This window comes from Semicossyphus pulcher, unplaced genomic scaffold (assembly GCF_022749685.1).
Source record: "Semicossyphus pulcher isolate SPU_LCO1_2020_fin unplaced genomic scaffold, fSemPul1.0.p SCAF_24, whole genome shotgun sequence".
Lineage (NCBI taxonomy): Eukaryota > Metazoa > Chordata > Actinopteri > Labriformes > Labridae > Semicossyphus > Semicossyphus pulcher.
Window position 1 is genome coordinate 12,415,695 of NW_027211698.1, and position 69,495 is coordinate 12,485,189.

Consider the following 69,495-nt stretch of genomic DNA (forward strand, 5'->3'; position numbering starts at 1 on the left):
GCTTGGCTTAGCTTAGCTTAGTTTATCTCATCTCATTTTATACCCCTGCTCGATCATCTTTGGCAAACTGTAGATTCACCTTTTCTAGCCATGCTAGGCTGTGATTTGGCTGTTTGTTATCAGCTTAGCTTAGCTTAGCTTAGCTTATTTTGTACCCCTGTCTTTACCGTCTTTGGCAAACCATGGATTCACTATTTTTAGCCATGCTAGGCTGTGATTCAGCTGTTTGTTGTCAGCTTAGCTTGGCTTAGCTTAGCTTAGTTTATCTCATCTCATTTTATATCCCTGCTCAATCATCTTTGGCAAACTGTAGATTCACCAATTTTAGCCATGCTAGGCTGTGATCTCTTGTAAATACATTGTGTTCTCAGATTTACTGTAAACTCTGTGAATGGCAACTGCTGCGCTTAGCATTTAGCTTAACTTGCTGCTGTGTTCAGCACAGATTCGTCCCATTCTGGCCTTTTTTGAATGCTCAAATACGTTTGAATGGAAAAAGAGAGAAGTGCAACAGTGTTTCAGAGTGTAGGTGAGGAATAACAAGGTCAGTTTTCTAGCTCATAATGGATTAAATGTTAAAGTGGACATTTAAACATCTTCCAACACCCTCTGTCTAGGAAAGTTACATTAAACAATCGATCGAAAGCTCCAGACCAGTTTCTAAATGGACCTTGTGGTTGGATTTTTTTTGTAGACTACTGTGTGTGTACTGTGGAAGTCACAAAAAAACTCCCCTCTCAGCTAGATCTTGACCTCAGCCAAAACCAAAGTGAGACCCTGCCCTTAAATCTTTCTGCATGCAAAGAATGCGCAGAGACGTCCAAGACAAACGAGAATCTTCCTCCTCGTGATCCGCAGCTGAGCAGCTGATCGAGCTTTCTTTTGTTTGTTTCCGTCTCTTCGAACTTCTCGTGCTGCGAACACAGAGTTCATGCAGTTGTTTCTCTCTCTCACACAGATCCTTTCTCTTGTTTTCTTCCTCCTTCTCTCACATACATGCACAGATCCAGGCCGTGCTTCAGCTCCACCCACCTGCAGATAAAAGCCAAACCCTCACCAGGGCTGCTGTTCAGTGTCTGTCCCAAACTCCTCAAAGCTGTGTGATACTTCCACCCTGCAGCAGCAGCAGCAGCACACACACACCAAGGTAAGTGATGCGTCACCACTGGCACAGCAGGATTAGATGATGTTTTGGTTGGCAGGGCTGCTATGTCGATGTTTTCGGGACGCTCATTAGCGTTGCAGACGTGATCAAGCGTACAGTTTTTATTGTGGCACCTTTTTCCTGCATAAAACAAACGTATTGTTGCATTCTTGGAACAATAGACGACTAACTTTTGGGTTTGCATGTGACAAAAACATGCTTTCATAACACATCCTACTTCACAGAGCTCAACAGATCTGACAGAAGTCTCTGCAGAAGGTGTCTGACAGCTCGCCAAATGCAAAGAAAATCCAAAAAGAGACACCTGGGAAGAATAAGTCTGTCTTAAGCTTGTTAAAATAAATGCACGGTGCAGCATCTTGACAGGATTTAGCAGCAGTTGACGGAATGTCCTGACGTTTAAGTTGCATGTAGTTCAACAGAAAAAGGAGAAATGAAGGCACTTTTCTGTCCGGGGTTTGGGGAAGGAAAGGATTCAGTGTAAGGATTAAGTATCCCACATAAATAGGAGAAAATAGAATTAAAGTCAGTTTGAGAAAGTAGCTTTCTGGCTGCATATTTGCTCCGAAAAGTGAGTCAGAGACGGAAAGTTTGGGCTGAGGGAGATCTTTAACACAACTTTTTTCTGCCTTAAACATGCTGAAGTGAGCGTTTTTCAACCCTGAGTCAGACTTTGTGTCCTAATTGAAGAGAAAACAGACATTACTAATCAAACTCGAGATGTCTTTGATAACTGGGGCGTTCAAACCGACCAGAAACTCAGATTATCTTCGATTGCACCTGCCAGGAAACACTCGGGAATCCCTGCTTCACACCTGATGGATTTATCACACTGTCACACATGGACAAGGTGAAGCTTTCTGTAGAGCTCCTTTTCCGCTGCATGTGGCACAAATGTTGCGTACAACAGCAAGAAACCAAACATATCTTTTGGTTGAAATGTGCGTCTTGCTAATGAGCCTCCAAGACACGTCTGATTGGCTGAGGTGATAAAATCTTCGATACCAGACAGGTCGGTTTCTGCGGAGCTTAAAAGAACTCTGTTGGATTGTTTGCAGATGTTTGTAAGTTGCAGAGAAACCTCTTAATGAGGGGGAAATGTGGTCGTTGAGGTTAAAGAAATGGCACAATTAACTTGCTGATGATTCAGATTATCCTAAACCTCGTTAAGTAATCGAGAAAAGACTGTTAGCGTCAGCACAATCTCGTTTTGTTAATGAGAAGACGCGACATGGTTTAGCTGATTTAGGAGGTTAAATTAGGTCGAATGAAGACAATTTTGAGCGTCTTGGTTTTTTTTTTTATGCAGAAATGTGTTCCGTGTACGCCGGAGTTAATCTGCAGTGGAATCACTCCAGACCAAGCAGACCTTGCAGCATTTTTGGGGAGTGTTTGTTTTGTTTTTCCAGGACGGCATGCTCCTTTTCCGTATTAAACTGAGGAGGTGGACTTCCCACTGCAGCGAAAAACCTTACTGACTTTACTTGGATCTTTAGGTTTTGTGTCTGGGGATAAACATATTTGAAGCTAGTCCTCACAGACATTACAGGACAGTTCTGTCATTTTTCTGACTCTGTGTCCAAACAGCCCGAGGGTGTGTGGCTCTTCTCTTGAGTTTTGGCTGCACGTTCTTCGAGTGTGAGTCAGACCAGTAAGAGAAAACTGATTCTTCAAAACCAGTCAGTTCATCAGGATTCGACTGTATTTGCCAACAAAAAAAAGCCTAAAAAGATGGATGACATGACAGCTCCCTTAAAGTGAAGTCAAACCCTCTCTATCGCCCCCTGCTGACTGGCTGCAGTATAGGTCATAAGCCCCGCCTCCTCCATGTTAACAGATGGGATATGAGTCAAACTATAAAATCAAAATACATTTTTCTCAAGCATGTTTCTGTCATTACAGTTAGTTCTTATCATGCTGATTTATGTCCAAGTGTTCATTTTTCGGACAATTTTACTTTTATTTGACACTATTAAAGGGGATTTGTAACCTCATGATTGACAGCTCTGTTGACCAATACGGCTCCTGCAGCCGATCTGTTTCCGAGTAGCAGAGCAGAGGAGGAAAGGTGAGAGGAGACGTGACTAAAAACAACCACTAGAGTCATTGAAGTTTACATATATGTGAGCGTCTTCTTCAGACCGACACAAGAAGCTGTTCTGCTGTTAAATACGGCGACGACAAAGGGGCGGGACATCGTTACCACAGCTCCATCCGCCAATCTCTACTACGCAGTCTCTGGCTCCATATGGCGTCACTAGTGCAAGATGGCAGCGCCCGCCTCGGGGGTATTTTGGCTTCAATAAATACCACGAAAAAACATGGAGAGGCATCGTCCATATTTATATACAGTCATTGTTGGGCCCCTAAAAAGATTAGCTTCTAATGATGTTAGCTAATGATTTGAAGTGAGTAACTGCAAAGATATTGGCAGATTTTGAAATGTTTCTCAGAGGGCAAACCAGCCGTTTCCCTCTGTTGTCAGTCTTTATGCTAAGCTAAGCTAATAACTACTAGCTGTAGCTTCATATTTAGAGTACAGACATGAGAGGTGTCAATCTTCTCGTCTCACTCTCAGCAAGAATTTGAAAACGTGCATTTCCCCAAATTTTGAAGTATTCTTTGAACCATTTATTACAGTGGAAGTGGTTTTACTAGTAAATCTTTTACCATAGAGGGAGCTAGATGCTATAATAGAGGACGTAAAAGTCTGCTTTAAAGGTTTGCTCGCTCTTTGTTGTTGTTGACATATTAAAACTTTCTGCAGCAGCTTTAGAAAGCTGTGTCAAAGTTGTAATGTCCCCAGACTGTGCTGGAAAATCTCTGCAGGAGTTAATTATCTGCCTCTGTCAGCAGTCTGTAACTTCTTTGATTTGTTGCTCCGTAAACGTCCCTTGACAGTATTTTCCTTCTCAGTCTCGCACTCAGACTCCTTCACAGTTCTCACCTACTGAACAGGAAGTGTTTATGCAGCTCAGAGGGAATGTGTCTCTTGATCCTGCAGCTGTGAGTCCGGGCCATGTGTCCCCGCGCTCGGCTGCTACCGTGCAGAGAGCTGCAGCCTGAGAGAGGAAATATATATCACTTTTAAGCTTTTGCATTTACCTGCCTTATATAGTGATACTTTTACCTCCCCTCGTGTGCAGAAAGTTGCAGCTTCTCTGAAATAACAGCTTTAAACTTAGCAGATTTACTGCAAAGTATCTCTTATCTAAACTCCCGAGAAGACACAGTCGTACTTCTTATTATCCCTCGTAAATACTGCACTGCAAAAACATCTGGACAGTAGCGAGAGGGAGGATCATATTTTTCTCTGAGTGGCATATTTTACAGAGCGACTGTATAACGCATTAAGCTCCCCGGGACTGTCGTCATATCTCATTACTGTCACCTGTCAGACGGAGCAGGCATGTCCCAGCGAGACCCCAACGATCCCCATAAATCGATGCGTGTGTAAAAATAGTAGAAAGGTCGCCAATGCAGGCAAACCGTAAACCCCCGTGAGTGATCACATGAAGCAGCGAGTGCATTATGTAGAAACTGGCGGCTCTAAACCCTCTCAAAGCATCACATAGTCACCACATAGTTATTTTTTAATATCGCGCTGCTCTCAGCCTCCAAATTTCTCCAATTATTTCTCCTCTGGAAGGTTTCGTTTGCCCGTACTTTATGTTCTGTTTAAACTTCAAAAGCATTCATCTGAGGATTTTGGAAGTTCTCCGACGTATTTGTGGTCAATTTGTGGCGAAGCCTTTTGGTGTTTCTGCGCTTTTATCACATTTATTTGCAGCGGCGGAGGAAGCATTCAGGCCCCTGTTCAAGTCTGTGTACATATGAAGGTTCTTAGATTCCACTAACGATGCTCCATTAGAGGTATAAGTCATGCAATATCCGGCTTAAAGTCAAGACGCATTAGACTTATTGTATCAAAAGTAAAGTTTCTCGTTCTGCAGAAAAAAAAGGCACAATAAGCATAAACATTACCAGACCATTAAGCAGCATGTTATTGTCTTGTTAACACGAACATAATGAGCACAACCAGCTGTTTATGTCGCGTTGCAGAATAGTTAGACGGAAGGAGGAAGAATGAGGAAGAGGCGACGCTCGCTCAACAGAGCCCGGATTTATTTCCTTGTCGCCGCGGCAGCTAACCCGAGGTTGAGGTGTCCCCGGGGTCGGATAACTCTTGCTCGCTCGGCATGCGTCAACTCTTCTCCAGAACGCTCCTCTACTACGGTGGACACCTCCCTCTATAAACTGCAGAACAACAGCAACATAAACAAGAACTTATTCCCATGCATGGTGGGGCAGTGGTTGGCGCTGTCTCCTCACAGCTAGAAGGCTCCTGGACGTAGTGGGCCTTTCTGTGTGGAGTTTGCATGTCCTCCTCATGCTTGCGTGGGTTCCCTCCGGCTTCCTCCCACAGTCCAAACACATGCTAGTTAGCATCATTGGTGACTCTGAATTGCCCGTAGGAGCGATTCCGCTACGGAGGCGTAATGAAGCTCCTAGCAGCACCGGCATAAAGCCACACCACAGAGTGTTTCTTACACAGCGTTCCGGCTTTGCGGAAAAGTGTTACGCCTCTGTTACGACCTCCGATGCTGGCTCAGAGGCGGGGCGACTTCGCCCCGCACCATTCTGCCTCGTAAACGTAACAGAGGCGTAATAATCCCCGCCTTGTACTGGCAGTGTAAAAGGAGCTCATGTGTCAGCCCTGTGATTGGCTGCCGACCTGCCCAGGGTGTAACCCCGCCTGCCGCCCAATGACAGCTGGGATAGGCTCCAGCCGCCCGCGACCCTGAGCAGGATAAGTGGTATAGATAAGGGATGGATGGATTTTACATAATATTTTTGAATGTAAAGAGATCAGATAAATGTAGCAGAGTCAGAGCACAGTATCAGTGGCAGCATAAAGTAGCATGAAATGTAAAAGGTGCAGAAGAGAGGCAGCGTGCGGCGTTTGTGGGCAGCTCTTTACACAGAACACAAAAACTATTTATGCAGCTGCAAACTGCCGAGTTCCCCCGCTGGAGCCTGTGGTCGACGTGTAGCACAAGTGATCAGATCTGATCACCGGCCAAACGTTGTTATTGCCTACAAAAATAAGCTCTCACTCGCGGAGTGTCCCTGCGAGGGCCAGTGCAAACACGGGAGAGGAGGAGAAGAAATGTGGCAGAACCGCACGAGGCTCAGGCGAAAACCTGAAAGTGTTTTACTTCCTGCTGTGCGAGATAGTGAAACATGTCATGTAAAATAAACTGTCAGATTCAGAAATGCTTTCTTCCCCTCCGCGTTTCCGCTGATTTCTTCTGTGCGAATGTGAAAACAACTTCTGTAGGAACCTGAAGCGCCTCTGAGTTCTGCTGCTTTTAGTGCTAAAGCAGACGCTGTGATTTGACAGAACTCACAGCTAATCGGAAAATAATTCCCCCATCTCTGCCTGAAATGAAAATTGTGGCCAGACGTTGGGTGACTTGTGGTTCCCAGGGCTGCAGGAGAAGGAAAATCTGTCAATGAGGAGTGTGAGGAGTGTGCATGTACGTATTTAAGGAGCGCTGCCCATTCAGAACACATCCGGATGCTACTTCCTGTAGTTAACAGGAACACCAGTTTTAAGTGTTTTACCACCTTAAAACAAGGCTTTAAAATCCATCTTCAGGTCAGCTGACCTCGTCCAGGTTTGCGGTTAGAGACGCCTCCGAAGGCGGCTCCGGCCCTCGCTCTGCAAAGAGATCAAGTAGGTGTGAAGGAATGCTGAAGGAGAACGTTTGCTCCATTTTCCAGCTTTCTATAAGAAAAGTCACCGCATTCACTTCCCATCGAGATAAATCGAGCCGTGGGGGGAAACGTAAATGTTACTTGATGATTGATCGGAGATAAATCACCTGCTTGGCGACGGAAAGGGCAGCGAGCGCAGGAAAGAAAAACAGCCTCAGGTCCAGAATGTGCTCAAACACCAGCTGAGGTTTGTGAATAAGATGTAATGAGAGGCTGTTGTTGCTCTGCGGAGACGGAAAGCAGTCGAGGTGATGCACTCAGAGTCCAGTATTTATTACACTAAAAACAAGAAGAAACCGGATTAATAAATGGTTTAAATCTGGCAGAAAACAAAGTTTGTGTCTGAATAATTTGGTCGTTTGGCGCCCTCTATCGAAACCCCGCAGAATCATTTCTTTCTCTGAGATGTGTATTACAAGTTTGTTGCTCTGTAACAAATACTATGCATTATTATTAGGACAATGCATAAAGTACGGAAGCCCTAAGCAGACATTAATTAATTGATGATAATTCTGGAGATACAAGTTAGGCCCCGTGTCCACGCAGCAGGACAGAGCGTGCACAGCCGCCTCGAGAAAAAGCGCTCCGCCTTTTTGTGCGGCCGCTCCGAGAGCCACTCGTCACCCTGGTTACCACCGAACACGGAGGAGCAACTTGTTTAGCTCTGCTGTACGATGAGACAAACAAACAGGCTCACAGTAGAAAACGAAAAGCCCGTTTGTGGGAGCAGATCGACCGGACACTAAATGTTGCTGCTTGTATCGCCCTGCATGTTCTAAGCTTGTTGTGAGCTGTGTAATAAGTTAAACTTAGGCCATGTCTACGCGTACACGGGTATTATTGTTATTATTGTTAAAACTCCTCCACACAAGCACGGTTATAAAAAATCCCCGTCCAAACGTAAACGCAAAACAGAAACGCTGTCATGAGAACGCCACACCAACAGGCGGCGATATAACCCGGTCATGCAAAGAAGAAGAAGAAGAATCGCGTCCAATCAAAAGTCTGAAAAAATCTATCCCGACACCTTTGTTCCTCAATACAGTCCTGTTAAGCGTCACTGTTTATGTCACGTCCGTCATTTTGCAAGGAATGTCGCCTCATTAGTGACGCCTCACAAAGGAGATAACGGCGCACACTCCGTTTACCCCGTCTGCACGTCTCCGTGGAAACGGAGTTTCTAAAAGTCTTCACTCTGGCCCGAGTTTTACAAAAGATCAGTTTTCAGTGACCTAAAACGCCGTTTTGTGTGTGGACGAAAAAGCAGAGAAAAAGCTCCACTTTGAAAAACGCCCGTGCACGTGTGGACATGGCCTTATTGTTGTCATGGAAACAAACCCATGTATTTTTTCTCTCAAGCGCTTCATCCCAGCGCCCTGCCAGCGCTTTCCTGCCAGGAAAGAAATTACTCGTTATTACGGGAAAACTAAGTAAATAAAATGTATGGATGCATGTCCGCTTCGGGCTTCCGTAGTAAAGCATTCATAAGGTATATTTAAATATAAGCAACTCGTAGTTTCGCCTATAAAAGTGACACACTAAAAGTGTTATATTTAATGTTTTATAGAAGTAATTTCATGAAAAGTAGCTCATCTTCCCCTTTAAAAAGCTGTTAACACTGTTTTACTCTTTTGCCGGTAATTTTAATTGCAGTTAAATCTGTATTGATACTAATTGAGTACTTTAACCTGAACATCTGACCCCGTCACACTGAGAGAATGACAGTTAAAGTGTTCTTATAAAGCTTCGATAATAACAGCAACAACTCACACACACATGCGTACAAATGGTCACACAGGTGAATTCTCCAGATGTTGTCTTGGCCCTCATGTTGCCTTCTGTCAGCTGATTGCAACATTCCTGTGTGTGTGTGTGTGTGTGTGTGTGTGCACGTGTGTGTGCGTGTGTGTGCGTGAATTCTTTCACACTGCGCTGACAGAGCAGTTACATGTATTCTGCATTATATTATCAGAGCTGCTGTTAGAAATATTAAGGGTGATTTGTTTTTTCTAAAGTCAGCTTGGTAGACATTTTTCACTTCCCATCGGTGCAACAGTTGATATATTGAAACAGAGTCGGGATTTACAGCCAGTAAAATCGAACAGCATCTGTATTGTTGTTGGGTTTCCACGGCTAGTTGGCCCAAATTGCAACACGTGTGGACAGAAGTATAAATCAGTTTGAACAGGTGCCTTCGACAAATCAATCTAAAGTTTTCATACAAGCGAATAAAAGCCAAACTTGCATTTTAAGACTTGTTTGTAAACATTAGATTAACATGTGACTCAACAAAGGGTTAAAGACTTCCCTAATTTTCACCCAGCGGCCATTTTCCTCTGTCTTCACGCTCATAGGTCCCAAACTGTTGTTCAGTTATGCTACTTAGCTTCTTGGCTAGCTAGCTAAGCTACTTAGTTCAGCAGCTATTCAACCATCTACATTAGCTCAATCCAGGGGCTGCAGCCTTCGAAGGACGCGCTCTATGAAGGATGAGTCATTTGTAGCCTGCGTAGACCGCTAAGGCCGAACTGAAACGAGACGTCTGCTCTACGGAGGATTTCCTGTTTGCGTCACCAGCTGCTTCCGCCCCTACCGCCACTCCTGTCGCCTAGCAGCAGGTAACCACCTAGCATAACTAATGTCATTTATTTAACTAATGTCGATTATGTTGGAGATAATTTAAAGTATCAAGGCTACTCTTTATGCTAGTCTAGGCTTAAGTTGGTATTGTGGTCTGAAGTTTTTTCTCTCTATTAAGTGCATCTTGGCTAGCTGTTTCCCCTTAATTCCAGTCTTTATGCTAAGCTAGGCTAAACGTCTGCTGGTGTTAGCTTCATATTTACAGCTACTCTTTAAGCTAGGCTAGGCTTAAGTTGGTTTTGTGATCTGAGGTGTTTTCTCTCTCCTTAGTCTCTCTGGGCTAGCTGTTTACCCTTAATTCCAGTCTTTATGCTAAGCTAGGCTAAACGTCTGCCGGTGTTAGCTTCATATTTACAGCTACTCTTAAAGCTAGGCTAGGCTTAAGTTGGTTTTGTGGTCTGAGGTGTTTTCTCTCTCCATAGACTCTCTTGGCTAGCTGTTTCCTCTTGTTTCCAGGCTTTATGCTAAGCTAGGCTAAACGGCTGCTGGTGCTAACGTCATATTTAATGTACAAACATAAGTGTGGTGTCAATGCTCCTTTCATTTATTAACATTTGTATTGCAGCTCTTTGATTGAGTTGAAACCAAAAACGTTTACATTTAAAGTGTATTCATCGGCCGCGTAAGAGTCGTTTGAATTGGCGCGCCATGAATCTCGGGATACGCTGGGCTATGAAGGATGTACCCAATGGATCCTTCGCGGCCCGGGAATTGGAGGACGCATCTGAAGCAGCCTTCGACGCGCCGCTGCGACGCAATCGGCTTTCAAATACGCCACTCGAAGTCTGCAGCCCCTTGATTGGGACACAGCTACTATCAGCTTTGAATGGGGAGAATCAAAAACAGGATTTTGCACACAATGTAATAACTGTAAATCACTGCAGCATGCTCCTATTATCTTCATTTAGTTATGATGACAGTTTGTTTTTCGCCCTGTCCTGCAGCGCTGTTAGCTGCCTCATTTGAAAAGAAAGACCCTCTGCAATCTGTTAAAAACACACACAATAGCAGACCTCACCACAGGCAATTAAGACTGGCACCCGGATCTGTAAGCAATGACATGCCTGTGTTCCTCATCGTTTGTTTATCGAGCGGTAGAGTCGCCCATCTGGAATCAGTCAGGAGAGAAACACAGAGGAGAAATGGAAATTTGATTATTTTCAAGATGGGGGTGATAAAAGACTCATGGCTCGAAACCAAACGGAGCCGGCCGCGGTTGTACGTTTTGGCAGAGAGGTTCAGAGGGACCAGCATCCAGTGTGTGGGCAGGAGAGTCTTTGTCGTCGAGCGAGGCCTGTGGAGGTGTCTGAAGAGTTTTCATCGAAGCTGAGTTCATGAGCTGGAAAAATAAGCAAGGCTGGTGTTTGTAAAACGAATCCTGTTTAGTCTTTGTTGTTCAGACCACAGTGGGATGTAAGGATGTCAAGTCGAGTGCATATTTATTGTCGGGGTATTGAGTACACGATGCAGAGGGATTAAGTTCCTTCAGCAACATGTAACAATAACACAAAGCAGGGAAACAATGCAGCAGTAGGCGACACTTTTATGCAGATGATTTATGTCTTAAAAGCCAGGGGAGGGAGCTCAATCAAGAAAAAGAAATGAGTTAGCATCACTCTCTATCTTGTATCTCCAAAATCATGTGGAAGTCTGAAAACCTTCTGCTAAAAAAGGTCGTAAACGCTTCTTTATCATTGATTTCTTAGCTAGTCAGCTAGCAAGACAACAGGAAGTGACTGCACCTTGCCATGAAAAGCCCCTAAATTTGATATCTTTATGTTTTTGCTTTTAGGTATTGTACATCTTTAACAAACAAGATATGAAGTGTAAAATTGTGAGCTTTAGAGGTGCTTATAGGCCTATTTTGTTAGTACTAAACAGATCCAGGCTAGCTCTTTCCCCTCGTTTCCATTCTTTATGCTAAGCTAAGCTAAATAGCTGCTGGTGTATATTTACAGGACAGATATAAGGTTGGTATCAATCTTCTCAAGCTACTCGTGGCTTGAGGTTTTTTCTATCTCCATAGTCTCTCTTGGCTAGCTGTTTCCCCTGAATTCCAGACTTTATGCTAAGCTAGGCTAAATCTCTGCTGGTGCTACTTTCATATTTACAGCTACTCTTTAAGCTAGGCTAGGCTTAAGTTGGTTTTATGGTCTGAGGTATTTTCTCTCTCTATGGTGCCTCTTGGCTAGCTGTTTCCCCTTAATTCCAGTCTTTATGCTAAGCTAGGCTAAACGTCTGCTGGTGCTAGCTTCATATTTACAGCTACTCTTTAAGCTAGGCTAGGCTTAAGTTGGTTTTGTGGTCTGAGGTATTTTCTCTCTCTATGGTGCCTCTTGGCTAGCTGTTTCCCCTTAATTCCAGTCTTTATGCTAAGCTAGGCTAAACATCTGCTGGTGCTAGCTTAATATTTACTGCTACACTTTATGCTAGTCTAGGTTTTTTCAATCTACATAGTTTATAGTATAATCCTTTCTGTTTTTTGTGTGTTCGGAGTAGGACTAGCTTCCCCTTGTTTCCAGTCTTTATGCTAAGCTAGGCTAAATGCTAAGCTTGTGCTGGCTTCATATTTACTGCTACTCTTAATGCTAGACTAGGCTTAAGTTGGTTTTGTGGTCTGAGGTGTTTTCTCTCTCCGTAGTCCCTCTTGGCTAGCTGTTTACCCTTAATTCCAGTCTTTATGCTAAGCTAGGCTAAACATCTGCTGGTGCTAGCTTCATATTTACTGCTACTCTTTATACTAGTCTAGGTTTTTTCAATCTATATAGTCCTTTCCGGCTTTTGTGGTGTAGTATGTTTGGAGTAGGACTAGCTTCCCCTTGTTTCCAGTCTTTATGCTAAGCTAGGCTAAATGCTAAGCTTGTGCTGGCTTCATATGTAAGGAAATGAGTGTCAGTATCAATTTGTTCAACCTACTTGTTGTTCCAAACAGATCTGGATTTTCCCCTTAGACGAGGCTTGAGGAGTTGATGCGGCCGTCTTCTGGTCTTGTACATGTAAGAAAGAGTTCAGAAGAAATGCTCTGGCTGAAACTGACCCAAATCTTCATCTTTTGGCTTGTATTAAAGAGCACACAGATATTGATATTTTTGATGTGAAAGTACAAGAAACTCTGTAAGGCCGACTTCAAAAGAGGGGGATATTTTTTTACCGGTTTGGGTTTTATTTAAGGAAAAAACTACTGAGAAGAGTCGCACTTAATCTGTATCAGTCAGATCTGGAATTTCAGGTCATTTTTAAACATTTAAAGTACACCCCCCCCTCCCCTCTGGTCGGCCTCCAGCACCATGTAAAAGCATAAATTTCAGTCCCTTGATGATATCGCAGACTCAACTCCATTTTTCCTCCCTCAGAAACGTTGGCTGAAGTTTTAAAGATCAGATATTACATGGAATTTCGTCTCCACTGGGCTTTTACTTTGAAAAGCTCAATCAATCTTACCCTATCATCACTACATGTTTGCTGATCAATAAGAGCTAATTGAAAGCTTATGTTTGACCCCAAATACATGGGAACTTTCCGACAGATAAAACTCAGAGCAGATTTTGGTAAAGACTTTATTTGCTGTGTTGAAACCGACTCAAGTTTGATAATTTAATTCTGTTTACAGTTTCAGCGTCTTGGCCAGACACGGTTACTCCAATTACTTTCCCATTACACTGTCTGGAAACCGAGGGATGACTGATGAGGTGGACGTTCTGTAATCAAAGCCGCGCTCTTCAAAGTCACTGGTAGCTACAGCAGAGTTAACGGCTAACAAGAAGCATTTCCAGTGGAAATCTGAAGGTTCAAATACCTTAAAGTTCTTTTTAATTTGATAATGCAGCCAAGCAAGATTTAGACAGTCTGATTATTTAGACTCATTTTGCACATGCACAATGTGACAAACTCCTAATTTGTGGGTTTAAAATTGTACATATGATTTCAATACTTCATGTAACATGTTGACTCTCTCATAAGGACTTTATTTTCCCTCAGCAAACTTTCGAACAAAGACATTTCAGCATCAGTCAGTGTTGCAGTGAGCGTAAGGTTTCACTTACTGTTTATAAAAGCTGCTGTATGTTATGGCTGCACAATAGATAATGAATGGTTGTATTAATGCTCTGTCTACAGGTGAAAGTTGTCAGGGCTGTTTATTACACGGCTGTGTACTTGATTCTGATTGGTTAATTACGGCATTCCGAGGTCTGCTGTTTCTCTATAGCTGACCGTTGCTATGAAGAACAGACCGTTGCTAGGGCTTCTAATCCGGAGGACTCACTGTTATCATATCAATCCACCAAAAGAAGTCCGGTAAATTTGACGTCTGTTTATTTACAGAGGGAAAAGACCCCTCCTCATTCTGCTGTAACAACCTGCTCACTACACATTATCCCTTCAACAATCTCCAATCCCATCGGAAGCCTTTAGCCAGCGGTTAGCGATAAACGACTAGACTTCCTTTTCTGCGTGCTGCATTGTTTACAGAAATGTGATTGACTTTAATTAACAGGTCTTACCTTTGCTGAAACTTCATCATCATGATGCAGATTTGAAGTACAAATGAAGCTTTGTCAGCTCTGTCGTCAAGAGGAGGAGAAACTACTTTAAAATGCTCGTTTGTTGAACGGAGGTCGGATCGATCATTTATGGCACATTCGAGGAAGTCGGGAAATTTGAACGCTGAGCGGCTTTTGTGACACAGCGTCAAGGGAATTTATCTCAAGTTGAATTATTGATCTAGAACGGATTGTTAGCCGTTAACAGATGTTGGCTTCTTTTAAATTTAGAGCTTGAAAACATTGTCAGGAGGGTTTTTATTTTATTAATATAATTTGTAATTTAAGATTCTGCTGTGTAGTCTGCTCTCTTCTCCTGAATAACTGTGTCCGTTAGCCTGTTCTGTTCTCGGCATATCATCTTAAAATGACACAATAATCATCATATATCCAATGTGATAGAACAAGAGTCTGTTGATGAAAAATCGGCCTCCTCATACCGTCCTTAACCTTCCCCCGTGTGTCCCAGACATGAGGTCACACCCATGAATCTCTGCCAGCGCCCTGAGTGATCTCTCAGGATGTGTGTTTGTCTGCTGTAAGCCTCCTCTGACGTCTTCGTGTGATTCATCGCACCGTCCTGTCCTTTCATTTCTCCAGACTTATTGTTTCATTCAAGTCGTCCCCTTTTCCTCGCCAAGCATGTGTTCCTCCTTTGTCCGCTGTGAAAGCGTTGCATTGTGGGAGTCCACGGCGTTTTGACTACAGCGACGGTCGGCTTATCTTCCCCATGTGTGAAATCATGTTCAATTAAGGAGATCAATACTCGAGGATCAATCCCATGCTGGTGTTAGATCTGAAAAAGATGTTTAGCAAATTTGCTCCAGCACCGAGGCTTAGGGAAGCTGTTTCCAATTATTGTCACTTTTTATTGAACAAGGTTCTCTTCTTCTCTACAAAACATTCATTAGAACTTTAGAAGCACACATTTTTCTGACAACTTATCAGACTGCTGCCAAGTCCCCCTCACTTAGTACTGAAGATTTTGTATGTAGAAGAATCCTTTTATTTTGTTGTGAAACAGGACAAAAAGTTACAGACATTTAAATAACAGGAAATATCCCTTTGTACTCTTATAGGTTTTAAAATACTGTTTATTCTGCTGCTGTGGCTTTAACAATGATGTAACCAAACAGAGGTCAGTGACAGTGACACAGTGCACAGACGTTACTAATGTGGGTAGGCAGCGTCTGCTGCCTCTGTCCATGGTGCTGGATCTATATATCTATATAGCCTCTTTTACTTTGATCGCCTTCTACATGCAGTCAAATGGGTGCGATAAGGAAACAAAGTTGATGATTATTCCTTTGAGGTTTGGTTCATGTGTTATGTTTCCTTTTAAAGCAGGAAATAAGGGGAGGAAAGGGAAGGCTTTCTGAGCAGCTTGGGGGGGCCGTGGAGGACAGCGATAACCTTGTTCATCCTAAATATAAGCAATAATGAAAATATTTTAATTTGAACATAAATACTCACCATTAATAAAAACAACAATAATATATTTTATTGTTGCGTAAATAATATTTTGTCTGTTTCAAAGCCGCCATTCCCAGTATTATCAAAATCTCAGGACACATTAGGATGATGTCTCAGGATACCTGCCAGGCTAGCGAGGTCGGAGTAAAAAACACCACACCAGGACCAGTGCATAAATCAGGATGCCAAAGAAGGGAGTACGAGGAAGGTGGCTAAAAGCTTTTGACCCAAACAAAAATTCGGTGACCCCTTGATGGTGCTTTTGCCACCAGGGCCCCTCGGCTTTGGAACCATCTGCCTGAGGAGATGAGGGGTGCAGAGTCACTCATTTTTACAGACTTGCTTTTCAGTGATGTGACCTTTTTAAATCAGTTTTAAAAATGCTTTTAATTCATTCATCTGTTCCTATTCCGACCATCCTTTACTGCTTTTATTTTATTTTAATTATTTAATTTAATTATTTTTTTTAACTTATTTGTCTTTTACTCATTTTACTGATCCAACTCCTTTTCTCTGATGTGATGTCGTCTTTTTATAACCTTTTATGGTCTTTTATTGCCTTTGATTCTTTATCTCTTTATTCGTGTGGCTTATTGCTTTAACTGCCTTTGCTTCTGTTTTATCACTTTTATTTGCATTTATACCTGCTGACCTTTGTGTTGTGTAGATAAAAGTGAAGGCTCTCTTAATTTAACCCCAACACTAAATTGAACCCACTCTCACTTCTGTGGACAATAATGCTGTGATGCATGTACCTGTGCTTCAATCGCTACGGTTCCTTTGTATATTTTTACGTCTGAAGTAACACTTTTATTGTTTTTGTTTTCATACGTATAAACTTCCTGTAAATGTGTTAAAATTATTTACTTATTTATTTATCATTTTAGCATGTTTTTTTACACTGGCTGATGACAGGACATCGATATCAAGCTACCAGACGAGAGAAGAGAAACAGTTTTATGATGATACACTTCTGTTACATTTATTTTTTCCTCTGTTCCTACATTCCTCAGGGAAAAGGTGTGTCTCAGCATAACTGCATCATTTCCAAAATATGTCGACCATTTGGATAGCAGCTTTGTGCTACAAACCCCAGGCCTCTGTGAAAGGTCACAACCTGACATTCATCCAACCTGACATTCATATTTTTTTTCACAGGGCCCAGCAGGACTGCAGCTAACACCTGGCTGGATCCCGTCTGTGGCCACCGTCCCACTCATGCCCTGGAAAAGAGCCAGAGAAGCAGCGTGAAGTGTGAGGAAGAAGAGGAGAATACAGGAGGAGGAGGAGGCGCAGGTCAGAGGGAGCAAAGACGTTCAGTTTGTAAGAGAAAGTAAGAGAATTTATTGGTTTGAATGGTGGAAAATGTGGCTGAAAAATTTCTATGTAACCTGACTTTATATTGGATAGATTTTACTGAATAGAATATGGAATTATTATGACATATTTAACTTTTCTTATAAGTTTTGATTATCAGTCATGAGTCTTATTCCCCCCCACAAACCCAACCAACACAGAAAACTCCAATGTGTGACCAACCAAACCCTGTACCATTTTTTGCGTATTTAACAAATATCCCTTAAACAAAGTGTAATTGATGTTTAAAGCTGTTTTACAGCCAAGAAAACTTCAACTGGTGACCAACCAAACCCCATACAATTTTTTGCGCATTTAAGAAATATCTCCTAAACGTAGTCTGAGTCATGTTTAAAGCTTTTTTGCAGCCATTTTTTTTTTACATAACTCACCCACCACATAACCAACCAACCAACACAGAAAACTTCAACTGGTGACCAGCCAAACCCCATACAATTTTTTGCGCATTTAACAAATATCTCTTAAACAGTCTGAGTCATGTTTAAAGCTTTTTTCACAGCCTTTTTTTTTACATAATTCACCCACCACATAACCAGCCAAACAACGCAGAAAACTTCAATTGTAGACAAACCAAACTCCATACAATTTTTTGCGTATTTAACAAATATGCTTTAAATATAGTCGAGCTGATGTTTAAATCTTTTAGGAGCCAAGTTTTGAGATATTTCACCCCCCACAAAACCAACCAACACAGAAAACTTCAACTGGTGACCAACCAAACCCTATACACATTTTTGCGTATTTAACAAGTCTAGTCTAATTCGTGTTTAAAGCTTTTTGCAGCCAATTCTTGCGACATTTGATGAAGGAAACATGTTTAAAATCAATCTGAAACTCCTTGCACTACCTTGGATACGAACACTGTGTCCTCTGTGGAAGCTGCAGCTCTGTTTATTATGATGGTTGCATACTTTGGTTCCCATTAGTATCTGGAACATTCTGATTGTTACAGATTAGGAAGTGTGTGCTAAAAATATTCTGTATTAGAAATATTCAGCCTGAAACCACTTTGCTTGCTGTTATAGATAATTGCTCAGAAAAAAATGTAAGCAAGACTTATTTCCATTAATTAATCTCTCCGACAACTTAGGCAAACAAATAGCACAGCACGGTTAAAATATACATTCAGCCATCGCCGTTTATTTTCACACCGTGTTCTTGGCAGCACGCAGCCAATCTCTTTAGCACAGACATGTTTAAAGGATTAAGGATTGTGTTTAAAAGTTACCACGTCCCCTGTGGAGCCTCTTAATTATGATATATATGTTTAAGCAGCATGAGCCCCGTGTAATTCACTTCAAGGATATGAGACTCGGAGGCTTTTACGCAGTATGTTTGAATAGACGTGTAAACAAAGGGAAGGAAGGACGAGAGGGAAAGTCAGAGCAGTGCGGTGTTTTTGTTTCTCTTCTGGTTTGACCACAGTGGGTTTCAGACGAGCGGTGCGTTTGCTTTTGAAAGCATGTCCGACTCAGCTGAAGAGCACAGCCTGCTGGTCGTAGACTAACATGAACTCTGATTCTCTCTATGAGTAGTGTAAGCAACATATTAAGGACGCATGACTTCTTGATAAAGCACCATTAACTTTTCAGACCTGAAAAGGGATTGCAGATAAAAATGACCACCAGCTAACTGTGGTAGAATATATCAACTTGTGTCATACATGTTTTATATCGTACCCTGTCCCTTTAAATGTTTTTTAAAGAAACATAACAGTATCATAAACTATTCAAAAGGTCACAATACCAACAATAACAGGACAATAACAACTCAGATGATGTCATAGTGATGTCATCAGGGTGATGACAGGTTTAGTTTGGAGACCACTAAACCTTTATAAGACTTTGTTACAAAGTGTTGGTGAGAAGTTTGAAAGATGCAAGCAAGAGGCAGGGAGGGGATAAGTAAACATACTATCCTGTTGCATTATGGGAAGTGTAGGATGGAGGGTTTTTTTTAACGGGCTTCAAATAAAGTCGGGATATATTTGGCTCTGCTGCTTTGATTTTGATCATACGTTTAATACAATTAATGTTCAATCATAAATTATATAATGCTATAATAGAATTTTCTACATGCATCTGGGAAAAAAAAGCACATAACTTAAAATGATCATGAAATATATGTACGTGATTTTCAAACAACAGACTGTTTATGTTACATTCATGCAGAGTAAAGGTGTTAAAACCAACATGATGCAACAAAATCAGACACAATGTTGCATTTTTACTTATTTTCTTTTCCTCTGCAGAAAATGGCGGCTCCACCCCTCCCTTTTCTCTGTGTGCTAATCGCAGCGTTCCAGCTGTGTTTGTTACACCTGGTCCATGGTGGGGCGTATTATCCACACAAACAGCCGCTTCCACAGCATCAGCCTGTGCCACAGTACAATGACGGGTATCCTCCTCAGCAACAGTTCATGGGGAACGAGATGCCCCACCTGCCGTACGGCGAAGAAGGGCCATTACCGCCTCAGTATGGGAAAGAGTTTCCTCAGCTGCCTTTGCAACTGGGCAAAGAGAGGCTGCTGACTAAAGGCAAAGGTGAGGTAAAGAAGTGACTGAAAATGTCTGTATGTTGTTTTTAATCAGGAAAGGACAATCCCTTTATACTGTCAAATAGCACTGTCTGTGTTTCACTGTTGCTGATTGCTGTCTATAAAATACCTTCATTATGTTCCAATTATGTTTAACAACGTGTACCAACACAAGTTGTTCATTCTTATAATTTTGAGGATGTGTTAAGAGTGTTATATGTTCTTTGTTATTATATTTTCTGCAAGATATTTTGAGGGCTGAAATTACCATGATGAATGAACTGTAGGGGCCGCCATCGTCATCTATTTTTAAATTCTATGCAAAGTAGTTTTAATGCTCAACCTCTAAACTTAAATTATCAATCAGTGTCACCATTATCACAAACATTAGTTTGTTATCATTAAATATATCATAAATATTCAATAAGTGTTGACTGATTTATTGATCTAGTGTCGATGCATTTTTACCAAGTGTTCCCTTTTGTTCACAGGACAAACATTCCCCAGAGGAGCTAAGGGTCCACCTCCCCCTGGTCCTGGTGGAGAAGGTCTCAGAGAGGGACCTCAAGGAGTTCAGGGCCCCCCAGGACCAACAGGACCACCAGGACCACAAGGCCCCCCTGGGCTACCAGGACAAGGATTGCCAGGCTTACCAGGAAAGCCAGGGCCTCCAGGTCCTCAAGGCTACCCAGGAATTGGAAAACCTGGCATGCCAGGGTTGCCAGGAAAACCCGGAGGACCTGGAATACCAGGACTGAAAGGTGACCTTGGTCCTGGTGGTGGTGAAGGACCAACTGGGCTTCCTGGACCTGCAGGGCTCCCGGGTCCCCCTGGACTCCCTGGAATTTCAAAACCAGGAGGTCAGGGGCTGCCTGGACAGCCAGGTCATTATGGAGAGCCTGGCCAAAAAGGTCTACCTGGGTTTCCTGGTTCTGCAGGCCTCAAGGGAGACAAAGGACTTGGTCTACCTGGTTTGCCAGGTTTGAAAGGACCTGCGGGACCACCAGGTCTAAATGGAAATGTGGGCATGCCAGGGATTGGTAAAGCTGGGCTGAACGGTCTTCCTGGACAGCCAGGGATACCTGGAAAGCCTGGTCCTTCTGGAGAGCCTGGAATGGCAGGGCTACCTGGTGACAGAGGGCAACCTGGACCACCAGGCTTGCCAGGAATTGGGAAACCAGGAAAAGATGGTCTCAGAGGGCAACCAGGGCTCTCTGGGGGAAAAGGGGAAACAGGTCCTCCTGGTTTACCAGGGGGTCCAGGCTTGCCAGGTTATGGCAAACCAGGGTTTCAAGGACCTAAGGGTCACAAGGGACATGCTGGTCTCCCTGGACCTCCAGGCCTAAAGGGTGACAAAGGTCATGGAGGTCTTCCTGGAGTCATTGGTTCCACTGGTCCGAGTGGTATGCCTGGCCCACCAGGTCCAATAGGACCTCCCGGAAGTCTTGGCTTCCCAGGGCAAAAGGGGGAGGATGGTGTTGGTGGATCAAAAGGATATCCAGGAAATAAAGGTGACTTAGGGCCTCCAGGTCTTCCAGGACAGCCAGGTATGTCAGGAGAAGGTGGACAACCAGGAGCAAGAGGTTTTCAAGGGCCCATTGGCCCCAAAGGAGAAGCTGGTATGAGGGGTTTGCCTGGTGCCCCTGGTGGTGGAGGATTACCTGGGTCAAGAGGCGAGGGGGGACAACATGGAGATAAAGGCCACCAAGGACCACAGGGTATTCCAGGACTTACAGGACCTGGGGGACCAATTGGACCTCCAGGGCTGCCAGGACAAAAAGGCGAAACAGGCTTTCCTGGTAAACCTGGCTATCCAGGTGAGGGAAAGCCAGGATCCCCAGGTCATATTGGTCCTCAGGGTAACCCTGGCCCTAGTGGCCCTGCTGGACTTCCAGGACAACCAGGACTACCTGGACCACCTGGTCCTGCAGGACAGCCTGCTGCATCTCCTGACCTTGGACAGATCCTCCCTGTGTCTGGTCCATACAGCGGCCAAAAACAAGGATGGAAGAAGCCAAAAAATGGAGGCGAAATTGGTGGTAATGCCCTGGAGATGCCTTCGTTCACCGCTAAGCTAACAAATCCGTTCCCTCCTGTTGGCTCACCTGTAATCTTTGACAAACTCCTGCACAACGGCAACCAGGACTACAATCCTCAGACTGGTATTTTCACCTGCAGCGTACCAGGGGTCTACTACTTTGCTTACCACGTCCACTGCAAAGGAGGGAATGTGTGGGTGGCACTGATGAAGAACAATGAGCCAGTAATGTACACGTATGATGAATACAAAAAGGGCTTGCTGGATCAGGCATCAGGGAGTGCTGTACTCCCATTACGACAGGGAGACTCTGTGCATATACAGCTGCCTTCTGACCAGGCTGCAGGACTTTATGCGGGTCAATATGTCCACTCCACATTTTCTGGATACTTATTGTACCCAATGTAAGAAATGTGTGTAAAAAACAAGTAATGACATATCGATGGTAAATTTTACCATATGTATGGTAAAACTACTGCAGTCTCAAAGGTACAATGCAGGTCAAGTTGAATGGAAGGCAGAATAATAATGTAGTTGCAACAAAATTCATTTATTTATCTCCATTACAGGCTTTACATCTATATTAACATACATCAATAGAGTCTCAGCAATTTTAAACAGTTAAGCAATAATGGGCAGTTTATGTACAGTGTATAGATATTGTGACTATGTATCATTGGCTATGATAAGTATTAATCATAGTTTCTTGATACGACATAATATCTCAGTTGTCATAATATGTTAATGTTTACATCTTACATTTATTCTTTTATCCATCCACACACAATATATCAGTGTTCATTACATGGCTGGAATCATTCCTTAAATGAGTCGTTATGTTGCAGGACTTTATTCACTTTGCTCTTATTTTTGCTTTACATACTGTATTCTGGGCACATAAGAACATATTGGTGTCATTGTACAAGGCAGTAATCACAGCTATTGGTACACAATGCACATGCAGCTTTTTAATTCAACCAAATCCAAAAGCAGTAAAATCCATCTGACAGTAAATAACACATTTGGGGGAAATTATAAACCCTATTTCAGATCATTTCTCAGTCCGGGACAGAAAAAATACTTTATAGTTTTTGCAACATTTTGGAAGTTGAATCTGTTGTTTGTAATAAATTCTTTGAAAGATTTTTGTCAGTATTCTCTGTAATTTATTTGTTTGACTACTGATTTCTTGGGATTTTGTTAATTACTTTGTATTGACGGTAAGGAAGAACACAACAAACATGTTCTGTTTCAAAAGATTAAAAAAAAAAGATTCTAAGATATGTTCATGCTCACTCCGTTTCATTCTAACATGTGTCAGTTATTTTCATTGTGTACATTATTTCTTCAAACTGTGGAGGTGCAATTTTTTTAAATCTTTCTTTTTTTCTTTACTTTGGACAATGGTGCACAGCATTACATGAGAAACTGTGCCTAAAGTATGTGAATTTTCTTTGTTTGGTTTAATAAAGAAATAAAAACAAAAAACATTATCACAGACATGTTTGTTATTGTCACCAGAAAGTATGCTTCCATTACATTTTCCTTAATATTTCATTTGTTTTGATTGTGTAAGAAACAAAAGAAAGTAAGAGGGACCATTCATATTCTTGAATAGGCTTAGACTACTGTCCTTGTACAGTTACAGTTAAGGCAATTGTCCCGTCATAGATGCAGTACTCCATGGCATCCTTTTTCTTTGTTCCATTCAAAACCTCTACATATCTAAACACATTCAGGTAAAATGTACTTTTAAATGTCAAATGCATGCCTTTTATATGGTATTTTTATGGATAGCAAAAAGACCTTTAATTTTATTTTCAGTTTTCTAGCACCATACGCATCTTAACGATGGCGAATAAATGGATACCTAAGGCTAAAGTATGTATATTTGCGTAAGAGAGAAATTGACCAATCTGAGTTTGAGACGTCATATTTCCGGTCTGTCCCTCTTTCCTCTCTCGTATGGATCTACCCAGCTAGCAGTTAGCAGGTGTTCCTTGTGTCTACAAGCATATATATGCTGTTTTTATGAACGACAGGACATAAAAAGTAAGTGCAATGATTTATCTCTCATATGTTTTCATAAAGGTTGAGTTATGTCGCGGTTTGGTCACTTAGCTTCTCTTTAAGCTGTAGCAACCTAGCCTACATTCCCATTCGAATGACTCACAGTAACTAACGGTTGGCTAGCATAGAGCTATTAGCTCCGCTCTCTGCTGTCTTCTACCACCCTCAAGTCATTACAATTGACATAACAACATGGATACTAATATCTGAAGTAAAGCTTTGGTTGATATATTTAAATTGAAGTGCTTATTGAGTGGACGTGGCAAGTACAATTAAAATACATGCATCTTCCAAACGTTTACCATGCTAACTTAGCAACGCTAGCAGTGAATGGCAGACGTAGCATACAGCTGGATACACTTCTGTGGGGCTTACAGAGGTGGTAGTTGGAGGTACTTGATTTGAGTACTTTATTTTCGTGCAACTTTCACAACAATTATAATTAATGCAAACAAGACGAGCAGAATAATTAGGAAATATGTTTTGCTATAATATTACAATATTAACTACCCAACTGTGTATACAAATACAGCTGAATCAGTCTGTAAGTTATACAGTTTAAAATCATGCTTTATAATTGATGTAGAAGTATTTTATATAGTAAATCAATCACAGCGGTAGTTTTCTGCTTTGACCTTTACTTTAACATGTAAAGTACATTTTCTACATTATAATATTTATACATTATATACCGAATTTTACTGAAGCAACATTTTAAATGCAGGACTTTCACTTTTAACTGAGTCTTTTACTGAAGTAAAGAAAATATTTCCTCTAACATATTAATCTAATAATATGTATGATACACTTTGATTATTTATCTCTGTGTGCTCTTTGAGGCTGTAATTTGTGTTGGTGTTATAAACATTGACCCACCAGCATCTCACTGAATTTAATCAACCACCTTGCTTTACCTTATGTTGTGTTAAACTTGTTTTGTCTTCTTTCAGATATCCACTATGGCTTCTCGAGCAGGTCCGAGAGCAACGGGCACAGATGGCAGTGACTTTCAGCACCGGGAGCGGGTGGCCTCACACTATCAGATGAGGTAAGTTCTTTTAATAAATAAGCAATTGTATCTTTTAGATGAACGTAAAATAAATCTGTTGTAATTTGATGCAGATATTTTTCTATCAGAGCAGAATTTAGAATCAATGCATCGATGAGTAACTTAAGCCCTAATCTACTTTGTTTATCTGTGACTGTACCGATCTCTTTCATTTGGCTCAGCGTTGCCTTGAAGTCTGAAATCCGTAAACTCAACATCGTCCATGTGCTGATCTGGGTGCTGATGGCAGCTCAGGTAAGAACACACCTTTAGAAACTGAAGCAAACCTTTTAAGAATAAGCCTTTTTTTGACTGACAGGTGTACCAGCTGATTTCTGTGTTGTCTCCTCTTTCTCAGGTGATAGTGAGCCAGCTGAGCCTCGTGTCCCACAAGGTAGTCGCCACTCCGTACCAGTGGGAGTACCCCTACCTCCTGAGCATAATCCCCACAGTCTTCAGCTTCTTGGCATTGCCCCGCAACAACATCAGCTATCTGGTCATCTCCATGATCAGCGCCGGGCTCTTCTGCGTGGCCCCGCTCCTCTACGGCGGCATGGAGATGTTCCCTGTAGCGCAGCAGCTCTACCGGCACGGCAAAGCTTACCGCTTCATCTTCGGCTTCTCCGCCGTGTCGGTCATGTACCTGGTGATCGTCATCGCTGTGCAGGTGCACGCCTGGCAGATCTACTACAGCAAGAAGCTGCTGGATCAGTGGTTCACCAGCACGCAGGAGAAGAAGAAGAAATAAGTCCACTTGAAGCACGCTTCGTGCTGAGAGCTGGACAAAGAGGACCTTTTGAAAACAGTCTCAGAACTGGTAAATTTCGCCAGCTAAGACCAAGAGAAGACACTCCCAGAAGTGCTGTGGTCCTCTGTCATCTTTTTTCTATATTTATAATTAGACAGTGATGATTTCATTGTTTAAATGTTCGCAGGGAATCAGCTTGTGACTGCTGACATCTCTTTGTACATTAATCCGGCTGGCATTTCATCGATCAGAATCATAAACTGTAAATGTTTGCTCTCTGTCTGTACCTTGTTTTTTCAGATATTGACAGTGTAAAAAAGAGTAACTGGAAGAAAGCTGTAATAACATAGAGGTCCGTGTTTTTAGAATCAAAAATAAATTTAAAGATTACAACCAGTTTGAAGGTCAAAGGTTTTATTGGCTACTTCTTCAAAAGCATTTTTTGTCGCCCAGCAGACCTCATTTTCCCTCTTCACCTCTCAGCAGGTTTATGCTTTCTACACCTGTTGTGTGTGGTCAAAACATTCCCTGTAGGGTGAGGGGTGTGTAAGCAAGGGAAATAAGGGCATAAGGGTCATTTCAACCGCCGCTTGAGCACTTTGTATTGTGGGATACAGTAGGCGAGGTAGACCGGTCCGATGCCCACTGGAGATTTTCCCTGGAGTAAGGGGTTGCTCCTCCGCTGCTCATCCGCTGTCCTCACCTGCGTCTGCAGCGCACACCTGCTTTCAAACAAGTCGTCATCGGCCTCATGAGGACAGTCCTTGTCCTCTGCACCCTCAGACCTGGTGGAAATATTGTTGTTGTTATTGTAGTTAATTTATACTTCCTGAATGCAAATCAGCCTTGTAATAGCATCTGTGCACTTGCAAATTAGAAGGCAATCTGCTGTTCAGGTGGACAGGCCCACTTTGACAAGCAAATCATGTGGGGTGATTACATCCTTTATGTGTCATACAGGCCATGTAATGACAAGAGGTCGGATGGACTGATGTTGGCAGCATGTCGAGCCCAATTACCTTCAAAGGTGTTTGCTGTGAGTATGATCTTAAATCACTTTGGAAGCTTATATGAGATCAAATCTCATATAAATCTAGACTGGTTGCAAAAATATATTGTATATATATAATATTTCCTGTAGTTTATTCGAACTCTTTGCCTGACTTTAAAAGGCCGACAGCAGCTCCAGTCCAGTCCAAGCGGTCAGTTATAAAATCGATCGTTATATTAGGTTTAAAATGTTAACAGCAATAATGTTGTTTCACATAAAAAGTTAACAAAGAAGTTGTAATTCTTTTCAGAAAAGGGCCTTATTAGGCTACATTTGATACGTTTTTAAATGTTTAAAAAAAGATAAAAGATTAAAAGATCCCACTCCCCAGAGCATTCGGATACAGCCTCTTAGTGTTGGGAAAATGGTTTGTATGACTTTCTGATGTTTTGTTTTAGTATGTAGGAGGGACGACATGTAGGAAATGTGTTAGTGTTACTAACTGGGTCATTTGTTTTTCATTTTCAAGTTGTTTTCTTCCTGTTATGGGTCCTCCCTTGCTTCCCAGGTAAGATCAGCCTATTCTATATATTGAAACGTATATAAACACAGGGTTTTCCTGGCTCAGAATGGGCCTTTGGGGGGTTGCGACACACAACAGTTTAATTGATCCGGTACATTAAAGGCAGTAAGTCTGCATTACCTTATTTGAAAGAAATCTATGCATTTGTTATTTCTCATTTGGTTAAAATGTAAAACCCAATTTACTGGTTTAAAAAGATGAAAGGGTGTGGAGTTTTGAGAAGGGAGGCAGGCAGTGGTGGAAAAGTACATGTTTAGTCACATTACATTGTGGTTAATGATGTTTGGACTGTGACTCCAAACAAAGTGAGCGTCTGATCATTTTGTCCACCAGATGATAATTTTAATATTGTATTACAGGATGATCAAATGCAGTTCTCTTTCTTTCTAGGCTACTTCTTGGAGTGCTTAGATGGAATAGGAAGGGATTACAGAGGAATACAATCCAAAACGAACACCGGAAAGACGTGTCAGAGATGGGATGCAAATGCTCCACATAAACCAAAGTGTGTATTCGAGGTTTCTGCCTGTTACAAGGAATGTGCCGAATATTGCTAAGTGCTACTCATGGTGATTCATGTTGGGCCTCTCTTAAATAACATAACAAAGAGTCGGTCTAGACCTGCTCTTTTTGTAAAGTGTCTCAAGATAACTCTGGTTATGATTTGTCGCTATACAAATAAAATTTGATTGATTGATTGATTGATATTCACATATTATGTCATTTAACATCTAATATCACACTCCACATGTTTTATATAACGTTCTATATGTGTCCACGACAGCTTTTGGCCACAGTCCAAAGCAGACCGGGAGTCTAACTTCTGCAGAAACCCTAATGGAATCGACGGACCCTGGTGTTACACCACTGACCCCAACACCCGCTGGGAATACTGCAATGTGAAGAACTGCAGCGGTAAAAATCATTAAATATTAGGGCCCGAGCACCAACGGGGTGAGGAAACTCACAGAAAACACGTCTGGTAAATTCCTACATTATTACGGGCGTGGCTGCGTTCAGCGAAAGGAAGTAGTCGTTAGCTGCTTGCTAGGTGTCACCTCAGCTAATAGTTGTTGCTGAACTTAACCTCTTCTGGTGTGGACCCACTGCACGCGACCATAGACTGTATTCATTGCATGCGACCAACTCACCTTCACGCGCGTCCGCCCAGCCTAACTGGTCACTTATTTGCATGAATTGATTGATGAGTCCTTTCAGTCAAACCAGCAGCCTACAAGGTGTATTTACTAAATAGTACATCACAGTTTTCTTTAAATGCACATTATGATTTAATGAGAGAAGCTGTCAGAAAGTGGCACCTCTAGCCTGGTGCGCGATGCTAGGTATCCCAGCATGCTTTGAGCATGTCAGAAAACACGTCATAGTATAGCATCTCAAAAGAGTCATAGCAGGTCGTGAAAGTCACAGTATGTCATTAAAAACGTCAATTTAGCATGTTGTATAAAAGTCATACTATGACGTGGTAGTCTTGTCAGAGAGAAAGTTAGTGATAGCAGTTGTGTTCTTGTGCCAAAGAAGTAGATCTAGTAGATCTAGTCTGCTTAGGTCTAGAGGTCTTACTACTTACAAGTCAATAACTAATGTTGGCATTCAACCACGTCTTAGTTAACATTAGCTTGGACGTCAAGCTTCTCTGTATGGTAATGTTCTCTTTCTTTCTAGACTACATCCTGGAGTGCATAAATGGAATAGGAAGAGATTATGGAGGAAAAAAATCCATAACCAACACCGGAAAGACGTGTCAGAGATGGGATACAAATGTTCCACATAAACGATAGTGTGTATTCACATATCATGTCATTTAACATGTAATATCACACTCACATATTTAATATAACGTTCTATATGTGTCCACGACAGCTATACGCCACGGTCCAAAGCAGACCGGGAGTCTAACTTCTGCAGAAACCCTAATGGAATCGACGGACCCTGGTGTTACACCACTGACCCCAACACCCGCTGGGAATACTGCAATGTGAAGAACTGCAGCGGTAAAAATCATTAAATATTAGGGCCCGAGCACCAACGGGGTGAGGAAACTCACAGAAAACACGTCTGGTAAATTCCTACATTATTACGGGCGTGGCTGCGTTCAGCGAAAGGAAGTAGTCGTTAGCTGCTTGCTAGGTGTCACCTCAGCTAATAGTTGTTGCTGAACTTAACCTCTTCTGGTGTGGACCCACTGCACGCGACCATAGACTGTATTCATTGCATGCGACCAACTCACCTTCACGCGCGTCCGCCCAGCCTAACTGGTCACTTATTTGCATGAATTGATTGATGAGTCCTTTCAGTCAAACCAGCAGCCTACAAGGTGTATTTACTAAATAGTACATCACAGTTTTCTTTAAATGCACATTATGATTTAATGAGAGAAGCTGTCAGAAAGTGGCACCTCTAGCCTGGTGCGCGATGCTAGGTATCCCAGCATGCTTTGAGCATGTCAGAAAACACGTCATAGTATAGCATCTCAAAAGAGTCATAGCAGGTCGTGAAAGTCACAGTATGTCATTAAAAACGTCAATTTAGCATGTTGTATAAAAGTCATACTATGACGTGGTAGTCTTGTCAGAGAGAAAGTTAGTGATAGCAGTTGTGTTCTTGTGCCAAAGAAGTAGATCTAGTAGATCTAGTCTGCTTAGGTCTAGAGGTCTTACTACTTACAAGTCAATAACTAATGTTGGCATTCAACCACGTCTTAGTTAACATTAGCTTGGACGTCAAGCTTCTCTGTATGGTAATGTTCTCTTTCTTTCTAGACTACATCCTGGAGTGCATAAATGGAATAGGAAGAGATTATGGAGGAAAAAAATCCATAACCAACACCGGAAAGACGTGTCAGAGATGGGATACAAATGTTCCACATAAACGATAGTGTGTATTCACATATCATGTCATTTAACATGTAATATCACACTCACATATTTAATATAACGTTCTATATGTGTCCACGACAGCTATACGCCACGGTCCAAAGCAGACCGGGAGTCTAACTTCTGCAGAAACCCTGACCAAATCAACGGACCCTGGTGTTACACCACTGACCCCAACACCCGCTGGGAATACTGCAATGTGAAGAGCTGCAGCGGTAAAAATCATTAAATATTAGGGCCCGAGCACCAACGGGGTGAGGAAACTCACAGAAAACATGTCTGGTACTTACAAGTTTTAAACGGCTGCTTTGGTGTTTTTGCTTTGATCTGCTGTTTCTCCCACTCTCCAGAAATGGCTGCTTCTTCCTTCAGTGCTGTGGTGATGGGCAGGAGCGTACAAGTGGTGATGAAGAGGCTGTGTTGGTCCGATGCTCTGTTCTATTGCCGAGACTTTCACTGGGACCTGCTCAGCGTACGCAGCGAGGAGGAGCAGAGGGAGGTGGAGAAGGTATTGAGAAACGCCTCCTTCGACCTCACCAAACATGTTTGGTTGGGCCTGCGCAGGTACGAGCTCCATTTCGCAGACGGTGGATGTTACTCCTTTTACTTTTTGTAGTATTCTATTAAATTCATGCATTTTCTACTTTACCAAAGTCAGCTGTGTTGATGTTACACTTCAACTCACATAAAACATTTAAACATTGGACTTTTACTTCAAAGTTAAAATATCAAGGCATCATTTTAGGTACCTGAGGGGTGAGACCTGGTTTTGGATGTCCGGTGATTCCACGAACTTTAACTACTTGAAGACAGGACCCTTCTGGCGAGAAACCAGTCCGTGTGGCGGCATTGACACCAGCGACCGCTTCCACTGGAGGGACTTTCCATGTGATGAACACCTTCATTTCATCTGTCTGAAAGGTGAATATTCCAGCCTCATCATCCTGTCTTTTCATACTTAACTTTAGCCCTTACAGTTTATTAATCTGACCTTTCACCCCTTCTGCCCCTGCCTGTTTTCACAGACGTTCAGAATGAGGATGAAAGAGTGGAGTTCTACAGCAGCACCAGATCATAAACACAGAATGAAGAGAAGCTCAAGTCTTTTGACTTTAACCTCTCTAAATGTCAAAAGTTTGTGTAAAACCTGAACATTAATGTGTTAACGAAGACAGAAACTGATTTGTTACATGATTAAATCTTTTTTGCTGTGGTGTAGCATATGTTTATCTAGCTCAAGTACAGGCTATGATTGGTATAATTTACTATGTGATAACTAACCTTTAGTAGATACTAAGAGTGCAAGCTTTTCCAAACAAAAAATATGAGAGCAGATTTATTATTTATATATGTATGGGACAGGTGTAGGCTGGTGTTTGAATGTCTAGTCAATTAATTTATAAACATGGTTTCTTGCAGATTTCTGTCATTTCTGTAAAAATAGTTTCAAAAATAAAGTAAAGTGAGTGAAATTATGTGAGAATATGAAGAACTCGTAGTGGAGTTTTAATTCTGGTTTAAGGTCTCGTTCCTTTTTAAAAGGATTAAAAATCTAACTGAGAACAAAAACACTTGACCACACAATGTTAATATAAACATAGTGTGACGGATTTTTTGCGCTATAAAGGCCTTCCGGTTTGTTGAAAAATTAGCATAATAATCTTTTGCGACAGTCAATTGTGGATAGATCGATAGGACGCATGCGTAGTTGGTCACGCATGCGTAGTAAGTCACGTGACTCAAACAGGGTCAGCAGTGGCGGAAACGTTTACAACTTGAGAAGGTGAGTGTGCTCCTCATGAGCTTGCTTTTCTGGGGCGTGTGTAGATCGAGAGGAGAAATGAGAGACAATGGAGGGAAAATACGAAGAACTTGAGTTTCTTGTGGGTTATGAGTCAGTAAGAAGCCACACAAACACACGTTTAACACAGGGACGCTGCGCCCAATGCTAGCGAGCATGAGGCAATGCTAATGTCTCACAAAAGTTTGTACATTGGCTGTTTTGAGTGAATAAACCAACGGAGCAGCGGTCAAATCCGCCCGAGTTGTGCAAGGGGATAATTGAAGATGATTGTGAGAATAAAAATGTCGTCATTGATTGTTTTGTGAAAGTTTAATTGCTTATATCGTCGCAGGTAATTAACGCCACAGGTGGATGAGTAATTAGCATAAGCGGCTAGCATAGCACTGTAGTCTCTTAAAGGAGAACGCCGCAAAGGGCCGCCGCATTGAGGACTATAGCCTCTGTATATGAATATGGTGTATTTTGGTGTATGATTTAACCGCTAAGCCAAGCCGGCGCTGTCATTGACTCGCAGTAACAACAGCTTTTACACTGTTAGTTGCTCTTGTTAAGTGGAATAATTACATTTTAAGTCATGGATTACATTTTCTGTAGTACTGGATAGTTCCAACAGTGATTAATTTCACTTGCGGTGTTTTCACATTGTTATTACTAGAATTATCGCATTTTAAGACACAACAATAGGCCATGTTGTATCTGATCACTTGTGGATTAACAGCTGATTGGTTGAATTTTTACATCACTATATTTCCATTTGAAATTAAGTGTGTGAGTCCCCTCTCTATTGAGCTGGCTGTCTGCTGGTTTATTCACTCAAAACAGACAATTTTGTGACAGACAATAGCATGAACCATTAGTATAGCCTTATGCTGGCTTGCATTGGGTCCATCGTCCCTGTGTTCAACGTGTGTTTGTGTGGCTTCTTACTGACCTCATAACCCACAAGTTAGGTAGTTAGTGGGCTAGTTAGTTAGCTGGCTTGCTAGTTGGTTAGTAAGTCAGTTGGTTAGTTAGTCAGGTAGTGAGTTGGCTTTTTAGTTCGTCACTTAGTTAGTGAGTCCACACATCCACTTTCCCATGTCACTTTTGTCAAAGGCCTACGGTCATGAGGATGCTAAGAACTACTGTGGATAGACTACCAGCAAAACATGCTTTAACCACCTAAAAGTCCTAATTGAATAAAAAAAGTCATAGTATAGCCTGTCGAAAAAAGTCATAATATAGCCTGTCGAAAAAAGTCACAAAAACGTCATAATATAGCATGTCGAAAACTTACAAGAAAAGAATGTAATAAAAAGAGACAACTTCTCAGTGCAAATAACCAGATTGTACTTTATTCACCAAGGTTGGTTTAAAGCATACATATAACAATACATTCTTGAACAGTTTATTGTTTTTGTAGGGTTTAAATGTAACTGTCAGCTGTGCTTCATGTTACGACTCATTGTCTCTCTCTTGTAGATCTGTTGGCGCAGTGGACGATGAAGAGGAACGTAAGAAACTGACCACCTGAGAGAACTTCTCTGTGCTGAAGCTCTGAGGTAGGAAGCTTTTCTAAGTGCCGAAAGAAGACATAGTATAGCATGTCGAAAAACGTCACAGTAAAGCATGTCGAAAAAAAGTCATAGTATAGCATGTTGAAAAAACTCCCAAAAACGTCATAGTGTAGTCTGTCGAAAAAAGTCACAGAAAAAGGTCTATACAGGTGATGCAGGTAGCCGCTTATGCTAATTCAGCGCCAACACGTGGCGTCGATTACTTCGGGCAAAAACAGCAAGAAAACTATGAAAAAACACCTGTATATAGATATTGTTACATTGCCCCAAACAGCCATCGTGGAAACTTTAGTTACAGTCGTTAGCATAGCCTTATGTTAGCAGCATCCATGTGTCTAACAAACGTTTTATGTTTGTGTGGCTTATTACTGACCTCATTATCCGCATTCTTCCACACTCCGCAACTTTTCCTCTCGTTCTCCACATGGCTTTGTGAGAAGAAGCAGGTTCGTGACGAGCACAAGGCAACCTGAGCGATTGATTGCCGCCAGCTTTTAAAGTGCTCCGCCACTAATGCCGTGTTTGAGTCACGTGACTTTCTACGCATGCGTACTATGTTCTTTTTGGGTATCATTGGCAAACTACAAACCGACGTTAAAGGTGTATGTCGTCGCCTAGGGTATCGGATCAGATTTATCTATATATACAGTCTTTGATTGATCTATCTATCTATCTATCTATCATTAAGACGTTTCATTGAGCTTATTTCAGCACATTTTATGTTAAGCTGGGGAGAGTGTTAAAGGTAAACTGAAGAAAAGAAAGTGTCCTACATGGAAATAACAGCATTCATTTTATTGTGGGTTTGTCTTTAATTTGTCACTTATCATTTACTGCATACAACATAAAATACCCTATAATCGTATATTACTGGTTAGTTGCTACACTTATTTTAACTTCTTCATTCCGTATATTGTTTTTAAAAAATCCTGTCTTAGCCGTTTTGTCAGTGAAGAAGCAGCAGCGCCCTCTGCTGTCCGTAAAGAGAAGTGCAAAAGCTTACAGCACCTGGTATTCCCAGGCGGTCTCCCATCCAAGTACTAACCAGGCCCGACCCTGCTTAGCTTCCGAGATCGGACGAGATCGGGCGTGTTCAGGGTGGTATGGCCGTAAGCAACAGTAAGGTACACAAAAGGCTATATAAAGATAACGTCAAGAATATTGAACTTTTTTGCACAAGAACAGAGATTCCTTCATTTAAGAAGAGGAGAAAGAAATCAAATTGCCTTAACTTATATTTTTCATGTGGATAATTTCAAAACTGTACACAAATTATTTTACTATATAACAAAAAACAATATCCTTTAAAACATGTGCTTTATTAATAATCACATTTGTGGAAGCAAAGTGCATAACAGTTCTTGTGTTTCTTTTTCATTAAGATCAAAATGTTGTTTAACCAATAAAACAGGCACCAATATAACTATTACAAAAAGAAAATATAACAGTCAACATTCAGCAACCTGTATTGAGCATTGGTTCATTTTCATTTTGAACATCAGCTTTTTCACCGTCCCTCTCTCTCATCCCGTCCGCTGGTGTTGCTACTTCCTGTGATTTCGCCTTGAACACGTCCCACCTCTCAGGAAGGACCCCCCTGTTAAACAGGAGTGAGGCCACATATGAAAACACCACAATGGAGAGCAGAGAGGACAGCATGCAGATGGTCTTAAAAGGCGAGCGCTGAACGTAAACACCATCCACCAAAGTGCAGCCTGGGAAATGTAGGATTACAGGGAGATTGAACACCGGCTCCCCGCACAAAACTCGCATCACAAAAGCGACCGCGTAGCCTGTCACGGCCCCGTAGCCGTTGGAGACCCTGATGAAGAGGACGCAGATCAGCTGGGGGAGCATGATGGTGTAAGTCAAGTCCGAGCTCAGGATCCAGAAGGCCAAGATGCTGCTGTCCAGGTAGGTGAGGGAAGTTCCCACGATCCCTACAGCTACTATTGAGGAACGAATCACCCACTGCAGCTCCCTATCTGATGCCTAAAGACAGGAAGACAGTATTTCAGTTAAACACAGAAATGGGCAGAGTCTATAAAAGGGGGTGGGACCCTCACCTGGGCTTTTCTTCCTGCACCGAGACACATGAGAGCAGCCGAGGCCAGCCTTAGTTTGGTAGCTTTCCTTTTAAAATATGTTTAATAATATATGTGTACCTGACGTCTAAAGAGCTTGTAGATGTTGATGGTGAAGATGGAGGTCGCCGCCAACAAGCAGGAGTCTGTAGACGACATTGCAGCACCGGCGATCGCTCCCATACCGACGACAAAAACAGCCGTTGGGGTGAGATGCAGAAGGATGATGGGTAACACCATCGCTGCCTCTCCTCGCTCGTATGGAGACGGAGATCCATACGAGGTCCGGTTCCAGTCTGAAACACAGGAGGAAGCTGCTCGAAGCTTTCCAGCTAAGATGCTAATGCTTGACTGATTTTGTCAGATTTACCTGTAGAGGCTGCGACGGCGCCGATCAGCACAGGTGGGATTCCAAGAACAAGGACGAGACCTGCTGCTACGAAGCAGATCATTCTGGCTGTGGATGTGGAGCTGGAGGAGAGAGTCCTCTGGTGGAAATCCTGGAACGCCAAATTTCCGACACTCTGGGAAAACAATTAATGCTATATTTATTTTAGGACACATCAACTTAGCATTTCATTCTGTACAGTGTCGTGTTTCACGTGTTCTTCCATTTCCAAATTTTTGTGCCTACATTGCCCACAATGCAATGCAACCAATCCACTGATAGATGGTGAAGCCTGTTTTATGCTAGTAGCTGCTAATGTAGCCCTAAGAGCTAAGGAGCTGGGGACCTGTAAGCTCACATCTAATTTAACAGCCCATGAAAAATGTGCCTCAATTGACTTAAGTGACATCACTTGAGGCAGTATCAATTAACTTAATTAAAAAACCTATACACAGTGATACCTTGATGGTAGTTAAATTAGACTTGTGGATTAACAATTTGTGGAGACGGAAGTGGTAAATAAATGCTTGTCAGACTTTCAGACTTCATGCCACCCCTGCATAAGTCCCAGTCAGGCCACCCTAGTCAATAAAGTCTGGGCACACCCCTGTCCGTTAAAGAGCAGCTCCAGTCATGTTCCCAGACAGATAAAATGCTCTGCTTGAAATAATAAATTCTGTCTGATATGTCTAATTACCTTGTAAAATCCTCCCAAGGAATCTGCATAGGCCCCGCCCACTTTGCAAATCTCTAACCGCACCATCCGTCGCGAAAACAAAACGCGTCTCTGCCATCGTTCAGTGGCAACTTGTTGAAACTTAGCTCCCTTGAAATGTAGTAATTAGTAGTAGTTACAAATGATGACGACGGTTACAGCTGGCTCGCGCATCGCCGAAGTGGTTGCCATAGGTGATACATAATGATATGTCCTTAAATGGGATTGGCACCTTAGGTTTGTGACGTCACAAAGCTGCCAACCTGAAAACGTGTTGTTCAGCCTGTCCTTGGTACACTGCAGTTTAAAAGCAGACAGGCCCAGCCATGGAGATGACTGCCCCTGATAGCACATGAAGAACACTACGTGGAGATGTTTACATGGTTAAACTGGATTTTCACTCGAGGGGGTTCCACTTTAACTTATTTCAAGATTGACTTTTGAATAAGCGATATTCTTTACCATTGCCAGGAAGTTATCGATCCACCTCCACATGTCGTCAGCTTCAATCCTGCCGATCCACGGTGCCCGATTCGTGTTGTTGAATGCCGTTTGAGTGATGTCAGTGTAAACGTCACTTGCCAGAACAAACGGCGCACACAGCCACTGGAAACAAAAGGAAAAACCAGAGTTAAACAGAAATAAATCCAATGTGGAGTCAATGTGTGTTTAAAGACTCACCAAGCTACAGAACACCAGAGACAGCTGGACGACGTCGGTGAACGCCACTGAGTAGAGGCCTCCGAGGAAGGTGTAGACGATGGCGACTGCAGCGGCGATCCAGATGCAGAAACTTAAGGGGAGGTCGGAGAAGACGCTGACGGTGACCCCTGTTGGAAAGAAAGTCCCAGTTAGATAAAGTTCGTAATTTATTATATATATAAGGACAATAATTAAAGTATTACCGAGGGAAATGAGTGTAACAGGAACCCACATCATCTCACTTATGAAGGGAACGACGGCAAGAAGCCCGCTCAGTGGTTTCCCGTACTTCCTCTGAAACGGATCCATCATGGTGACGTAGTTTTTGTCCCGCATCGGCTTCGCAAAAAACAGTCCACCTTAAAAAAAAAGAGGCTTATCATTGTATTAATTTAGCAAACACATAGTGGATTGATTTGAATAGTAAGAGGGTCTTACCAATGATAAAGGAAACAGACATTTGCAGAGGAATAAGAGCCCAGATCAGCCCCTTTGTGGGGTCGTAAACCGTCTCTGCAACTCCAATAATGAAGGCGCCTCCGACCCACGTGGCTGCAGCACAAACACAACAAAGTATTACAATGTTAAAGTTTTAACAAGTATCAGCTTGATTTAAACTCACCCGTCATCGTGAAGACCCCCACGGCCAAGCTGACCCTCCGGTTCGCCAAGAAAGACGCTTCAATCTGTCCGTCGAGCGCGCTCTTCTCCAGCCTCTTCGACTTCAACGACGCCCAGATGCCGATCCCCAACACCACCGAGTAGAAGACGACCATCATGATGAGACCTGGTATGTGGACCGCCATGGTAGAGGGTTAAGCTCAGAGGAAAGGACCCGCAGGTTCGGAAGTGGAAGCAAAGAATGGGAGGATGAGAGTCGGAACGTCAAAATGTAACAGGCGGCCGCAAGTCAAGGTCAACGCTGCTGAGTTTTTATTTAAACTTGCAGACACACTAGACTCACGTGTGTCACGCTGAGTCCTTACCGGCACATCTCTCACACAAAAGCGTCCTTGACATATTCCCGCTCTGCCGGGATTCCTCTCAGTCGTTACTTTGTCTTCATTTAGATGTTTTTCTTCGCTCTGACACACAACGTTTCACTAACATGCTACTTTAGACAATTTCCTTCACTGAGACAGCAGCTTAAACACACAAGGAACCTTTTATTTTGACTCAGTAGAGACAAACAGACTTCCCAGGATGTGGTGTCATCAGGTAGAAATCTGACTGAACTCAGGAGATTGGCGTGCCATTTTCCAACCATCCATTATTATACCTTAGCATGTCCTGTTCAGGGTGGGAGGGGGGTAGAGGCAGGGTGCAGTCAGTCACAGGGCTGACACATAGATAATAAAATAGCATTTTCAAGAGACACAGCAGAGACATGTTAAATCAGACAGGTATGAGAGGCTACATATGTGTGCACACTGCCAGAAGCGTTGGGAATTACGGCTCTATGATGGGAGCCGGATTTTATGGCTCCGTAGCTTTCATCGTTCGTAAATGTCACGTATGAGGTAGAGAGTGGACGCATATGTAAAATTCTGCACTTTTAAAATTTAAAATCTTGGCGCTCACCGTAGACACTATGTTCTGGTGACATAATTCCGCTGCACGTGACCGAGTGTAGCGGAGTTGCAGTTGAAAAAGCTGCCAGCGGTAATCCGGCATAATGGGGAGTGGATCGAGGGCGGGCAGTGAAATTTGGGCACAAGTATAAAAAGAGCGGCTCTCACCTACGCACCAAAGAACCATTAAAAAGAACTGAAACGTTCGCTACCACTAACTAACACTAAATAAATGTGTCCCAGACCACCTCTGTATGCGTCCTGAATGTGTCCTGGGTGTGTTCACACTTGTGATCCGATCACGTAAACCACATGTTAATACCAAATATGAACACCCTCATAGAGACAGACTGCTATCACTACTTTCACCCTCACAACTACGGGCAGTTTTAGAGTCACCAGTGAAGCTAGCGAGCATGTCTTTGGACTGTGGGAGGAAGCCGGAGTACCCAGAGAGAACCCACGCCCCCGGAATTATTAACCAGGGACCTTCTAGCTGTGTGGCGACAGCACTAACCACTGCACCACCTTGCAGGCATCATTTGATTGCTGTTTTTCAAATGTAAAGAGCAGAAAAGAACAGGTGTAGATCCTAATAGTAAAAAGTTGCTAGAAAGTATAGCTCAGGTCCCGTACGGATGCCTCTCTTTTGACACCATCTTTAACCATCTCCTTCATTTGTCGTGGCTCACATTGAAAGCCCTCTACGTGTACGTTTCATTAAATACTTCAAATGTCACAAAGAGGAAGCAGTCAAACACGGAGAGAACACAACAGTTACAACTGACACACAATTTATTTGATTATTATCACACATGTCCATTTTCCTACATCGTCAGTGCATTTCAAAGGTCAGCAACATCAACCAGCAAGAATCCAAACCCAAGAAAGTAAGAGTGCTCGAGTCCTCCAACACGTAGCGCTGATTCTTTAAAGGAAAACACACCCGCACACAAAAAATGCATACGCCATCCGGGGAGATAACTGATAAGAAAATGCTGTTCTCCTTAGCGGAAGACACAAAGAGTTAGCATAAGGCACCGAGACGTGGAGGGATGAGTAGCTTATCAGTGGAAGAGGCGGACGTCCTCTTTTGGGATGCTTTGACATTGTGAGGTGAAAATGAAGCTAAAAGTGGAGAAAAATGAACTTTAAAAACCGGATATTTTAATCAAAAACTGCCTCTAAAAGTTGGAGAAATTGAAGCGCAACATAGGGGATAAAGACGCGTTCAAAGAAAATAATATTTATTCGCATTACAAAACAAGCAAATTTGGTTAAAAGCTTTTACAACAGACATTAATAAATGTAATCAACGCAGACACAGGAGGAGTATACTTGCTGCAATCAATGTGAGACTTCAGTATCATGCATGGAGAAATGTTAGCATCCACTGCAAAACCACAGAAGAAGTCAAATAAAAGGAGAAAGATGTGAATATTACGGGCTGCATTCACATTTGACTCGTTTGATAATTAAAATTTGGGTATTTGTCAGCTAGTCTATGACATGCCATTCAAGCAGTGTGACTTATCAGTACACTAATATCAATATAGCATCAAAGAACGATTAAATTAATCAGAATTTAGAGATAAGTTGCCTGATTTCATATCAATAAGTACATCTAAATGCGCACAACTGACATGATATTATCCAAATCAAGCTAATACTTTCATGCTTTTACTTTGAAAACCCAACTTCATAATTAATTCGACCCATTTTCTACATCGCAAACTTAGCCTGTGAAACGTAGAATAAACTACTCTCAGGCTCTGGAGAAGCTTCGTCAAGCCTGTAGCCATAGCTCTGATGATGTCATAGTGATGTCATCGGGGGAGGGAGTGGGGGGAGGGGCTCTTGATTCAGGCTTTAAGATTTAAAATCCAAAACTCAAAGCCTGTGTTACAAATTGGGGGTGTGGCATTTAAAATAGGTAGATGTAGAAACAAAAACGCTAGTGTTGCATTATGGGAAATGTAGGCTCTGCTGTATTTGGAGCTTATCCCAAACTACGACCTCAAATTTTTGATTTTGTGTCACCAGTGAGTTCACCTACTTAATTATAAAGACATTACTTAATTAAAGCTGGGGTACCACTTTAATTAATTTAATTATAGACGACAATTAAGGATGTAACTTTCTCGCTAAGAGGTAGAAGATTAATGTATTTAGTTTAATGTCTCTCTATATGAAGCTACATCCTCTAGGCGTAGCTAAGGTTAGCCTCCATTAGCTTAACATAAAGACTGGAAAGAGGAGGGGGAAGCTAGTCACTGCTCCCGGACAAGAAATAGTCCCTCTCTAAAACCACGATTTTTTTATTTCTACACTTCAGATTTTGAACGGATAAAATAAATAAAAGTATATCAATTTATTGAGGGAACTCGTGAAGTGCTAGTAAGCCAATTTTGCTACCACAAGAATGAGCAGAACGAGCCAGGCTAGCAGTTTCCCTTTGTTTCCAGTGTTTATGCTAAGCTATGCTAAGCTTCAAAACGATGGCAATCGTATTATTTTGTCTCATTTTAACCCTTTAAATTTGATTTGTTTTATTTATATTTTTAAAGATTAAAGTGCTTGCTACACGCTGTGAATATTATCAGTTATTATTACCCTTAGATGGTTAGAAACTTCTAGATGTGAGAGTATTGAGTGCATTTAAATGTACTTAACGACATGAGAAATAGCTTCAGTTTGAGTCGGGCAGCTGTTTTTGGGTTTTAAAGGCCCTGAAAATGTGTTTCTTTTTATGAGGAACAAGAATAAAGTTATGCAACTTATTTTTTTCATTAGATATTATTTTTCTCGAGGTTTGAAGTGGGCGTGGCTTAAATTGTCAGAGTCTTTCATGCACCAATCACGCTTAAGCAACATTTTGAATCGATATCTGATGACAGTTGGTTGTTTGGTTAAAACAGAAGCATACAGTCGTCATAAAGCCGTTAAAAAACTAGAACCCAAAACAAGCAAAGTACTTTGATTTGAAGGAACCTTTTTTCAGGCAGATGAAAATCCAGTCGAGCACACAAAACCCATTTCACAACAGTTTCACAGTATTAAATCTTCATCACATCAGGCAGTATTCCAATGATTACGCTTCCTTTATGTTGGATATCTTATATCAGGGCGAGACTCCTCGAAAGTCTCGTTAACTAAGTGAGATATGACGGCTTAAAAAACAGAAGAAGAACCGTATCCAGGTTGATCAGCAGAACCCAAACGTCGAGCGTCAGACTATCTTAAGGCGGTGTAAATAGAGTACCAGAACCTGTACAAGAACGTTATTGACATTGGATTATAAAAAAAAAAAAAAGAGATCAGCAGTACAAAAGCTTGTACTCGGAGGCTTCGTGAACATCATGAGCGAGATTCGAGAACACCCTCAGTCCTTCTCCCTGTGTTGCATTCGTCCGTTTGTCAGTGCAGGTCATGCTCTCCTTTCATAACCGTTAAACCACGCGTGTGCGCTTCCTCACACACACTCACACGCTCACACACTCACAGACACACACACATTCCTGAATCTACAATATCAACATCCAGAGATATACCGACTGAAGGAGCTAGGTTTTGAATGCAGAGTTTTTCCAAAGTGGTTTGTGATAGACCCAGCCTTCACCCTGGAGGAGAAGAAGAGACTTGTGTCAAGAGTTGTTTTTAAGGTGTGTTCAGACCAAAAGAGACCACAGTTACAGAAGCTAACACAAATGTACAAAATCATGCCGGAGGAGACGAATCAAAAGGTTTCCTGACGTCCTGAGATTGAAACAGAAACACCTGACCAAACCTCCTTTAAAAAACAAGCAATTTTAAAGTTATTTGCTAGCCGCCTTGCTAACAAAGTTAAATAACCATTAATTTCCATTTTTAATAAATCTTCATCATGATGTAGTAAATTCGGCATCTGTTTATTTCAATTAAACAACAGAGAAAAATAGCTTAAAGGGTCAGTTCGCTGATTTTCAACCTCAGTCCTATCATGCCATTATGGGGAGCTAATGCCATTATGGTAGGGGAAAAAAATGCAATTTGGCTCTATGCTATCCGCTTCTCCAATGAACCCTGGAAAACCTCCGCCAGACTACGTGTCACGCTCATCAGGCAGAGGCCAGAGAGCTCGCTAAACTGCACTTCCTCAATCGAGGACGCCCGCCTCCGATGTCATGTCTCGTTCAAAATCATCAGGTTTGAAATGCAGACTGCAGACCTGAAGATTTTGTACACGATCCACCGGTATGTTCTCGTCGTATTTCGGATTCTGTCCCGCTCTGAGCCATCGCCTGCAGCATCTCTCGCTGGGCCGTTCCTTTCAGAGCGAGGGGCGCAATGCATGCTGGGTGTTGTAGGAATGTAGAATGGGTGAAACCACGAGCTGTTTGTACAACTTTCTCCACTGCTATGGCGCCAATTTCAAATATTATTGCTTCTATAGATTACATAGAGCTTTGACTGACTGTGGCGAATTGCTCCTTTAAACTGAACGCCCTTATTTGGTGCAGACATCCTGAAACATAGCCTAGCAAAGCGGAGCCTGACCTCGCTAACAGGTCATCAAACTGGGCACTGTTTAGCCTCTTGTTCCTTTCACAAATGAGCTCCAACCTGATACTTGTTTGACATTTTTCTCGTCTGTTTTGATACGAGTCTTGTTGTTATGTCGACCTTCTCACCTCTCTGTCAAAGTATCTGGTCCTCCAAGCCGTTTCCGTCTCGGCGCGGTGCCTCTCCTCCGTCCTCTGCCTCTCCTCCAGAAGCCTCTTGTGCTCCGTCGCCTTCTCGATGTCCTTCTCCCGTAAGGACTCCGTCACGTGCTGCCACAGGCGCCTGACACGCAGCGGATAAATGTTTGAATATTTTACCTCACTTTACTTAAAAGTCGGAACAATAAACCGTGAACTTTGCTCTGACCTGGATTCAGTCGGGCCCTGCTTCTCGACCGGCCGGACGTTCTTCTTGGTGACGGGCAGCTTTGTGACGTCGACCACCTTCATCTCTCCGCTGGTGTACGCGAACTCTAGAACGCCGTTCCACTCGCCCTGCACGCGACACACTACTGCGTTGGTGGTGTTGTGCTTCACCTCAGCCGTTACCCTACATTTACAGTGAATACAAGGACAACATTTCAGGTCGTTTGCAGGTTATTCAAAGGTGTTATGTGTTTACTCTTAGACACAGACAACTCATACCCATGAGAGGGACTCACTTGTGTAATTTGCCTCCGTAAAACGGTTTCGTCTGGAAGGTGATGATGGCCGAGTAGCCCGACTTGGCGCAGTTGATGTTGACCTTGCCGCCCAGCTCCACCCAGGGGACGGTGAGGATGGAGCGGGCGTACGCACAAGGCAGCGTGAAAGTGTACTCTTCATCGTGCTCCAGCAGATACAGACAACCTGGAAGGATAAAGATGAAACATTAGTGAGACAGAGTTTCAGGAGGAAGGAAGGAAGCGATCCAAACACATCCTACCTTCCCCGATCATCGAGACTCCGATGGACATCCCCATGAACTTGCTCTTGGTCCACACATGCGTGTTCACACACATCCGCCTCTCCTGGCATTCAGCGTAGAAGCCCGACACAGGCGGGTGGTGGGACACCTGTTCCGCCACAAAGCGCACTTGGTAGGGGTCCTGCGAGTCGGCCGAGTCGGGGCTCCCCTGCGACGGCTCCTTCGGGGCCTCCGGTCGCTTGGGCACCTTCCAGGAGCAGTGGAAGGTCTCGCCGATGATGGGGTTGTAGGGCTTCTTGGCGATGGCGCCCTTGCGGCCCTCGTGGAAGGAGGTGAGGTAGTACTCCACAAAGCGGACCATGCGGTCCTCCGGGCTGCTGCCGTCCGTGATGGCCATGAAGAGGTCCGGGTGGGACATGAAGTCGGCGTACATCTCCAGGAGGGAGCGCTTCTCCAGGATGAAGGTGGGGAGGACCACCTGGAGGAGAAAGTAACGACATGTTGTGATGCGTTTCCACTTCATCTCCCATCAGTTAAAGAGCAGGTGAGGTTGTGACGATCACCGGACACGACTCAGAGGTCACAGAGCCTCAATCTAAGATACGCCGGTGGATCAATCAGATGGCCGCGATAAATCAGAAACCCAAGACGCGGCTATCCAAATACTGGAACAAACCGACACTGGAAGATAGAATGACTCTCAGGACTCTTGTTTTTAAAGTGTGTGTGTGCAGAGTTAGTAATTACACAGCAAGAAGTGCTTACTTCAGCCTGTAAGAGCAGAACAAAACAGAGCGAGGCTCATTAATTCAGGGTCGGGACACTTTTTCCATTCAGACAAATTAGATGCTTCTAGAAGCCTTAACTTCATGATTGCTATCATTCAGATTGTTTTTATTGCATAAAACAAGTACAGTGTTTAAATGGCCTTTGCCTAAATTTGATAGGACAGCTGAAGAGAAACAGGAAACATGGGGAAGACTGCGTTGAGGCTTTGCAATAAGTACTGTTCACTCCTCTGCCTTGCTAACAGGGTCGCGATCTGTCACAACATAAGTAAGAGTAACTCCTGTATTGTGATATTTATTAATTGCCCGATTCTTGCCAGTTAACACAAGCGAGGTGACTTTAACTCTTTAAAACCGATATTGCTTCATCTTATCCGGTATGAGTTTGAAATTAAAGGAGCAGTTCGCCCCTGTTAAAGTCAAGTCAGTCAAAGCTCTCTGTAATCGATAGAAGCAATCATATTTGAAATTGGCGCCATAGCTGTGGAGAAAGTTGTACAAACAGCTCGTGGTTTCACCCATTCTGCATTCCTACAACACCCAGCATGCATTGCGCCCCTCCCTCTGAAAGGAACGGCCCAGCGAGAGACGCTGGAGTGAAATACTACCATTTTCGCGTCAGGCAACAGCTCAGAGCGGGACAGAATCCGAAACACAAGAATATACCGGTGGATCGTCTAAAAAATCTTCAGGTCTGCAGTCTACATTTCATTCGGGCGTCATAGATTGAGGAAGTGTAGTTTAGCGAGCTCAAACTACGCAAAAAGCGTCATCTGGAAGAGGTTTTCCAGGGCCCATTGGAGAAGCGGATAGCGTCCTCATTGCATTTCATAATAGCATGATAGCACTGAGGTTGAAAATTGGCGAACTGGCCCTTTAAGTCAGAATTCCTTCTATTTTTCCAGGAAGCTTTCATGCGAGTATTACAGATAAAATCATTTAAATTGACGGTAAAAACAAACTGTTGGTGTCTTGTGGAAAACATGCATCTAATGAGATTTACATTTTTAATTAGCTTAACCTGGACCTATGTAAGAGGTGGTCCCAAGAAAATCTATTAAGTGAGGAACAAAGAAGAAAAAAATAGGAGGAAAGTTCATCAGGTGTTAATGATGGAGGATCGGGGGGGTTGCTTTGCTGCGTGGCAGTACAGGGAACTCGACCTACCCTTGTGAGGTCCATGCCCAGCTTCAGTTGGGACAGCAGGTGTAGGATGACGCTGCGCTCCTCCTCCACGGCACCCAGGTCCTCCTCCTTGTCTGTGAAGGAGTCCTCGGCCTCATCCTCGGCGTCGATGTCTTCCTGCTCCTGAGAGGGAGGGGAGAGTGATTTGTTCAGCGGCCTGCTCGAATGACTCGGCGGAGGTGGAAAGTAAGTGATTGTTTATGTTGATTTTTAAAGTTTTTAAAGAGCAATAAATAAAAGTTGAAATAATTAAGTCAACTTTTTTCCACTAAATTAAGCTGCTTCCTGGAGGAGAGCGCGTGCCGCTCCCTTGGTCTTACCCCAGAGAAGCTGCAGGACTCTGGGCTGCTGAGCTCCAGGTGGCTCCCCTCCAGCGCGCCCTCCCCCGTCGTGAAGCTGCCCAGGGAGCTGCTGCCGTTCTTCAGGATGTCGGGCAGCTTGGGCTCCAGCCACTCGATGGTGGGTCCTGCCATGGAACGGGGAGTGCACAGGTGCAGTTTTAGCGGTGCTCGTGGTACTATCCCCCCCTCCCAGGTGCACACACGCAGCCTTACACTCGGCCTACCATCCACCAAGAAACACCTGCTGCTTTGAGGCAGACGGCTTTTCCAAAAGAGTGTAACCCAAACCCTCCGACGAGGCAGGTATCAGGATACTCTGGCCCCGCCGACAGGAAACATCCCCGCCCTCTGATTGGCCGAACCCTCTCGGTGCGGCTTAGGCATTTTTTTATGCATGTGCGGAGGTGGGCAGACCTCATTCAAATTCACCTTGTGCGTCGTCGGAGAGCTTAATCTGATTGGCTGCCGCGATGAGGCTGCCCTAATGAAATATACATCGAGTAATGAGATCTGCGGCGGAAAAGTGGGACATTACCTGGATGATTCTGTTCAAACGATCCAGAGTAGGAAAGGTCGGGAAAATTAGACACTTTGGGTGAAAACTGTCGCTAATGTTTTTATATATGAAGCTAATTTAAAGCTGCAACCTGTCGCCAAAGTGTAGCTACTGTTTATTTCAACCATGTGAGATCTCATTACCTTCGAGACAGGTGGTAAGAATAGGAACAGTTCCTTATCAATAATGCAAAATAATTCCACTGTCCAGCCAACGCTAACTGTTAGATTGAGCGCAGGCCTGCATGTGCAAGGCTATGATTTGTCTTGCAGCTTGTTTGTAAAGCAAACACGCTGCAGACAGCATATTCACACACACACACACACACACACACGACGACTGACCTCCCAGGGAGCCTCTCTGCCGGGCCACCTGCTGCAGGTGCAGGATGTGCAGGCACTCGTTCAGGCAGTTCATGGTGGCCATGGAGGTGGCTTTGAGCATCAGGAAGTCCTGGTCTAAAGGGGAGAGGCCCGGGGCTGGGGGCAGGCCCTCGATGCTCTGGATCAGGTCTCGGTGCTGGCCTTGGGCCTGGGTCATCATCTGGAGGGAGGATTTAGAGGACAGATTGATCAGCCTCTTTGCAGCTTGTTGAAGTTACATTAGATCTTTTAACCTGGGTTCTTTTTTAATGTATACACAACATTGATGCTTTTTTAATGATGCCTTCAAATACCCCTTAGCTTACAGCAATAATGGGACAAATATTTTGCTTTAAGGAAGCTAAGAGGAACAAAACGAACAGCAGGATTTATCCAAACTGTGCTGCTGAAGTCAGTGAACGCTGAAGTAAAGGCAACAGCTCCCTCTGGTGCACAACCTGCGTCACTCAAATGTGTCGAAGTGAAGCTGAGAGCTTAAATATTTTACATGTACTGTGTACACGTCACTCTTTGTTTCAACAGTCCGCAAAAAAGACGAGCACCACCTGAGATATCTTAAGAAAAGTGAAGTCTGTGCTATCCGCTGCACTTCCTGACACAAACAGCCGACATACAACGTAAGCTTTTGTGTGTTCGGTGGACAGAACACACCGTCGGCACCGCCCCCGCTCCGTTTCAACATGTTCCTCCGTGCACGGACATAACGGTGCCGTACTTGTTTCCATTTAGTTTTGCAGGTTTCTAAAACAGAACTTATCTGTCTCCGGCTGTTTGACAGGCATGTTTGTCGCTCTGCAGTGGCACAATGACACATCGTACAGATTATGGACTTGGTTTATCAGCTTGTCTTCAAAACTTTCTGCCACTGTTGTCCCTGCTGCTGTGTTGACCCTCTCACATCCCTTCTGTCTCTACACTGGCCTTACTGCATCTCACGTACACGTAGTAATTTTTGAGGACGTGCACAGTCGATGTTTCAGCCATCATGCACGTGCAAACGTGTAGTTAAAAGCAAGTCCGGCTTTACTCTTGATAAGAACCTCAAACAACCCCACCTAAAAAAATCCGAACTATCCCTTTAATGTTATTTTGCAGCATCTACTTTAAACAGCAAATTATGTTAAACTTTTATAAATACAATTTCATCCTGTCGAGTGCATCCTGATTGAATAAATCTGAGCCCTTAAGTTTGTCCTTGTGTTCCCTCTTTGAAATTGAGTGCATCTCCAACGACAGGGGTGGGAAGTGTTGTTGCTCAGCTCTCCACCACAGCAGGATTTTGGGGCAATTTCCCCGTGATGGATTAAAATCTAACATTTTGATTGGATTCTCTGCAGATTTTCTTGCATTCACTTTTCACCCACATTTCTGCCAAACAGCAGACTCGGCGGATTGTGCTCAATTTAATCACTGCTTGTGTGTGCATGTCCTCTGTGAGATGATGTTAGCTAAAATATAACACACTAGAAATGTGTCTCCGGCTTGCCGTACCTCTCTGGCGTCCAGCAGGTGGTCTGGCAGCAGGGACCTCTTGCTGGAGTAGAGCGACGAGCCCTTCTGCGCCTGCGACCAGCCGAATAAGGAGTTGGGGTTTTGGCTGGGCCGGCGCATGGACATCGGCGAGCTGCCGCTGCCTTGGGACGCCATGGAGTAGCTCCGGGACTTGGGTGGGGGGTTACTCTGGACAATATGAAATGATAGCGGTGGTTAGAATACAAGTTTATGTGCAGGGTTTTTTTAGGTGACTGATTTGTACTTCTAGAGCGGATATATCTTGCATGCACCTCCTAAAAAGAAAGCTTAACATGTTTTTTAATCTGCAATAAAGGTCAATTTAAATGTGTGCATAAGCTATAACACCCTTTTTGTCTCTTAAATAACAGCTAAAATCAGAGCCTCTGAAACGTCTCTGTTTTTACTTCTCATGTATCTCAAGACCTTTTAAATAGTACAAAGGCAGCCTGCAGATCAATATCTAATCAATACCAGTGATTACAGTGCTTACACACAGAGTAAAACCTGATACATATTGACATAAACATTAATACTTTAGAGCTTAACAGACGTCTTCCCTGCCTCCTGCCGACTGTGTTAAACTGCTTCTTGGCACAGGATGGAGGAAACAGGAAACTGAAGACTGTCCTGCTCACATCCGCTCCAACATGCTTGATTTAATCACTGAACTGTTACTGTTACTGTTAAAACAAGATCAGACTGAAAAGGGAATAAAAGATATTTGCATATTTGCGTGCACGAACAAGAGAGCTGTGTGTGATCTTGGCAAACATCAATATTTGCTCGTATGCACGCCAAGCGCGCCGCATCCTACCTTCCCCATGGCCTCTGTGTGGTGCTGCGTGCAGATCTGCAGCCTGCTCACCCAGTGCTGCCTCTCTTTGGCATCAGTGGCTGAGAGACAAGAAAGGAATAAACCCTGTTACGGTCACTCTAGGATGATCTAACTCAGCATCGATTCCCGTATGCTTCTGCCTCACCCAGCAGCGGATAATGGAAAACATCCAGATCAATACTGTATGAACCTGATGGATGATGATGAGAGAGGGCCAGGAGGTAAAAATGGATATGACAAGCTCAGACGGGAGCGTGCTACCTTACTATAAAGGGCTGAAACAACAAACTAGCATGATGAGGGATGACTAGATTCAACTAAATTAGGTACCCACCCCTGAGCTTGTACTGCTCCCCACTGATAGCGTTGACAGTGAAGGTGTGCGAGTCCTCATCGCTGGGGGAGATGACAGCCCCAGCCAGGGGGAGCATGCCGCGTGGCTTCTGTGGCCGCGACTGCTCATTGACAAAATACTCCAGCAAACCTGCCTCATTATTTAAGACAAAGAACCTGAAATAGAAAAAAAACAGCCACTTACTCCTCTTAGAAACCACCATGGCATTACTTGGATTGGATTAGGCTGGATTACGGACTTGGCTGGATTGCGGACTTGGCCGATGGGAGTCCCTTGTTCTTAAACCGTGATTGGGACACCAGTCAATTTAGGTTGCCATTTTAACACACACATGTATATAAACTCACCTGTACTGCCACCCCGTTACAAGGTTGGTGTATTTCATCAAGTAGCCATCAATATTCTCCATGTGATCACTGGCAGGACAGATAATGAAGCAACAGGAGATAAAGAACACTTGTTAAAAGACTTTTACACACCCATATCACTCAATGGTGAATGCACAAGTCAATCACAGTGTTACCTAATGAAAGGAAAATATGATGTAACCATAACCTGTCTCATTACAGAGGAAATATAATTAACTGAAGAGCAATAATGTAAAAAAACAGCCATGCATATATGACAATTATTCTGCCTGTGACTGATTGGCTATGTAAACAATCACACGCCGTAAATCAGGAAATTAGCTTTAATACAGAAGCGTTAGCGTGATAAATAGACACCCACCTGTACTGCCAGCTTTTGGCACTTGCTCTCCCCGAGCTGGGGGTCCTATTCTGGGGAAATACATCCAGCTTTCCTTCGCTTTCCGTGATTCGTATCGCCGTTGTTTCCCCTTGCATAGTCACTAGAAACGACGCCTCCTCTTGGACGCTATCTCAGCTTGCTAGCGTTAAGCTAACCTGTCAAGCTAGCTAAGCTAAGTCACCACAGATTTGATGAAGTGCACGAGCCCCTCTTATAACACAAAGCGAAGCTGTCGGTTCATCGCTTTTCGAAACAAACCACGCATCCAAAACAGGTTGGACTGTTAACTGGCAATGTATAACGAATGATAAAACATTGTCTATTCTGTCAATACAGGGAGTAGTCAGATAGCCTGTGCCTACTAGCTCGCCTGATATTTACTGCTTTGGCAGGAAAAGAGTCATGTGACCAGCTGACAAGCGCTAACTTCCGTGTTCGGTTAAATTAAATACAAAACATAATAAATAGATAAATTCATATATATTCTACACAGTACCTACAAAAAAGGAAAGAAATTATACAAATTTACAGTGGGAGAAAATGCAAAAGTTTCACTAAATCCAAACCGGAAGTTGAGCATTTGTTTTTACTTATACGTATATTTACACATACTTTGATATACTAATGCTAATATATTCAAATCTAATTAATGGAGGTGATTGTATAATTTTTATTTTTAGAAAATTAAATTAAATTAAATGAGCTTGCAAAAGCAATATTATTTAGGTTTTTTAACTGTAGTTAATGAATTTACTGACAATTTCCGTTACTTTTATTGCTAATACCGTTACGACTATTTTCGCTCAATAATCATAATAATCTTTTTTTTTTTTTTTTTTTTACATATGATAAGTTGTCCGCAGTTTTTGTAAGCGTTTATTATTGTGTTTTGGCCATGTGATGGATATATCACTGCTACATTCCTATGCTACATTCCTATGCTTCATTCTTCCTTTTGTTTTGAAAAAACAACATCCTAACCGGAAGTGTCAGTTGTTGTGTTATTCGGCTTGAGGTTTGTTACTCGGGGCAAGTTCCTACATATTCGGTAAACAGATAATAAATGACTACTCAAACGTTAATAAATTGTACATTAGGTTCTCCTCTCTTCTTTGTATACTACCAGTATATATTCCGCTTTATAAATTAAATCTAGTACTGAATTGTAACCCTTTTTATACGTGTAACATGTTGCAAGTATAACGGTGTATTAAGACGGCTGGTCTGAATTTTACATATGAAAAGCCAAGAGGAGTATCCGTGACCAGCGATGGGAGGGGTGAATCGCTCGTAGAAAATTATAGGGCGTATGAGGAAGTTAAAATATTCTGGTGGGAAAAAAAAGAACAGAGTCTTCAATTCGGCCGAATAGTAGATTTTACCACTTTGAAAATGCCTGCAAAGAAAGTCTGCATCGTTGGATCTGGAAACTGGTAAGTTATCCACGTCTTTTTTTACATGCATACATTTAACATCTTTAAGAAACAAACCCGCTATTTCAGTTCTTAGTGGCGAAACGCTTTCAGTAATTTAACGCGGATTCGGAATAAAGCAGATTTAGATCCAGTGTGTAATCCGTGCAATATCTTTAAGCTGTATTATTTATTGAATTGAAAAAGATGCTGTGGCTTAAGACCGCTTCCCTTTTGACAGCAGATCACATTTTGTACCAAACTGGAAGATTACGCTACAAGCTGCAACATGAACAAGCTTGTCTATACAGCGTGCATGCAAAATGTTCTTTCACATGATTTTCAAAATAAAATGCTTGCTTTTGAGGCATGGTGTCTGAATGTGCTGTTTTTAGTGCTTTTTGAAATGAATGAATTGTTATGAACTGCTTATGCTCTCTACTTCCTTCCAGGGGCTCCTCTATAGCCAAAATAATCGGGCGCAATGTCAAAGCCTCCAACCGCTTCGACCCAATGGTGAACATGTGGGTGTATGAGGAAATGATCGATGGGAAGAAGCTCACAGAGATCATTAATACAGAGCATGAAAATGTCAAATATCTGCCGGGTCACAAGCTGCCCAGGAATGTGGTAAGTCTCGATAATGACACGCAACATCTTGGATCAAAGGGTTATGTAATTCACTGCAATCTTGCAGTCCAACGAGACAGTACACTGATAAGATCACTGAACTTTGACTCAGATGTCTTGTATGTAACATTTGCAAGATCAAATGCAACAGGAAAGAGGCATTCAATGACTGGAAATACTGTGGGAAATAGCGTTTATGCTTTTTTTTTTTTGCTGTTTAGCTGCATATTTTTATAGAAATTAAAGTTGTCTTCCAGTATTTAACAAATACTTTAACAAGCAATTTCAAAATAAGACGGAATTTGTTAATTTTTTGTTCCTTTTTTTTTAAATTGTAGCTGATTTTTTGCAAATAGGTTTTTGTAATTGTTACGGATGTTTGTTACTTTTATCTGATCTTCATTTGCTAAGAATGATTATGAAAAATAAATTATATGGGGCTGAATATGGTACATCCTAAGGGTTAGAAACATAGGGGAAAGTTCCTGACTGACCTCATAGCCATATTTAAACTCAGCCTGTTTATAGACACATCCCATGCTCCACATATTGGTGCTTTTTTAAGGACTGACTTTGCCTCACTAGGTTGCAGTTCCAGAAATCACAGAGGCGGTCAAAGGAGCAAAGATCCTCATCTTCGTAATCCCGCACCAGTTCATCAGCAATCTGTGCGACCAGATTAAACCTCACATCACCGAGGGAACCATCGGAATATCGCTCATCAAAGTAAGAGTCTGTCTTTGTCCTCTGTTTTTTATTTCCTGCTGGCGAAAAGAGGAAACATTCAGTCACATGCTTCAGATTTTTCTGTGGTTTGTAGTTGGGCAATACACAGAGAAGCACTCCAATGAAACAAGACATTATCTCTTATTATGAATGTTCTGTTCATTCAGGGAATCGATGAGGGACCAGATGGACTAAAGCTCATCTCAGACATCATCAGGGAGAAACTGGAGATAGAAGTCAGCGTCCTCATGGGGGCCAACATCGCCAGCGAGGTGGCCGATGAGAAGTTCTGCGAAACCACAATCGGTTAGGCTACGAAACATGCATGCAAGGGGGTGCAAGACTGAAAAGAGGATGCTGTGGGGTGGTCAGACAACACCAAAGAACACCGTCTCACTTCCTCTGTTTCTTTTTCTTTAACTGAATTTAATACAGGAGCGAAAAACGAGGCAAACGGCGTCATCTTCAAAGAGCTGCTGCAAACTCCCAACTTTCGCATCACTGTCGTTCAAGAGAGCGATACAGTGGAGCTGTGTGGAGCTCTAAAGGTAAAGCCATATATATTTTAATATTAAAGGGGATGTTTGGTATTTTTACTGGTACTTATAGGTACTAAAGTTTTCTAATTGCTCCAGCGCATTGCTTCAGGTAGCAGCCACAAAACAGGCTGTAATTGCGACAACATAATCCCTTCAAGCGACTACACCTGATCACAGTAGGTCCTCTAAAAGTGCTTGTTTTTGCCACTGACAGACTCAGATTGTTAACCTAAGTGTTAAAAAGATTACGAAAGGATCCCTACAGAGAAAGAGCTTTTTGTTCAAAAGTAAGATGCTTTTTTGACACCAGAAGCAGCCGTTACATCACTCTCTCTAAAGACACCAGACTCCATTGACAAAAGTGTAATTTTACCTTTAAGAACAACAGAGTTGCTGTTTTACAGCTGCATCTTTCGTTCTAGGTTCATTCATTCTATAAACAATGTGTTGGATCCTAACTAACCATTTATGACACCAAAGTCACACAATAACACAAATAAACTATTAAATCAAGGCAGCAGAAGTCCAGCAATTCCTGTGAGTTGCTCGGTAAAGTGAGTTGTTTTTATGAATGGAGTCTGGTGGCTGGTGAAAAAAGTGTCCTTTCCTTAATAAAAAAGGGTCTATCTATGTGGGGGTTCTGTCCATAATGTTGTCAGAGTCTTAAAAGAACAATCTGAGTCTGTCAGTGACAAAAACAAGTACTTTTAGTGGACGTACTTTGGATAATATTTCAGCCATTACAGCCTGATTTGCCTTTACATCAGTTTTATACCAGCTGCTTTTTGAACACCAGTTTGTAAAAATAGTGCCCAGGAAAAATAACACTGAAATCTCCATGTAATAATTCTTATTAAATACAATCAAAAACAAATTTAACTTTAATTTACGTTGTACCAGAACATCGTGGCAGTGGGTGCTGGATTCTGTGACGGCCTCGGTTTCGGCGACAACACCAAAGCGGCGGTGATCCGGCTGGGTCTGATGGAGATGGTCGCTTTCGCTAAGCTGTTCTGCAAAGGCCCAGTGACCTCTGACACTTTCCTGGAAAGCTGCGGCGTGGCCGACCTCGTCACAACCTGCTACGGGGGACGGAACCGCAAAGTCGCAGAGGCATTCGCCAGAACGTCGAAGGTGAGCCCGACAGCAGGGGCCGTTGTTAGTCTTACCCTTTAACTGTTATATCAGATATATGATCAGGAAAGGATTATTAATTCTGTGTGTCTTTTTCTGCAGTCGATTGTGGAGCTGGAGGCAGAGATGCTAAACGGCCAGAAGCTGCAGGGTCCACAGACCTCGGCTGAAATCTACAAGATCCTCCAAAAGAGGGACATGGTCAACAAGTGAGTTCATTTTAAGTATTAAATCTCTTCGACACTGTAATCTAGTCTTTTTGGCCCTCAAATGATATTAAATAAAGATCAACTGCATCAAAAACCCACATAAATCTAAAAGGGCTGGACGATTGATGATTGATTTAGGTCTGCTGGGTAAATATGTCCATCTTTTATCAACTTATAAAAAGGTAAACCACAAAATTCTGCACTTATTTAATACAACAGCGTTTATGCAAAGTTTATTTTTGCAATGTTTATTGTGGATATCCATCGATCTTGACAGTAAATGTAGTCAACTGAAGCAATAAATTCTGCGTCCTGGTGCTAAAATCAGCGGGAAACTGAGTTCTTCTACTGGAGGACTTGTGCTGGCGTTGACTACATGTCCCAGGATGCAATAGGGCACGAGCAGCTGCAGATTTAGCCTCGCTCTGCTGCATTCTTATTTTGGGATTAAATTTTTGCTGTTTGTAGCGTCATTTTGCAGCTTTTTTGCAGCACAAGCGAAGGAGGAAACTATAAAAACAAGCTGAAATATTTTGTAGTTTTTGGTGGTGCTGAAAGAACTACAAATTTTTAAAGTGCTCCTTTAACTTGGATAAATAGGGATACTTCTTTATAAACATGTCTTAAAAAATGCATTACACCATCATCACTAACTATGAATTTGTAAACATTGAATTGAATGACGACCTCTGTAAAAGTTTCTATCAAAAACAGGCGTCATAAAAGTTAACGTTATGGCAAAAGAGCTGCTTTAGCTTGTACAAATGTGCCTAATAAAGTGTAAATACTAAAGCTTGCCCTTAGATATATGATCATTACCCACTATAATACGTTTATTTAATGAGTTTCTCAACTTTTTAACAATTAATTTAACAACATAACACATTCTAAATTAAAGTAATAAGAATGAAATCATCTGCATGCCTTTATATAACAGCCGTGCTCCTCTCACACAGGTGTTTCTCGTTATGCTGCCTGATTAGACCTCTGAATCAGCTCTTATTATAATTAATTATATGCACCTGTGCCTCATATTGCTTTTTATAAATATGGTTGAAAGGTCATAAAACACCCTGTAAAACTGACTCTGAATGTTTTGTTCTACAGGTTTCCATTGTTTTCCGCGGTCTACCAGATCTGCTTCGAGGGCAAAGAGGTGAAAGAGTTCATCACCTGTCTGCAGAACCACCCTGAGCACATATGACGGGCCCCAGACATACCCGCTGCTGCTCCTTCAATAGCAGTTTACAGCCACTAGAGGGGGCAAGAGATTCATCTCGCAGAGACGCACAATGCAACAGAAATACACTCCAACAAAGTGCACTTTTACTTTTTATGTTTGAGACATTTCACAAAGGAGCATTTATATTTTTTTAGCTTTAAAAACAACTTCTTAAAATTGATTATACTTTTATTTTGTTAAATTTCCTGTAATATAATACGGCTCTTTAAATAATGAATATTTGTACTTAATTAGCTGTAGAACTACATTATTTTAAACAGCAGCAGGCTCCTTGTAACTCTGATTTACTTTCACTACATGACAGGAAGTTTACAATCTCAAAATTCAAACTTTTTATCTTTGTGAAGAGTTGTTTTCTCAATAAACTCAATTCATATTAACAAACCTTTTATCCTTGCCCAAATCAGTCGGGTCGTGACAGCCTCAAACTGATTCCCACGAGGGCCGCGGTAACTCGGTATGAGAAAGCGGATTAAGGAACAAACAGCGTCCTTGTCCGTCCGTCTCGACCGTGTTACAGGTCAGACTGGTGAAACCTTTGATAGTCTCCCTTGACTGTCTGTCTACCTCTATCTGTCTGAGATCACTGCTCCTATCTTCATGTGTGAACCTCACTGTCCATCTTTGTGCTTCCTACCTTGGATTCAAATTAAAATTACATTATACGTGTGGAAATGTAGGAGCAAAACAAGTCAAATCAAGGCTTGACATCTTAAGAGTCATTAGCTTAGCTTATGATGCTAACAACTCCTACAACAGCAACGTTCAAATCAGAAATAGCCTCCATTGATTCTGTCCTTGTTTGTTGCAGTTGTAGCTTCCGCTAAGTGCTAGCATGCTCATATTGAAAAGTAAATTAAACAGTTAAACTATTAGACATTTGCCTAGCTCATCTTTAGCTTAGCTTTCGAATGACTTTAAGGACATAACAACAGTTGAAAAACAGACTTTGTGGATTCCTGCTTTGTTTCCTTACAGTTAGCTGAATGCTAACAATAGAAATGCTAACTTGTTTGAGTTCAAAAAGTAGCCTTTTCTTTTACCTTGTTACCCCCTGACTTTTGTGTGTTAGCATCCTAGCATTTGCTGATTAGCGCTATACATACAAAGTACAGTTCCGGCTAATGGGAATTAAGTCAGTTGATGACCAAAATCAGTCAAATTCAACCTCTGGAGACAATTAATGTTTGCACCAAAATTCATGCCAATACATGAAATAATTGTTGAGTTATTTACCTTTGGAGAAAAATGGTGACATTGCCTTTTATAGCGACACACTGCTAGCATGGCTAACAATTGGATTAGATAATACTCTTTTCTTTGGCTAAATGTAAATGTTAATAAGTTAAAGCCTTTCTTTAACTGTCCATTGGTGGCTAACTCTCCGAGCTAACTCCCCCTGCAGGCCTCAATGTCCACGTTTGCCCACCTCAGAGGACATCAAAAAAGAGCCCCCTTGAGAACACGGAGCGTGTGATTGAAGAGGCACCGGTTATCGAGGGGCGACGAGGCTCTCCCACAGGTTCCCATGGGAGAGCCGAGACTCGCCAGGTTGATGTCCTCTACAGTTACTGTCATCGGCTGGTTTCTGAGCGAACGCTGAGACCCTTGTGGTGGTTTGACAGATCCTCTGTTTCAAAGAGAAGGGCTCACCTTCAGATGAGACCCAAGTTTGAAAGGGGAGCTTAATCACCACAGTAACTTGTCTGTTGGTATCCCCTCGAACACACAGACACTGTCCTCCAGTAAGAGGCCCTTTGGTTAGAGGCGGATATTAGCATAACAGCATGGAGTTCGGTCAGTACATGTACATCTGTACATCTTAGAGCTAAAAGTGACTAGCTTCAATCTATATTTTGCCATAATGTGTTGTTACTTTCCTGTAAAGCAACCAAACAAAAAATCTTTTCAAGGGTGAGATGAGATAACTGATATCTTTCTGTTAGCATCAAACTGGAAGCTAGCCTGGCTCGGCTCCAAGTGCCTTTCAACACCTCTAGCCTCAAGCCGACTGATTAATACTTCTCTTTTGTTTGGCTTCTATGGAAAGAGAAAGATACAAACAACAATTTGTGGTTTTAGGGAGAGGTGTGTTTTTGAAGTTTAATTATAAAGCAATTACTTTCTACAGAAGACGCAGCTACTGTAAAAGCTGTTGACAGAATAACTGGAACGCCTTCTCTGGGAATAGACGATACATTTTAAATGTTTTGCAGTTTGATGATCACCCCAAACAAAATCTAACTCCTCTTACTCAATCCATTTATTTGAGAAATATCACCCAAAACTACAGCTGCACTCAGCTTCATGTATTTTTAGCGTCTTTCTTTGGTTTGTTGTAAGTTGAGTGTTTGGTAATTCACTCTCACCACTCTTTTTAGTGACTTTTCAGCTGCATTACGCTGCTCTACACCACAGACTGTATAAAAGATGGATGACATGACAGCTCCCTTAAAGTGAAGCCAAACCCTCTCTATTGCCCCCTGCTGGCTGGCTGCAGTATGGGTCATAAGCCCCGCCTCCTCCATGTTAACAGATGGGACATGAGTCAAACTATAAAATCAAAATACATTTTTCTCAAACATGGTTTCTGTCATCATAGCTAGTTCTTATCATGCTGATTTATGTCCAAGTGTTCATTTTTCTGACGAGTTTACTTTTAATTAGTTATTTGATGCTGTAAAAAGGGGGTGTGGCCTCATGATTGACAGCTCTGTTGACAAATCCGGCTCCTGCAGCTGATTTGTTCCGGATTAGCAGAGTAGAGGAGGAACGGCGTGAGGAGACGTAACTAACACAATCACTACAGTCATTAAACTTTCCATAACCTTTGATATCTGCTTCAGACCAACACAAGAAGCTGTTCTGCTGTTAAATACGCCGACATGACGGATCTTGTGAGGGTATTTTGGCTTCACTGTTGTACAAGAGGAGATGGCGACAGTCATTGCTCTACTTAGATAAACTGACAATTAGCTACCTGCAGCAACTAAATGACAACATTAGCAACTAGCTAGTGAACACCAACTACTCTCAGGAGTTTGTGGAGACCAAAACTTACTTTCCTTTAATGGACAGTAAAGTAAAGTATGACGCCAAAGAAAACGAATGCTGCTATGTATTTCCTGGATGTTAAAATATGCAACTTTTTACCAACAAGTCTGCCATAACTTTAAAGATTAACGGGGCAGCTGTGGGTTGAGTCGGTCGTCTCTCAATCGGGCGGTTGGTAGTTCAATCCCTGACTGCTACAGTCACATGTCAAAGTGTCCTTGGGCAAGAAACCGAACCCCTTGTCACATCTCCTGTTACTTAATTTTCTTCCCTCATGTTTCTTGTCTGGTACTTCCTGTTTTATTTTGATACTCACCCCTTTCTCTGTTTCAGGTCCGTTGTCTCCCTGCCCCTCTGTGTCTCCCGCCTCCTTGATTACCCTAATGTGCTCCACCTGTGTCTCATTGTCTGCACTCCCCTGGAGTATTTAGTCTCAGTGTTTCCTCCCTTCTGTGCCAGTTCGTCTTGTACTTTTGTCCTCCAAAAGCACAGAGTGACATTGCATTTTCTTTCTACCATAACGGCATTAGCTGGCGAACTTGCCCTTTAAAGCTTCTGCACATCATTCCTGTTGTGTTCCGTTGAGTACAAAGCTCTGTCCACGTGTAGCTTAAATATGTAGCTTATACTGAACATTTCTTAACTACTAATGTGGATTTAATCTCCATTACGGCCCAGTGCTTTCTGGATAATATCCACCCCAAAAAACATATCAAAGTCCTCACACTCAGCACATTCCACGCTCACTACGGATGTGATTTATGATGTGTGATGAGAGTGGGTTGTTATTCACAGTCGGCTTATCACACCTGTGCCTCCCATGGATGAATGTTTCAGTTGTGCGTCCAAATTTCTCCCCTGAGCTCTCCATTAAATGTTTCTTTTCTATTTTAAATATGTGGGCCAAAACCACGTGCTCACGCCTTCACATTTATTTGTTTCTTTTTCATGTTTTGTGTGAATACTTTTCAGAGTCTATCCTAAATCCTCGGGTAATTACAGGCCGCTGATCTCGTCAGCTGTCACCGCCACGCTCTTTTTACATGTCAATGACGGCCAAATGGGACCTCATATCCTTCCTTTTGGCTCATACAAAGCTCTCATTGAAAAACACAAGAGACGGACGGAAAGCCTAAAGAGAGAAAGCGAAGGATGCCACTCCTCGTCCCAGCTGGCGTCGCCTCAGTGGCAGAGGGCACCGAGTCTTGTCCGTGAAATAACAGCCACTCCTCAAATCCTCCCCCTTCATCCTTCACCTCTGCTCCGGCCGTCTTCATCATCGCCTCGGCCTAATCCGGGCACGTTCGCCGGGGCTCTGCGGCTCTGCCTCCTTTTGTTGTTGCTCTGATGAGAGAAAAAGAGGGTGCAAAGGGAAGCGTGGGGGGTGGAGGTGAAGGCTGCGGTGGCTCGGGTTTGCTTTTGCAGTGTAGGAGGAGAACTTGGCAGGAAGCCCGACCGTGGCGCTGCATACAAACACGGAGGTGAAAACACAAGGCCTATTTGTCTGACTCTCCCATCCTCTTACCTCAGGGGGAGTGGAAAAAATTGCACGAGACAGCCATAAGATACGGTCCGTTCCTCGCTTCCTCGGGACAGCCATCGATTCAGGGAAATGGACGAAGACGAGGCAAATGGAACGTCAGGAAATCACTCACCATAATTCAATGAAATTAAGTCAATTTGTACAGTAAAGACTTGGCATGAAGCCCAGGCTTGTTTGCTGCTCTAAAAAAAGCTCTTTGATTAAATATAAAATACTATCAGACATCACGTGAGTCTACGCAACTGCATCAGAGAGCAACCACGATTTATCACTACAATATATCTCCGAATGAGCCGAAGCTGGATAATGTCTCTTCCATTTCTGCATCCCAGTTCTTCTAAATCTCCAGCTTGATCTCCCGTGGATTCAAAGTAGCTGGCATCAGCACAAACCCCTCAATTCTCTCTGATTTGTGGAAGATGAAATCTTTACCGTATGTACTGGGCTCGTCTCTCTCGAGTGCACGCTTACATGCACATAAAGATGCTTTCCAGGGCTTCTGATGTGAAAAGGGACATGATTCGGTTCCCAGAGCAGCTGCAAATAACATTGAAGTGGCATTCCAACATGTCAGTGTAGCGTGGGCCTCGCACAAAGCCACTTCCTGCTCCTTCGAAATATTCAGAGACATGAAGAAAGTCTGATCAAATTCACTGTGTTTTCCAGCATTTGATTATGCAAATACGCCCTGAACCACATTATTAACAGTTCATGAAACTATATCCGCACACTTTGAAGCGTTTCGTGTCAAAAGCGGAGGTCAAATATGTTTTCCTTCATAAATTTCCATCTATATTCTGTCGTAGCAGCACATCAAGACCTTCGGGATCGTCTGGCGTTTCCATTACAGATGTTTGTGGTTGTCTCGCTTCAAAACGTCCCACTGATAGGAGGCAATGGAGGGATTTCCATAAAACAGGTACACCAAAGGAGCTGTAAGTATTGCAGAAAGCTGCAGAGTTGACTGCTTTATGACCGCTCGGGTCGTAAACGCGATCGCAGCTAGCGATCCGAAGGGAGGCGATGCGGTTGGATGAGAGAGCACGTCTAACAAGTCTGGAGGAAGTGGGCCGAGTCACCTGCAAATTCAGTTGAAATCTGTATTCAGTTAGTCGATCCCAAAGCTACGACATATTGTCGTGTTGAAATAAATGTTTTAAAGGAGAACGAAGGTGTTACAGAGATATTTAGCTGTTTCTACAACCCCCGTCAGATTAGCTTGCGTTAGCTAGGCTAAGTAGTCGGCACAGTAGTCCTCCATTTAAACATGCTAAGGTTAAGTACTAATTCCAATGCTATTATGAAATGTAAGAAGTGGATGTATTACATTTTGGGGGGGCTAAATTTGTCCTATGTAGCAAAAAGCACACTCTGCAAACAAGCTAGCTAGCCGTTGTGCTAAAATAACTTTGACCTCTCGAGATTTTAAGCAAAATTTTAACACTAATGTTTTACTTCTACTTCTTAAACCATGTTCTCATATTTGAAAGACAATAAGCTAAACTGACTAAATAAGTTATTTTAGCACAATGGCTAGCTAGCTTGTTTGCAGAGTGCGTTTTTTAGCCACCAAAAAATGTAATGCATCCACTTTTTACGCTTCATAATAGCATTTGAATTTGTCAACATTAGCATGTTTAAACAGGAAATACTAATATGAATTTACTACATTTATACAGACTACTAATCCTATCTAATGAAAGCTAATGTGATGGCGACACAGCTAAATGTCTCTAAATGACACTGTCATTGTCGTTAAAGACATTTAAGGAGATATAGAGCACTCTTAAAACAAGCTAGCTCACTATTCTGCTAAATTACTTATTCCTGTTTAGACTCAGTTTAAATATAAGGTTTAAGAAGTTGAAGTAAAACATCAGTGTTAACTTTAGCTGATAACGAGATATAGTGAACTCCTAAAACAAGCTAGCTAGCCTGAATGCTAAAAGAACTTTTGCTGAGCTGATTGTACTGCTTCCTGTCCATCATTCCTCCCATCCACACAACATGAGCACAGTCAAGGGGACTAGCTAGCTTTAGTGTTGTCTGGCTTACCACAGTTACAGGAAGTTACCCTTAAAAATGGTTTAAATGGCCACAGAAAAAAGGTCAAATATGCCGACTTTCTCACCTCTCAACATCCGGCTCATGGCCGTGCTTGTTGGACTGCAGGCGTTGGAAAATGTACCTTTTATTGGACATTATTTTAGTTTTGAATGTAATACTAAAGAAACATTGAACATGTGCCAGTGGAAAAACCTGGAAAGAAGAGGGTCAACCAGCAAGGATGCGATTTCTCTCCACGAAGTAGTGACAATTTCCTCCATGAGCATGAGCAATGTAAAGCATGAGCAATGTAAAGGACGAGAGCTCCTCAAGTGCATACTAAATGCCTTGACCCGTCTCCTTGCATCCTCTCTGATCTGCTGCAGAATATATACGGCTTTCCTCTCTCAGTCGTTTCCTCAGCGCTCCTGCAGGGCTCTGACCTGCAACATGAAAGAGTTGGATCCGGATTCGCCCCGGGTCAAGTGGTATGTTGGAGGGATCATTAGCCTTTACCTTCCTGCTGTAGTCTCAAGGTGCTACCACATGCGCACATCAATGTATGTATGTGGCCAAAATGGGACTCTAAGCCTGATTTTTTTTTTCTGGACTGTAGCAGCAGAGTTTCCAGGTTTATACGTCGAAACGTAGCCTGATACATTTCCTGTCGCGCCAAAATAAAGGCTTTAACAATACAAATAGAAAATAAGAGCTATGGAGTGTTTTTCTTTCCATATTTCAAAATAAGAGCGTATCACAGCGAGTGCAGGGGGACGGTATTTAAGATGATTTAGGAAAGACGAGGATTTAAACTAATATTTCAAAATAAGAGCGCACAAGTGTTCGTGTATGCATGCACTGCTCTGAGGATGCACACACAAGGATTCTCATGAGATTTCAGGTAGAAAACTGCACCTGTCAGGCGTTCAGGTTTATGACTGACCTGTAAAAAATTTCAAAGTAAGAGCGCTGACAGTGAAGACATTTACAATACCATTGGACCAGACAAGAGGATTTAAACTAATATTTCAAAATAAGAGTGCTCAAGTCTCTGAGGATGCACACACAAAGGTTCTCATGAGATTTCAATTTAAACTGCACCTGACAGGCGTCCAGGCCTGTAAAAATTTCAAAGTAAGAGCGCTGACAGTGAAGACATTTATCGTTGGACCAGAAATAAAAGCTATTTCTTTGCCTGCAGATTCTTCAATATTTCCAGTGGAAAGTTTCTGCATGACAAATCTGATATCAGACATTTTAATCTGCCTATAATTTAATTTTGAATCCCTCTTTCCTGTTGGGCGAGATTAGAATAATACATCACAAGCGTCCAATTAAGGAATTAAAGATTTCCATTATCAACTGCTCGCTGAAAATGACATCTCCTGATATTAGAACCCCTCTCCTTCGTAACATTTGATAAGACGACGCTGCTTTTATCTAATTAGCTCCTGACATTTTGGTTTAATTGAACGACCGGGATGAAAGGAAGTCAGCCGTCCGTCAAAATGATTTTTCAGTGACATTGTTTTCTTGAAATTCTTGCAATGTTGTCGGCCCACTCCGTCTCCTTCTGTCTCTGTGAGCGAACATTGTTGCGATGCAGTGAGTAAAGAGGGGAAGAATGCAACAACAGACGGGAATTATGGGAGAAAAGATTGCGTTTGAGACCGCGAGGAATGCGCCAGAGACGGGCTGAAGCGGAGCATTTGTTCACAGTGGGAAGGGATGACAAACAGTGGGAGGCTGATGCGATAGCTGCAGGGCTTTGACACCCAGGCAGCAGAGTAGTAACATGAAAGTTTATCTTAAGTGAGTGCACTTTAAATTTTGATTTATAAAGGGAGAATACGCTAAATTTGACATCTGGGATGAGGTTGATTTGACCTGTTTAGGCCTCGAGGATGGCTGGCAGCGAGGAATGCAGCAGTGCCCTGCGGAGAGGCCGATGAAAAGCAGAGCGCCGGTGGCTCCCAAAGAAGTCTACTTGGCAGGAAAGCCGGGAGTCATGTGCCTCCATTTAAATGAGACGGCGAGAAAGGAAAGCGAGATTGAGAGAAGGGGAGGGAGAGCTCAGAAGCCGGGGACCCTGCCAAGCCGAGACACTTGAGGAATGCAACAGCAGCAGCTCTTGCTTTGCAGTAATGCCATTACAGTTACTGCTATCTGAGTCAGGAAAACAGCCTTTCTAGTCTAGTCAGCATGTCTCAGAGCCAGAGTAAACACATGACCAAACAGAGAGAAAGGCTAAACCCTGAGAAAGAAACTGTCTGTCTTCTTAGAGTCCAAGTTTTTTGGGTCGTCATGCATCAACGTGTCTGCATGCGTCGGGCGTTTCAGCCTCATGTGATCATCGCCTTGTCTTGTCAACGTTTGTGCAGTTGTGTGTGAAGGCGCGAGGCATGTGGTGTGACTCCTCCAGCCCTGGCAGTTAGTTAATAAACACAGGCCTGTCAACAGCTGCTGGTGATGTAATGTGGAACTTCTCCTCACTCTCCTTATCCACCCGCCCCACCCCGCCTCCCTAACTCCCCCCGTCCACCACCACTACCTCCCTCCCTTCTATTTACAAGTCTTGCTGGGTGTTGCTGCAGACTTCCAGCACTGCCAGCACAGATAGTGTGTGTTTGTGCGTGGCTTCCCCCCCTAACTGCAGCACTTCCAGGGGAATTTACGACAGCATGTTTTCAGCTGCCATCAAAGGAAATTCCACATCATCAGGTTGTCTTCCTAACCAAAACACCTCTGAGGGTCTGGGAACTACAGAGCCGGCTGCAGACCTGTTGAGTGGAGAGGATCTGGCCGCCGCAGAGTGAGTATGGATTCCTGCTTGTTTGTCATTATGGGACAGCTTCACCTTAAATCATAGGTCTTAGAGTGAGCAAGAGTGGGCGCACAGGATGATGAGTTAGGAGGTAATTCAGGCTAATTCGGCCTTCAGTGTGTCAAAGGAGGTCGTACTTGTGCAAAACTAATTTGTGTTGCTTGAGTTCGTATTTGCAAAGAAATATATATTTTGCTTTAACCGTTTTCTTCCCAATAACATTTATATTTAAATTTTAAACACCATGAATTGTATTGTCCCATAACAATGTATAAGCAAGCATCTGTAACAGATGGTCATGTAAACATAGAGTACATTAATTAAGACGCAAAACGTTACACTTCTTTAGAAATGTAGTTATAATGTTTTGTGTAGTGTTCAAAACACAGAAGCAACTTTAATGCTTTACACAAGAAAATAAAAAAGAGCTTTAATTTTGGACAGCTTGAAACATTTCAAAAAGAAGCTAACGCTATCCTGTAACGTCACACTCAAAATTGAATAGCCAGTTATGTCGCTACAGTCATGCTAATCGAACTTGTACTAAAGAAAAGGTAGCTAACGCATTAGCTTACATTTTTGTCTTACAGCCACTGATAGATAATAAACTAGTTCTGTTTATCTAAAGATATCACAAATAATACAGAGAATAGAACAAATAGGATATAGCAAGTATGCTAACCATCAAGCTAAACTTAAAAGTTCCAAAATTGTAGCCTACCAAAAAGCCAAATAAAAAAAGTAGCTAACTTATTAGCTTACATTGTTATCTTACAACCCAAAAGATGTAGTCTTTGATAGAAGCAAGTTTGAGTTATTTAAACGTATGACAAATCATACTAAGAATAGAACAAATATAGCAAGTAAGCTAAACATCAAAGCTAAACTTAAATATAGTTTCAAAATTGAAGCCTACTAAAAAAAAAAAATAGAAAAAGGAAGTAATCATTACCCAATTTCTCCTTTGGGATTTATAAAATAGCTAGCTAGCTAGCTTCCATGATGATCGGTTTAGACCCTTAAAGCTGCAGTCACTCTTTAGCTAGTTTCATTTAATCTAACACAATAAATCAGAGAAATGATGATACCTCAATTAATGTTAGCTTGTTAGCTAGCTTCTGTTATCCCTTCACACCCATAAAGGTTATGCTAAGCTAAGTTAATTTGCCAGTTGCAGTATCTCACATTTAAAGATGGGAAATCTGAAGAACACAAGACAGAAAGTAGCTGTTAGCTAGCTAAAATGATTTGTGAGTGCTACCACTTAATGCTAGCTAGTTAGCAAGACACTGTAAAGCATGATTTCTAGATATAATTATGCTCTTCTTAAGCACGGTAAAGTGTTAACACTCCAGACCATGTTAACAATCATCACGATTAAAAAACACTTTTTTAAACAGGCAGAAACACCTTAAACTGTTGACATGAATGGAGGAAAGATGATACACAGCTAAGTGCTTGTTTTTCATATACTGTCAGTGATTAACTGTGGAAACTGATGTCTGAGGAACTTTTCCGTGAGAGACGGCACACAGGAAAACATTCAGACAGATAAACACACATAAATACGCTGTTGTTTCTCAAGCTGTCAACGGCCTGCTGATGAAATGTGTCTTTGGGGTTTTTTGAGTGAGCTGCCCGCCGCATGATGCTCACATACCAAAGTGAGAAAGTGGGGGCACGGTTGTGTATTTTGATAACAGTCGGAAAATTCCTCTGCCCTCTCTTGGCTTGCTGCATCACCCCTCGGCCCGTGGAGTATATTTTTCTGGCTTTTTTGTACCTGATGCGCTATCATGAGAGAGGTCAGCGGAGAGTCACGCTGTCGGCTGGAGCACGCTGGCTTGCAGAGCGCCGTCCCTCGACAGGAAACACGGTCGATTTTTTTCCCAGGATGTATATTAAAGCATCCTACGCATCTGGTGGGATAAGCACAGGGAATTGCAGGGACTCCCCTCATGAACAGGATGACGACATTGTACTCATTGTTTCTCCTTCTTTTTCCACCCCTCCCTCCCTTTTTTAAACCCCCACGTTAGCTGACTAAACACGATTTTAAGCCGCTCAGACAAGTTCAGGCAGAGTCTTTATCATGAAAAGTGTCTGAGAAACACATTTTCTTGTCCTCTTTTATCTTGTTTGACATGATTGTGGTTCGGAAGTAATTTAGGTGTTTGCACATCTGAGAACCAGTCCTCGCAGTCGGGCCTCTGAGAGCTATTTGGAAGTAGCATCCGTCATGTTTGACAGCCTTTATTGGCCAAGTAGGCTAACTCAAATATTGATAATACACTCTTCAAAGAGGCAGCGTCACTCAGAGGGGCCCATGCAAATTTTGTCACAAGGAAAATCTGAATGCGGAGAACACTTAAGAAGACAGAACTAGAGCGTCTAGGCGATTAAAATTGCAGGACTAGGTGTCACATATCTGTCTGCTTATTGCGAACACGCCGCAAATGATTTACAAATGCCTCACGGTCCTCCAGCATGTCTCACAGACTTGTGACTGCAGGAAACATAATGGGTTGCTCTATTTCTTCTTGTAATGATTTAATAAACAGGTCAAAACAGGAAGTGGTCTGACAGCAATTATAGGTCATTTATTAAGCAAAAGCTGTCAGTTTCAGTCTCTAAAAATCAGTAAGTTTCTACCTTTCCTCGCTTTGCGTGATTGTAAATTAAATACCTTTTGGTTTTCAACTGTTGATTGGACAAAAGATGCGATTTGAAACGGTAAATTTGGTCGCTGGGAACCTTTTAAGTGCATATTTTTGCACCTTATCCTGTTTGACATCATATTAAAGACACTCGTAAAGCAAAATTTGCCAGTTTTAGTTTCTGAATAAATAAAAAAATTGCAATTCTTTTTGTTTTACACGATCAAAATTTGAATTCTTAAGATTATGGAGTGTTTGTTGCAGAAAACTAGCAATCTGAACACTAATTTGAGTGCTTTTTTGGACGGCATTTAAATATAAACTGAAATAAAAGTGACGTTTTATCCCTGTCACTATATTTTCCAAGCCAACCTTAACACCTGCGCATAATCTTATTTGCTTTGAAGGATGTAGGTTGTTTATTTAGCAGCATAAAGACCATCCATGGGTTCTTAAATCCGCTTACAAGGCAAACTAAAGACGTAGGCAAATAACCACGTGTACAAATTATGCACGTGTATATGCGGACAGAGCTTCTATTTTTAACCCTGTAACAGTGAAATAGCACTGCAGGTTGGATAATTTGCAATAAAGCAACTTACATCATTGTGCAAATC

General features: G+C 42.4%; 6 protein-coding genes and 1 non-coding gene across 8 annotated transcripts; 4 read left to right on the forward strand and 3 right to left on the reverse strand.

Annotated features, from left to right (window-relative positions):
• Positions 1-1,076: 1,076 nt before the first annotated feature.
• Positions 1,077-23,044, forward strand: LOC138603592 (collagen alpha-1(VIII) chain-like). Its single transcript, XM_069675458.1, has 4 exons — positions 1,077-1,147; positions 16,759-16,933; positions 19,229-19,520; positions 20,005-23,044. The coding sequence occupies exons 3-4, from the start codon at positions 19,232-19,234 to the stop codon at positions 21,957-21,959; spliced, it is 2,244 nt and encodes a 747-aa protein (XP_069531559.1). The 5' UTR covers positions 1,077-1,147; positions 16,759-16,933; positions 19,229-19,231; the 3' UTR covers positions 21,960-23,044.
• Positions 23,045-23,512: 468 nt separating this feature from the next.
• Positions 23,513-25,501, forward strand: LOC138603550 (protein jagunal homolog 1-B). The gene is made up of 4 exons (XM_069675393.1): positions 23,513-23,603; positions 24,572-24,669; positions 24,852-24,924; positions 25,028-25,501. Exons 2-4 carry the CDS (start codon positions 24,581-24,583, stop codon positions 25,415-25,417), a joined length of 552 nt encoding a protein of 183 aa, XP_069531494.1. The 5' UTR covers positions 23,513-23,603; positions 24,572-24,580; the 3' UTR covers positions 25,418-25,501.
• Positions 25,502-28,792: 3,291 nt separating this feature from the next.
• LOC138603551 (C-type lectin mannose-binding isoform-like) lies at positions 28,793-31,266 on the forward strand. Of its 2 annotated transcripts, none has more exons than XM_069675395.1 (6): positions 28,793-29,070; positions 29,772-29,886; positions 29,970-30,100; positions 30,236-30,449; positions 30,631-30,806; positions 30,911-31,266. In XM_069675395.1, the coding sequence occupies exons 4-6, from the start codon at positions 30,238-30,240 to the stop codon at positions 30,961-30,963; spliced, it is 441 nt and encodes a 146-aa protein (XP_069531496.1). In that variant the 5' UTR covers positions 28,793-29,070; positions 29,772-29,886; positions 29,970-30,100; positions 30,236-30,237; the 3' UTR covers positions 30,964-31,266. The 2 variants fall into 2 exon arrangements, with proteins under 2 accessions (XP_069531496.1, XP_069531495.1); XM_069675394.1 differs by having other exon boundaries at positions 28,793-29,003.
• Positions 31,267-34,241: 2,975 nt separating this feature from the next.
• Positions 34,242-34,360, reverse strand: LOC138603805 (5S ribosomal RNA). Its single transcript, XR_011309261.1, has one exon. It is a non-coding gene; the product is annotated as a 5S ribosomal RNA (ribosomal RNA).
• Positions 34,361-34,633: 273 nt separating this feature from the next.
• On the reverse strand, positions 34,634-38,338 carry LOC138603675 (high-affinity choline transporter 1-like). Its single transcript, XM_069675552.1, has 8 exons — positions 37,757-38,338; positions 37,573-37,686; positions 37,338-37,493; positions 37,114-37,262; positions 36,895-37,038; positions 35,700-35,853; positions 35,411-35,625; positions 34,634-35,237 (listed from the first exon to the last, which is right to left on the reverse strand). Exons 1-8 carry the CDS (start codon positions 37,938-37,940, stop codon positions 34,701-34,703), a joined length of 1,653 nt encoding a protein of 550 aa, XP_069531653.1. The 5' UTR covers positions 37,941-38,338; the 3' UTR covers positions 34,634-34,700.
• Positions 38,339-39,494: 1,156 nt separating this feature from the next.
• On the reverse strand, positions 39,495-51,231 carry osbpl11 (oxysterol binding protein-like 11). The gene is made up of 13 exons (XM_069675450.1): positions 50,841-51,231; positions 50,459-50,527; positions 50,091-50,266; positions 49,736-49,815; positions 48,898-49,086; positions 47,368-47,566; positions 46,447-46,592; positions 46,109-46,249; positions 44,172-44,631; positions 43,909-44,095; positions 43,614-43,796; positions 43,376-43,529; positions 39,495-42,325 (listed from the first exon to the last, which is right to left on the reverse strand). Exons 1-13 carry the CDS (start codon positions 50,954-50,956, stop codon positions 42,269-42,271), a joined length of 2,157 nt encoding a protein of 718 aa, XP_069531551.1. The 5' UTR covers positions 50,957-51,231; the 3' UTR covers positions 39,495-42,268.
• A 919-nt stretch (positions 51,232-52,150) lies between these two features.
• LOC138603464 (glycerol-3-phosphate dehydrogenase [NAD(+)], cytoplasmic-like) lies at positions 52,151-57,118 on the forward strand. The gene is made up of 8 exons (XM_069675255.1): positions 52,151-52,294; positions 52,726-52,903; positions 53,489-53,629; positions 53,797-53,935; positions 54,065-54,177; positions 55,069-55,302; positions 55,405-55,511; positions 56,619-57,118. Exons 1-8 carry the CDS (start codon positions 52,254-52,256, stop codon positions 56,713-56,715), a joined length of 1,050 nt encoding a protein of 349 aa, XP_069531356.1. The 5' UTR covers positions 52,151-52,253; the 3' UTR covers positions 56,716-57,118.
• The last annotated feature ends 12,377 nt before the right edge of the window (positions 57,119-69,495 follow it).

Excerpts from the sequence above, each read along its gene's own strand:
- LOC138603592 (XM_069675458.1), top strand. The coding sequence starts at position 19,232 with ATGGCGGCTCCACCCCTCCCTTTTCTCTGTGTGCTAATCGCAGCGTTC. Across the intron at positions 19,521-20,004 it reads GCTGCTGACTAAAGGCAAAG|GACAAACATTCCCCAGAGGA; the intron begins GTGAGGTAAAGA and ends TTTTGTTCACAG.
- LOC138603550 (XM_069675393.1), top strand. The coding sequence starts at position 24,581 with ATGGCTTCTCGAGCAGGTCCGAGAGCAACGGGCACAGATGGCAGTGAC. Across the intron at positions 24,670-24,851 it reads GCCTCACACTATCAGATGAG|CGTTGCCTTGAAGTCTGAAA; the intron begins GTAAGTTCTTTT and ends CATTTGGCTCAG. Across the intron at positions 24,925-25,027 it reads GGGTGCTGATGGCAGCTCAG|GTGATAGTGAGCCAGCTGAG; the intron begins GTAAGAACACAC and ends CCTCTTTCTCAG.
- LOC138603551 (XM_069675395.1), top strand. The coding sequence starts at position 30,238 with ATGGCTGCTTCTTCCTTCAGTGCTGTGGTGATGGGCAGGAGCGTACAA. Across the intron at positions 30,450-30,630 it reads GTTTGGTTGGGCCTGCGCAG|GTACCTGAGGGGTGAGACCT; the intron begins GTACGAGCTCCA and ends GCATCATTTTAG. Across the intron at positions 30,807-30,910 it reads TCATTTCATCTGTCTGAAAG|ACGTTCAGAATGAGGATGAA; the intron begins GTGAATATTCCA and ends CTGTTTTCACAG.
- LOC138603675 (XM_069675552.1), bottom strand. The coding sequence starts at position 37,940 with ATGGCGGTCCACATACCAGGTCTCATCATGATGGTCGTCTTCTACTCG. Across the intron at positions 37,494-37,572 it reads GTCTGTTTCCTTTATCATTG|GTGGACTGTTTTTTGCGAAG; the intron begins GTAAGACCCTCT and ends TTTTTTTTTAAG. Across the intron at positions 35,854-36,894 it reads TCGATAACTTCCTGGCAATG|AGTGTCGGAAATTTGGCGTT; the intron begins GTAAAGAATATC and ends TTGTTTTCCCAG.
- osbpl11 (XM_069675450.1), bottom strand. The coding sequence starts at position 50,956 with ATGCAAGGGGAAACAACGGCGATACGAATCACGGAAAGCGAAGGAAAG. Across the intron at positions 49,816-50,090 it reads GGAGCAGTACAAGCTCAGGG|CCACTGATGCCAAAGAGAGG; the intron begins GTGGGTACCTAA and ends CTTGTCTCTCAG. Across the intron at positions 44,096-44,171 it reads AGTCTCGATGATCGGGGAAG|GTTGTCTGTATCTGCTGGAG; the intron begins GTAGGATGTGTT and ends TTATCCTTCCAG.
- LOC138603464 (XM_069675255.1), top strand. The coding sequence starts at position 52,254 with ATGCCTGCAAAGAAAGTCTGCATCGTTGGATCTGGAAACTG. Across the intron at positions 53,936-54,064 it reads GTTCTGCGAAACCACAATCG|GAGCGAAAAACGAGGCAAAC; the intron begins GTTAGGCTACGA and ends AATTTAATACAG. Across the intron at positions 55,303-55,404 it reads CATTCGCCAGAACGTCGAAG|TCGATTGTGGAGCTGGAGGC; the intron begins GTGAGCCCGACA and ends CTTTTTCTGCAG.